General features: G+C 40.8%; 2 protein-coding genes across 7 annotated transcripts; both read left to right on the forward strand.

Moving 5' to 3' along the window:
- Positions 1–5,500: 5,500 nt before the first annotated feature.
- LOC103973220 (stem-specific protein TSJT1-like) lies at positions 5,501–6,858 on the forward strand. The gene is made up of 4 exons (XM_065115371.1): positions 5,501–5,925; positions 6,001–6,244; positions 6,330–6,450; positions 6,533–6,858. Exons 1-4 carry the CDS (start codon positions 5,684–5,686, stop codon positions 6,718–6,720), a joined length of 795 nt encoding a protein of 264 aa, XP_064971443.1. The 5' UTR covers positions 5,501–5,683; the 3' UTR covers positions 6,721–6,858.
- A 19,750-nt stretch (positions 6,859–26,608) lies between these two features.
- LOC135617489 (putative serine/threonine-protein kinase) lies at positions 26,609–51,002 on the forward strand. 6 transcript variants are annotated; one of them, XM_065117776.1, is made up of 7 exons: positions 26,609–26,945; positions 27,920–28,073; positions 30,041–30,156; positions 48,349–48,496; positions 48,659–48,899; positions 49,782–49,959; positions 50,381–51,002. In XM_065117776.1, the coding sequence occupies exons 2-7, from the start codon at positions 28,001–28,003 to the stop codon at positions 50,735–50,737; spliced, it is 1,113 nt and encodes a 370-aa protein (XP_064973848.1). In that variant the 5' UTR covers positions 26,609–26,945; positions 27,920–28,000; the 3' UTR covers positions 50,738–51,002. The 6 variants fall into 6 exon arrangements, with proteins under 6 accessions (XP_064973848.1, XP_064973845.1, XP_064973846.1 ...); XM_065117773.1 differs by having other exon boundaries at positions 27,945–28,073; positions 48,349–48,559; XM_065117774.1 differs by having other exon boundaries at positions 26,610–26,945; positions 27,920–28,070; positions 48,349–48,559.
- Positions 51,003–72,089: the final 21,087 nt, after the last annotated feature.

Consider the following 72,089-nt stretch of genomic DNA (forward strand, 5'->3'; position numbering starts at 1 on the left):
CTTCTATGGAAGACACCAATCTTGGATCGAAGTAGAAAGAATTGTTAGCGAGACAAAAGCTTGGTAAGAGCATATGCAAGTTGATTAGAAGATAAGACATGAGAGAGACATAGCTCATAATTTTAAATTTTGTCATGAACAAAATAAAAATTGATAGCTATGTGCTTCATTCGAGAGTGAAATACATGATTAGTATATAGATATATTGTCTCAATATTGTCACTATTTATAGATGGAGGATCAAAAAATGTGACAAATAGTTTATATAGTAATGATTGAATCCAACATAGTTCGATAATTGTGGAAGCAGCTGCTGGATGTTCAATCTTTGTAAAAGATCTTGCAATAGAATATTCTTATATTCTATCTTAAAACTCTAAGAGATTGGATTATGACAAAAAAAATATGATATTAGCACTAGTAAATATCCAGCCATCCTTATTACCTATTTAATCAATATCAAAAAATGCACGAAGCAATAAAGGAGAGTTATTTCGGAGAAATAAGTCATGATCGATAGTGACCTTTAATATTGGAGAAGGCAACAAAGTAGGCTTGTGCATAAATTGAGATGATTTATTCGCATATGCAATGTCTAGATGAATGAATACTAAATACTAATTAGACGATACTTAATGACATCACTAAGCTTAGGACTATCATATAGGATAATAGGAACACGTGTAGATATTGGGATAGTAATAGTATTGGCTTTAAGCATTTTGCTGCAATAGATCATGAATATACTTTTGCTAAGAAAGAAATAGATCATTTGTTGTATGGATAACTTGAATATAGTTGAGGGATCTAAGATCTTTGATAAAAAAAAACTTATAGAGATTAACACAGTAATAATATTGGCTTCAAATATTTTAGTGCTACTTAAAATGCCATGAATATCCTTTTATTGAGAAGAAAATAGACCACTTATAAATATTAGTACTATCTGATAAGGTAAAAGAAACATTTATAGAGATTAGCAAAGTATCAGTATTAGCTTCAAGCATTTTGATACAATTCAAAAGGTCATGAATATACTTTCGTTGAGAAAGAAATGGATCATTTGCCATATTGATGATTTGAACACCGAGAAAATAACTTAAGAACCTAAAATCTTTTATAGAGAACTTATTTTCTAAGTTACTGAATTAATGAATTAATTATTATTTATTTATTACTCATAATAATTAAGTTAGATTGAGAATTATGCCCTCATGAGAATAAATGGATAACAAATTATCAGATTGAGAATTATAAAATTTAACTGATTAGATATATTCAAAATTTATTATACTAAGCACAATGGGCTTGCTTGAGACCATAAAGAGTCCTAAGTAACTTATAAATATGTTGAGGAAGATTGTGATAATAAAGGCTAGAGGTTACCTCATAAATATATCCTCAAAAATATTATTATAAATAAATATATTATTCACATCCAACTATCGAAGTCGTCAATTGTTAGACAAGGCAAAATGTAAAATAATATGAATTTTTGTTGCTTCACAATTTGGCTAAAGGTGTCATGGTACATAAGGCCTACACGTAAATGAAATCTCTTTGCAATAAGTCTTGCTTTATACTTATTAATGGACCCATCAAGATTTCGTTTGATATAAAAGACTCATTTGCACCCTATAAGATTTTAACTTGGATTGGATGAGACTAAGTCCCATGTACTATTCTATAATAAAACATTATATTCTTCATACTTTGCTACTCATTATTCGGAAATTTTTAAGGCTTTATTGACAATAAAAGGTTAAGAAATGAATTTTTGGGATTACTTTATAAAAATAAAGAAACATTTATTTGGTTTGAAGACTTAATTTTTGGATCTAGTAACCATCGGATGAATTGGTGTAGGGTCAATAACATCTCTAAGATGTGTTGAACAAGAAATAAAATAAGAGATATTATAACCAAATTTTGCTATGAATTCTTCGAATTCGTGATACTGTCGCAAGGTAACTCGAGGGACAAAATAACATATTATTCATTATGCACTACTAAGGAAAGACTTAATAGGTTTTGAATGGATAAAATGTTTGGATTGATGAGTAAGGTTGATGTTTTATGAGGTAACTCATGAATTTGAGGGATCCAATCAATAAAGTTATTGGAAGCTAGTATGGGTAAAAAAGAGTCAAGTAATTTATAAAGAAAAATATATTTCATAAAATCAATATAGCGATAAATAAAAATTCTTTTCATTGATAAATCAAAATATTTAAAGGCACTTTGATTAGTAGAATATCTAAGAAAGACACATAGTTTTGATCAAACTTTCAATTTATTATAGGTGTAAGTTTTTAATCATATATAATATAGACACCCAAAACATGTAATTTACTATAGTTACAAGTGGATCTAAATAGTTTTTTAAATGCTGAACTATGTTAAGAATTAGAGTGGGCATACGATTAATAAGATAAGTTGATATAACAAATGTATGAGACCAAAATTAAAGAGGTAAGGAAGCTTAGCAAAGAGTGTGGAACCAATTTGGACGATATACTGATGATAACGATCTACAATCTCATTATATTCAGAAATATGTGGAGGGGTAAGAAAATGAGAGATTCCATTGGTTTTAGAAAAATTAGCTTTTGAAATTCATTATTATTATTAGAGTAAAATAAAATAATAGATCATCGAAAGAACTTTTCAACAATAAGTTTGAACTTAGAAAAAATAATGAATACTTCATATTTTTGCTTCATAAAAAATAATTATATACACTTTGTGAAACAATCAATGGAAATAAAATAGCAGTTAAATTTATCGTAAGATTGTAATGGTGAAAGAGGCTGACTATATAAGTTCAAGAGGCTAATTACTTGTTAGAGAGGATTTAGAAAATGGAAAGTTATGCATTTTATTGTATTTTCATGAATTACATGAAAAAGAATGATAAGATAATGATGATAATAAGGTAAATTATAAGAATAAATAATATGATTTAGAACCTTAAAAAAAGATGAAATAAGTGATTGTGTTATTCTCAAATGGAGCCTTAGTGGTGGCCAAAGAAAAAATGAATTAAGATGAAGATGATACAACACTTGGCTACTTATAAATTTCATCTCTACTTAGTCCCTCCATAAGATATGCCCCCATATTAAGATAATTCATAATAAATAAAAAAGTATAAAAAATTAATTAAAATATTATTAGAATAACATAATTTGGAGATATATATTAGGTTCTTCTTGATATCAAAAACATAAAAAAAAAATCATAAAGTAAAAAAAAATTGAGGAAAAGGGATTATTTATAGAACTAGTATAATTTATTTTGAGATCTTTACCATCATCTATCATAATATCATTTGAACCATTATAATATGAATAAAGAGATACATTATTTAAGTCAAATATGACATGATGAGAAGCACTAGAATCTATAAGCTAATTTGATAAAGGTTGAAAGGATTGAGCAACAAAGTGGACATATGGTAATAAAAATCAGCTAAGTAGTGTAGTAGAATATATAGAATAAGGTGAATATGAAGGCTGAAATAACTATATGATATCTCATTTTCTGGAAAGAGAATATTAGTAAGGATATTATTGAAAAAAATAAATCATATTAAGATTATCATGATTCTATCAATATTTTGATAATATATTATCATGATTCTAAATCATAAAAATTATGAGAATATATTATTATGATTTCATCAATAATGAGGATCATGATCTCAATGTGGTCTCCTACATTATAAAATAATTTATGTGAATATTTTATATTTATTAATGATTGAGAAAATCATGTAATTATCATATTTTGTAATCTCTTTGTTGTTGAATTATTGCCCGGATTTGTTGATATGGTTCCATTAATAATATTGAATTATCATGTCATATTATTGCCATCAAAATGATTATTTAGATGGTTGCCTTGTTGGTTGTGGATCTTGTCTTTATTGTTAGAATTAACTTTGTTAGCAAGATTAACGGTGATAGAAGCAGCATCAGAAGCTGCTCACTTAATATAAGTATATCATGAAATTTTTTTAAAAGATATAAGACTATCACCAGCACGAATCGTAGTTGAGATTTTCTTGTAATCTAAACCAGGACCATTTTAATATATAAAAAATGATCTCTTCATCATCAAGAGGTATATGAGCCATAGCAAGTGCATTTGCTTTAGTTTTGATAGTTTGCATATAGTTAGAAATATATTTTTTGCTCTTAGAAAGGTTGAAGAGAGTTTCTCGAAATTGTATAAGGCGATCATCAGATTGGTTAGCATACATTATTGAAATCTTAAACCACACTTCATGAGAGGATTTTATAGAGACTACATAGAGAATAATTTGAGAAGATAGAGGTAATGATAGTACTTCTAAGAAGATTTTGATTAATCCAAAAAAATATGTTTAAGATTGACAATTTCAAGATTATTCATTCTAATCATTTGTGAAGGACAGTCATCTACGTAATCTATAACATCATAACCGATTGAAAGAGAATAAAATAGAATATATCATAAGGTATAATTTGTAGATGTAAGTTTGAGAGGGAACTTTGAAAAGAAAAGACTAGCTTAAGAGACATTATCAATCATATCAAAAAGTTGAGAAGAAAAGACCCTAAAGCAACTTAGAAAAAAAAAAGATTTACTAGAATATATAATTCAAGTACCATTAAAGAAATGATCAGCTTGAATTTTCATTGATAGTAGATATGAATTTATACACATAAAGAGAAATTATAAAATATGATAATTATATACTTTTTTTATTAATAATAAATATAAAATATTTATTTAAATTATTTCATAATATAGAAAATTATGTTGAGATCATAATTTTTATTATTGATAGAATCATGATAATATGTTATCATAAATTTATATAATTTAAAACTATAATAATATATTATCAAAATAGTAAAAATATCATGATAATATTGATTTTTTTAATAATATTTTTCCTAATAAAGCATAAAGCATGCAAGGACGCTGGGAAACATGAGAAGCGGTCAGTTCAGCAGCCGCCGCGTCGCGTGCGTACGAGACAACGCCGCATGTGCACATGCTCGAACCTTATCCGGAAATAGAAGGATCATAGGAGTTGTGACGTGGAGGGCCACGTGTTGCATACGTGGGTATGCGGTGATTTGATTTGGTGTGGTGCGCTTTTTGTCGAGACTCGATAATTTTCTGTGTTCCACAAAATACAAAAGAAATTTAATCACGTGGCATCCGAACATAGGATGCGCGATTACGGTGGGCCGGAAAGGGCATCGGTGTGTTGTATGTTCATCCTCCGTTTTGTCTGACCAGCCCAAATCGGATCTTTGTTAGGACGTGTCCAGCACTTGTAATAGTTTGGTCTACTCTAGATTTCATTCTCTGGAATTTGAGCAGTCATTTTACCGCCATAGGTTTCCAAGTCACGAGAGCAGGACCCTTATCCACGCAAGAAACCTTATCTTCTTCTTTCCTTCTCCGTGTGTTCAAACCATCCCAATAAAAAGGATGTGACGTCCTTCCCCAACTCGTATAAAATACCACAACCTTCCCATCCACAGCTCCATTCCAATCCTTTTTCCTGTGCTGCTATCGAAGCAATCCTCACTTTTTAACTTGCGTACCTTTATTCGATTCTTGGTATTGTTAGGTTTAGAGTTAAGAGAAGCAAAGAGGAAGAAGAGAGACCGAGAAAGTGAAGATGTTGGCCATCTTCCACAAGACCTTTGCCCACCCCCCTCAGGAGCTCAACTGTCCTGAGTCCACCTACGGCGGCCCTTCCAAGCCCGGCTACCGCCGGCGCCAACCCAAGAACCCTGATGAGATCCTCCGGGACTTCCACTCCGCCCACCACGCCCACTCCTTATGCGCCACCTTCAGCTGCGGCGCTGCCCTCGCCTGTCTCGGCCTTGACGCTCCCCATCCCTCCCTCCACCACCAGAGGTCCGTTTCTTCATATGCCTACATAACATTAGCATCACAAGTGTGTGTACGTGGCATAACTGTGTTGTGCTGCAGGTTGTTCTGTAGCTTTGATGAGGTATACTGCATGTTCGTGGGGAGCCTGAACAATCTGAGCTCTCTCATCAGGCAGTACGGGTTGTGCAGCAAATCGACCAACGAGGCGCTGCTGGTGATCCAGGCCTACCGTACTCTGCGCGACCGCGGTCCGTACCCCGCCGACCAGGTCCTCAAAGAGATCGCCGGCAGCTTCGCGTTCGTCGTCTACGACAACAAGACCGGTGCCGTCTTCGCCGCTCTGGTACGTACGTGCATTCGCACAATGTGCTCGACCTATTTAACGTGGCTACACGCACTTAACTTGGTCCTCATTCTCGATTGGCCAGAGCTCGGACGATCGCGTGCCACTGTACTGGGGCATCGCTGCGGATGGGTCGATTGTGATCTGTGATGATGTAGAAACCATGAAGGAAAGCTGCGGCAAATCTTACGCTCCGTTCCCTACTGGTATGGAGACAATCTCTATGGCTGTTGTTATAGGCGTATATAATATCTAACTTGAGATCGGCATGTGAACTGGTTGGTTCAGGGTGCATGTTCCACAGCGAGGGAGGGTTGAGGAGCTTCGAGCACCCAACGAGGAAGATGAGGACGATGCCGAGGGTGGACAGCGAGGGGGTGATGTGTGGCGCCAGCTTCAGGGTGGACACCTTCTCCAAGGTCAACACCATGCCCCGGGTGGGAAGCGCCTCCAACTGGGCCTCGTGGAATGACTGACTCCTACTGAGTCCGATCGGATGCTGGTGGTGTTTGTCTATGTACAGTCTCGGAGCTTCCGTTAAAATATAGTGTGTGAGAATTGTTGTATGATCCGTATCCCTGTCTGTTCATAATGGATCTGCATCTATCTCGGCATGATTGCTTCGTGAGTGCTGGATATATATATATATATATATATATATATTGAAAGTTATATTTAAAATTTTTTGGAAGTTATATTTAAAATCATACAAAAGTTGAACCTTTCTCATCGATAAATAAAAAATATACATAAAATCATCTCATATACCATAGTAGTCCTATAAAATTTTGAGAAATTTTGAAAATATCAAATTAAAAAAATCCTCTTGGCTATTTTATTGGAAAAATTTTTATTATTGGTTTTTTATCGGATAGTATTTTCCCTATTCATTTTTTTACTTGGGTCTTTTCTTACTTTGATAAAAATATTAGTAGACTTTTACTCGATCATAGATATTATTGAAAAAATAATTAATTATCATAAAATTTATAAAAAATAAAGAATAATATTAATCATCTTAGAATCATATTCTAGTAATCCTATCGAATTTTGAGTTAGTTCAATGGAAGTGAAAGGTACTCAAGTTACATTCTAGATTAAACGATGTTACACAGATTTAACAAATCTTAAAATTTGATAATTAGTTATTATAGAATCATCAAAAAAAATATTTAAAAATTATTTTAGGAGTTCTAGTGATTTTGTGAAAATCAATTTAGTAGAAGTTGATCAAGATAGTGATCGATGATAGAATCTATTCCAAAAAAATCTTTAATTTTTATATTTAATTATTATAAAATTTCATAAAAAAATACTAATCATCTTAGTAAAATTTAAGTTAGTATAGTAAAAATTAACCAAGTTATAGTGGAAATTAAACTAAGTTATCATATAGAGGATTTGATTAAAATTTTCATATCCCATAATTAGATACTGAATCAAATATTGATTAGATTCTATTTTGACCAAATAAACAGGTTCCAATGACATCAATAATATGTGTGAATTTTCGTCCCTTTTCTTTCAACTCTTTCATTGTATCTTTTTGCCGTTGCCTCCTCCTTGTCCTCCGATCCGATAGATTTGTTTAACGAGATCTATCTCGTCGTCATGACTTTGTTCTTTTATCTTTAGTCACGGATCTCCGTCCAGCAATCTCCACTCCCTCTTTATCGGATCTCCACCGTGACTCCCCACTGTTGTTACCCTTGCTGTCGCTGCCACTACAACCCCTCTCTTTCGTTCTAACAACCTCTCCTGTAGCCACAAACGTGCCTGCTAGTGTCCCCTGATGAATGCCCAGAGTCGATCAGCGACTCTGTTTTGTTTGGCTGCCACCTTTCCTTTAGTCGGTGAATACTGTTCGGATCTCCACGGATTGTCACGAACGCTCGTCGCGCACCCGCAACAACTCCGTTCAACGAATCGTTCGTCACTCTCATCTACATGTACAACTGCTTGGTAGCATGTTTTGTCTTGGTTTTGAGTCATTTTGCTTGTAAAAATGTAAGTTCGAACAAATTGCAGTGTTACAAAGTGACCGCTCACCGAACCGAGCAAAATAGCCCCAAACAACCCAAAACAGCTCCGTTTTCGTGTGCCACAGGCTGTTTTTTGCAGTCCGCCTTCGCTCACAAAACGTCAGCCATCTCAGCCCCTTGGAACCACCCAGGTGGCACAAGGCTGGATGGGCTTTGGTATAGTGTCGGGCGTTGAACAATCTTTCGCAAGTTCGCACGTTACCTTGATGGAAACTTGTTGTCGCGCCCGGCACCCAGTGAGCAGTTGTTTGTGGACTTGCAGCTGTTCGTTCAACCTTCTAAAGTTCTTATTTTCCCCCTCTCCCTCTTTTCTCTTATGCACGCAAGGTGCTCACTGAATTGCTTGTAAAGCTTTCACTTTTCGCGAGACGTCGGGACTTGTCCGTCGCTCGTTCTTCGAACTAATCAACTTTCTCTTTTTACAGGTCCTTCAAGACCTGCGAGAGGTTGCAAGTGGGCTGATCTTTGCAGACGCAAATTGCAAAGGTGAAGCGTGACTTAGGCAATGCGAGCTAAGTTCACGTCTTTGCCGCAAGGGTGCTTCGCAACTTAGGCAACGCAAGCTAAGTTCGCGTCTTTACCGCAAGGGTGCCTTACGCCTTAGGCAATTCCAGCTAAGGCCGTGACATTGTGGTATCAGAGCGGGCAAGCACTTCAAGCGAGCAGCGAAGGAACTTCGCAACTTCACCATGGCAAAGCATCGTGGCAAATCAAGCAAGACGGGGCAAGCCGAACCCTTACCCCAAGCAACTGCAGGTGGGCTGCATGTGCACACTCGCTCTCATGCTGTTGGAGCCGCTCAAGAGGATCGTGATAGCGAACATGATGAGCGAGAAGTTAGTTACTCTCTGCGAGCGGAGGAGGCGCAATCTGGAGTGCCAACCGAGAAAAAGAGTCACAAGGAGAGACTCACAATGGCGGAAACCCACTTATATATTCTTGAAGTGAGCTTGGAGGAACTCTACCATGGCCAACAAAGGCTTGTTGGAGTAGAGAGCTCGCAATAAGAAGTAGAGTCCAAGATCAACAAGGTTGAGGCCCTAGTCGATCGATTGTCAGATGACACCAAAGACTCTGTACAACACTTGCAAGAAGTTGTGGCGAAACTCACTTCGAGGGTGACCATGCTCACAAGAGTGCTAAATGCGGGAGGAAGCAACACCCACATTGCGCTACCACAAAACTTGAGGGCACCCGAGCCTCATGGTTATGGAGGGGCCAGATATGCCAAAGAACTCGAGAATTTTCTATTCGACATGGAACAATAATTTCGAGCTACGAGGCCTGATTCTGAAGAAACCAAAGTTTCCATAGCAACCATGTATCTGAATGGAGATACAAAACTTTGGTGGAGAACCCGTTGGGAGGAGATCCAACAAGGTCGGTGTCGAGTTGAGACATGGGAGGAATTGAAGTGGGAGTTGAGAACTCAGTTCCTATTGGAGAACACCGAGTTTGTTGCAAGAAGGAAGTTGAGACAACTACGCCAAAATACTTCCATCTGAGACTACATGAAGCAATTTTCTACGCTAATGCTGGACATCCAACACATGTCCGAGAAGGATAAGTTGTTTACCTTCCTTGATAGTTTGAAGCCATGGGCGCAATAAGAACTACATCGAAGGAATGTCTCCGATTTGATCGGGGCAATTATTGCTACAGAAAGGCTCACCGACTTCATTTCCTCTAAAGACCCGAGAAGAAGGAAATAATCTTCAAGCAATCGCCCTCCAAAATATTCTTGAGGGATGGAGCTCGAGGGCGAACAAAAGAAGAAGGGTTCCCACAAAGGACCATGCGCGAAAGGCAAGGCTCCGAAACCTGACGGATGCTTCTTGTACGGAGGGTCGCACATGGTGAGTGAGTTCCCACAAAAACAGGCACTCAATGCTTTAATAGCCTCCATTCATCCCCCCCCAAATCGGACAAGGGCAAGGTTGTTGCTCTTAGTTCGAGTAGTTATGAAGCCAGCAGCGACGATGAGGAGTCGCAAGGACCCCGGATGGGAGCGATGCATTTGTTGAATGATATGCGGGGTCAAGTAGGGGAGAACACAAAGACCAAGCTACAAAAAGCAGGAAGTGGTGAGCTGATATACGTAGACATCAAGCTAAATAGCCAAACAATCCGTGCAATAGTGGATATGGGTGCTACCCACAACTTCATTGCCGATCGAGAAACAAAGCGACTTGGGTTGATCTTGGAGAAGAGCCCAAGTCGAATGAAGGCGGTGAATTCGGAGGCCAGGAGAATCTCCGGGTTGGCAAAGGGGTTTTCATTAAGATCAGAACATGGAGCGAGAACACCAACATGATGGCAGTTTCATTGGACGACTTCTAAGTGATTCTTGGAATGGAGTTCATGCACACGGCGAAGTTGGTGCCAATGTCGTTCCTAAACTCTTTGTGTATGATGGGAGGTGACGACCCCACATGGTTCCCGTCTCTCGGAGAGGAACCAAGGAACCCCAACATATATCAGCATTGCAACTGAAGAAAGGGGTGCGAAAAAGTGAATTAATATTCATGGCTGCTATGAAGCTAGAGCCACTCGATGAGAAGGCCATTCAAGAACCTGCTGCAGTGGCGAACGTCCTGAAAGAGTTCATTGACGTTATGTCACCCGAGTTGCCAAAGACTCTTCCACCATGTAGAGGCGTAGATCACAACATCAAGCTAGAGCCAGGAGTGAAGCCTCCAGTGATACCACCCTACCGCATGCCCCCACCAGAGTTGGCAGAACTCAGGAAGCAATTAGGTGAACTACTAAGTGGTGGTCTTATCCATAGCTCTAAAGCACAATTCGGAGCTCCAATTCTCTTCTAGAAGAAACAAGATGGGAGCCTCTGACTATGCATCGATTACCGAGCCTTAAATAAAGTGACAGTGAAGAACAAGTATCCTATCCCGCTCATCACGGACTTGTTCGACCAGTTGGGCAAATCCAAGTATTTCTCAAAACTCGACCTTAGGTCGGGGTATTGGTAGGTGCGCATTGTTGAAGGCGATGAAGCGAAAACTACCTGTGTGACTAGGTACAGAGCGTTTGAGTTCTTGGTGATGCCTTTCAGCTTAACCAACTCTCCGGCCACGTTCTACACTTTCATAAATCAACTGTTCAAGGAGTATTTGGATAAGTTCATGGTCATCTACTTGGATAATATCGTCGTCTACAGTCAAATACTCGAGGAGCAGGTCAAGCACATTCGGACAATTTTCAAGGTTCTCAAGGAGAACACTTTGTTCGTGAAAAGGGAGAAATGTTATTTTGCCCAAACGGAGATCTTATTCTTGGGGCATCGAATCGGTGATGGTTCTATTTGGATGGACAAATCAAAAGTGTAAGCGGTTGCGGAATGACGAACTCCAAAGAAGGTGCCAGAGTTGAGATGCTTCCTTGGTTTCGTCAACTACTATCGATGCTTCATAACGGGGTATTCAAAGCGTGCAACTCCACTGACGAAGTTGTTAAATAAGGAGCAGCCTTGGAAGTGGTCTGACAAATATGAAATAGCATTCCAAGATCTGAAGGCTACTGTTCTGGAAGAACCGGTGCTCAAATTGTCGGACTATGGAGAGCCTTTTGAAGTTCATACAAATGTTTCAGACTTCACTATTGGGGGAGTACTCATGCAGGAGGGTCATCCGGTGGCCTACGAGAGTCGCAAGCTCAACGAGATTGAGCGGCGGTATTCAGTGCACGAGAAAGAGATGACAGTGGTGATCCATTGTGTATGAGTTTGGCGACACTACCTTCTTGGATCGCGATTTGTGCTAAGGACAAACAACATCGCTCTAAGCTATTTCCAAACGCAGAAGAAACTTTCCCCAAAGCAAGCACGATGGTAGGACTTCCTGGCTGAATTTGATATAGCAATGGAGTACAGGCCTGGAAAGGCAAATGTCGTGACCGATGCATTGAGTCGGAAAGTGGTACACGTGAATGCCGTACAATTAGAGGGCAGAGGCCAAGCAAGTCAGTTGCACTCCAACTTCCTTTCCAGGATCAGGGATGGACTGTATAGTGACCTCTAAGCAGTTATCCTGATACAGCTCATCAAAGAAGGCAAGACATGATGATTTTGGGTCCAGGAGGGACTCGTGTACACAAAAGGGAATAAGGTTTATGTTTCTCGAGTGGACAATTTGAGGCGTGAACTCTTAAGAGAGTGTCACGATTCCCTTTGAGTTGGACACCCAGGTATTCACCAAATGTTAGCTCTCGTGGAGAGGGCCTTCTACTGGCCGAAGATGGGGACTGATGTGGAGGAATATGTTCGAACGTGCCTCACTTACCAATAAGACAAGGCGGAGCAGCGAAAACCGGTGGGACTTTTGGAGCCGTTGCCCGCACCAGAAAGGCCGTGGGAGAGCATTTCCTTGGACTTCATTTCAAGCTTGCCACTAGTAGGGAGACTCGGATCGATACTCGTGGTAGTCAATCGATTTTCAAAGTATGCAACTTTCATTGCTGCTCCCCTACACTATTCAGCAGAGGAGGCGGCCAAGCTGATGATAAAGGATGTGGTGAAGTATTGGGGAGTCCTGCACAATATCATCAGTGATCGAGATGCTCGGTTCCTGGGACGATTCTGGACCGAGCTATTCAAATTGTTGGGATCCAAGTTATACTTCTCCACAAGCCTCCACCGCTAGACGGATGGCCAAACCGAAAGGATAAACTCGCTCCTAGAGCAATATCTTCGGTACTACGTGAGTGCCAACCAACGAGATTGGGTGAAGTTGTTGGACATTGCCCAATTCTCCTACAACTTGCAGTAAAGCTCTGCGTCCAACAAGAGCCCCTTCAAGTTCATTACAGGACAACAACCGTCAACTCCTCACACCATGGAAATTGGGTATACTGGGAGTAGTTCGTCAACCTATCACTTCGCCAAGGAGTGGCACTGAAATGCAGATATTGCATGGGCTTACTTGGAGAAGGCGGCAAAAAGGATGAAGAAGTGGGCAGACTTAGGAAGACGACCGCAAGAGTTCAAGGTCGACGATTTGGTGTTAGTAAAGCTCCAACTAGCATTGCTCCAATTCTTTAGGAACAAAGTCCATAAAGGATTGGTGCGCAAGTATGAAGGGCCCTTTCCAATTATCAACAAGGTAGGCAACGTCTCCTACAAGTTGCATCTGCCGGCGTAGTTCAAAATTTACAACATTCTTCATGCTAGTAACCAAAAGCCTACCACTCGGTAAGATGCTTCCCGAAGTGTTCCAACTCGGCTACCCCCCACCAGAGTCTCCTACGAGAAGTGAGTTGAAACTATTTTAGCGGATCGCAAGATAAAGCTACCTAATGGAGCTGAGCAGACCGAGTACTTGGTGAAGTGGCGAAAGCTTCCCCGAACTGAAGCTAGTTGAGAGCCCGAAGATGCCCTATGACATGAAGAAACAATTATCAACAACTATCAACAAGCGTCGATAAGGGCGTCGATAGTTTAAGTGGGGGAGAATGTCACGAACAGTCGTCGCACACCCGTAACAACTCCGTTCAACGAACCGTTCGTCACTCTCATCTACATGTATAGCTGCTTGGCAACATATTTTGTCTTGGTTTTGAATCATTTTGCTTGTAAAAATATAAGTTTGAACAAGTTGCAGCACTATAAAGCGATCGCTCACCGAACCGAGCAAAACAGCCCCAAAATAACCCAAAACAGCTCCGTTTTCATGTACCACAGGCTATTTTCTATAGTCAACCTCCGCTCACAAAATATCAGCCATCTCAGCCCCTTGGCACCACCTAGGTGGCACAAGGCTAGATGGAGCTTTGGTATAGTATCAGGCATTGAATAATCTTTCATAAGTTCGCACGTTACCTTAACGGGAACTTGTTGACGCGCCCGGCACTCGGTGAGCAACTGTTTATGGACTTACAATTGTTTGTTCAACCTTTTAAAGTCCTTGTTTTCCCCCTCTCCCACTTTTCTCTTGTGCACGCAAGGTGCTCACTGAATTGCTTATAAAGCTTCCTCTTTTCGCGAGATGTCGGGACTTGTCCGTTGCTTGTTCTTCGAACTAATTAACTTTCTCTTTTTATAGGTCATTCGGGACCTGCGAGAGGTTGCAAGTGGGCTGATCTTTGCGGACGCAAATCGCAAGGGCGAAGCATGACTTAGGCAACACAAGCTAAGTTCACGTCTTTGCCGCAAGGGTGCCTCGCGACTTAGGCAACGCAAGCTAAGTTCGCGTCTTTGCCGCAAGGGTGCCTCACGCCTTAGGCAATTCCAGCTAAGGCCGCGACAGGACATCATTGATCGTTGACTTTGTTTTGTTCGATCGTGGTCGTCACTGCTACCTTTGGTCGGACGTGATTATTGTTTTGTTCCCCGATTATTGATCCCGTATTGGTCGCCCACAATGTCATGGACAAAATTCTAAACAGGATGTTTGATGTAATGCTTATGTATGTCCGTGTCTCTTGGTTTGTTCATGCTTTGCACAGCATATAAAGGGACGGTCGAAGGCTTAACATCCCCATTTTAGTTGGGTTTGGTGGCTATTTTAGGCTTATAAATAAATGTTGTATCATGTGAACACTTGTGAGAGAACTCGGTCTGTAGTGGACCATTTTGACCCTTAGTTGTATAACCGTTCAGAGCTTGTAAAGTCTATTTATAATTTACATTATCTATGAAGTGTTTCCTAAAATGTTTGTTTATGGATCCCGAGTGAGACGCTTTCTCTAACCCGTTCTCTCTTTTGTAGGTCTTAAGGGACCATGGAAGGTTTTGGGGAGGCTGACCTTTGCGGACGCACACACAAGGGTGCCGCATGACTTAGGCAAAACTAGCTAACTCCATAACATATGGTATCAGAGCGGGATAAGCACTTAAAGAAACACTTGGCATGCAAATGTGGGGGACCTAGCCGGGCTGCGTTGAGGGCAGTCAGCACACGCACAATCGTTTGGGGGAAAACAGGCATAGAGATGTAGGGAAAAGGAGTCGTTCGGAGGAGCGGACATCTAAGATTGGCATTCAGAGGAATGGCCAACCCTTCGCGTAAGAGGAACCATGAGAACAAGCAAGCTTGGAAGAATGCGCAACGCATAAAGGTTGGGATGGTTGAGTTCGAGCTACGGCTCGACGTTGACAACTATACTTGATGGTGCTCAAGGCAAGCGAGGCACTTAGTAAAGGATGAGACTATGCAAGGTGAAATGGGTTGCTCAGCGACCGAAAGAGTTGTGCAAAACTCACAGAGGTGAGGGGAATTGCTAACTCGAAGAATTCGGTACTCATGCAAGGGTTTTGTATGCGAACGATGGAATGTTTGTGACCATCCCAAAGCAATCGAAACTCGGTGCCATTGAGCATTGAAACTTTCTCTTCGACATGAGAAGGATACATCCGTAAGAGGCTGAAGTGTGCAGTGAGTTCAGCATATTGCTAGGCCTTGAGTGGTGTAGCAGGGACTGTATTGACGTGGAGTCACAATCTAGCAAGTGCGTTTGTAGGCGGCAGAACAATGCATAGTTTGTTTAGCAAATCGGAGTAGTCCAAGGGGATGGTGGTCTTTGAAACTTTCAGAGGGAAGGAAACAAAGAGAGATGTTGCTCCAACGGGATAGATATCCAGGAGGGATAAGTCCTGGCTCTTTAGAAGGAGAATCATATGCAATAGACCATACATGTTAAGGAGGAGTACCTCAAAAACAACAACTCCACGAAGCTCAATAGACTAAGCGAGCAACGAGGAGTCATCGCATAATCTCACTTGAGAAGACATTGGTGGATGCATTGCGAGATTAAGTGGGGGAGCGACCTAAAGCAACACAAATAAAGGCACACTTGGAGTCGATATAGAGATCAGACTCAATGGAGGGCTGACCCGTGAAATGGTAGGCACGAGGGCCACCATCAACTCAATGCAAAATGAGGAGCGGAGCAACTTGGGTGTAACTTAGCGAAGTACCTAAGCCACATGAAGGGAGCCAGCATAGAAGATAAAACAAGGAGCGGAGGCACAAAGCTTTCCTTGGACAGAGTTCAAGGACATAAACTCTTGTAGAGGCAAGAGCAGGATTATGTTGTTCTATGGGTCCTTTATTCTGATGGAGCAGACTTATCTTGCATAGTGCCAAAGACTAAGGGAGCTTCTGGGTATATGCACCTTATCTCGAAGAAGCATTTGATAGATGAACTAAGGTGACTCAACTTGTGGAGGCGAAGTTGAGTTCAGAAGGCCTTGACACGGGGTAAGAGGACGCGGATGCAGGTACTCTTGAAGAATATGCCACAGTGTCATTCAAGTTACCATGAAGGAAGCGATTTGTAGTGGAGATTGTGCTGGTAGGGGCAAAGGCCTAGGATCCAGACAATGGTGCACCATTTTCAACGAAGTCGGTAGACTTCGGAAGCTACTAGGCGATGGACTGTCCTAGAGTGGTGCTTCATCTAGGTGTGACCCAAGAGCGAGTGGATAAAGGTCAATTGTCAAAGGAGTGAACAAAATCGAAGGTGGAAGAGACCCTGCGATGTATTGGCAGAGGCGACATATGTTGAATCTCGGATTTTGATGATGAAGTCAATTGTCATTTGTTATCTAATCCATATATTGAGATAAGTGTGCAGGATTAACTACGATGGAAGTAAGACATGCAGCAAGAGTTATGCCGGAGTCAAGACCATGATCACGTTGGGGGTTCGAGAGTTCGACGGAAGTCCGGACGGTCGTCGGAGGTTCTGCGAGAATAAATCCGAGAAGTCCAAGAGCTTGCTAAAGAAGCTCATCGGAACTCGCCAAGTGGACCATCGCAAGTCCAGGAGTTTGCCGGAAGTCCACCGGAGCATCACGGAAGGTTCATCGGATGTTCGCCAGAAGCTCGCCGAAAGAAGCGATTGACGCACCGAAACAAGTTGCAGTAAATGTCTTAAGAAATATCATAGTTGGCATGTAGATTAAGTTAGGAATAGGAGGTGATCCCATTAACTTAATTTGGGGGTAATTGGGCCCTTGACAGACCTAAATTGGGCCGAATGGATCAGCCCATTCGGACCTAGATTTCCTAGCTAGCGGTGGCACCGCCTGGGTCGGTGGTGGCATCGTCTGGGTCGGTGGTGACATCGCCTGGGTCAGTGGTGGCACCGCCCAGGAGCTCAGTCTCCTAGGAAAGCTTGGCGGTTCAACCACCCAGTCAGGTGGTGGCACCGCCTGGGCTCAGTCTCTAAGCAAGACTGGGTGGTGGAATCGCCTCAATCAGGCGGTGGCACCGCCAGAGCTCGGTCTCCGAGCTCTGTCAGGCGGTTGTACTACCCAATCTGGAGGTAGTACCGCCAAGACCCCGGAAATCCGGGAGATGACATTTTTGAGCTTCAAATTCAAACTAGTTTGGGGCCTATATAAACCCCACCCTTTCCTGTATGAAAGGGCACCGAAAATCTAATCTTACTATGTGATTTTTAGAGCTTAAAAGTGTTGTAAAGACTAGAAGTTTTCCTCCATCTTTTCTTCCAAGTTTTGATCTTTCAAGATAGGAGAGAAAATTCTGTAAGGGTTAGTCTCCTAAGCTCGTCAAAAGGAGTGAAACTGTAAAAGGGTGGTTGGCGTTCGCCTATTGAAGGAAGGCCTCTAGTGGACATCGGTGACCTTATCGGAGGAGGAAGCCAAAAGTGGATGTAGGTTAAGATTGACCGAACCACTCTAAATCTCGATTTGCATTTACTTTATGTTCTCTATCTTAACTGCAAACTGCCTCCATAGCTTTACTTTAACTGCACTTCGCTTAATCTAAGTTAAAGCAATTTTTGAATCAGCTTTCTTATCGAAATCGTTTTTATCGTACGAACGTCATTTTAAATCGTTGAAAGTTTTTCGCTTCACTAATTCACCCCCCCCCCCCCTCTTAGTACTCTTGATCCTAACAACATATGGAGGAATCACAACTCGAGTTCATCCCATAAGGGTCATAATGCAATGGAGATGTCACTAGGTGGTGACATGGTGCAGCGGATCGTGGTGGAACAGTTCGTGGCAATGCAATACACACGAATATAGTCCCATGAGAGATTATATCATACAGAGGTATGATTGGGAGCTATTGGGAGCTCCACTTTAGTAAATAACACAATGGCAAGAAGGGCTATGGATTCAAGGAGTGAAGGCTATGGTACCATAGAAGTGAGTCTTCCGTGCGTGCATCGAGTTTTGCATTGGATGAAAACCTTGGTTATCAGCATATAGGGGCTATGTTCCACTGAGGAAAAAGTTCGAATACAAGTACCAGTGAGTCCTATGGGAGGGACTTGATCATGCAGAAGTATGATCGAAGCAGTTGGAGAGTAGGACTGCTCTAGAGCCCATATTCGCTTAAGGGAGCCCGGCAAGTCAAAGGATAAGGTCGAGTAAGCAAACGTTGCTACCAAGGAAGCTAAGGAGAGCAGAATCGGTGCGAACCCTACAACATGATGGCAGAGGCTATGCATGAGAGTTGTAGTCTGTCTTTCCATCGACCAAGGAGAATTGCTTGGAGAACACAAAGGTGTTAAAACAAGGGGTCGAAAGGGGCGAGGAAGCGATGATGAGTCCAGAGGGACTTAGCTACCCAAAATCAAGCATCAGTTAGAATAAATGTGGACTCAAAGAAGTGCCACAGATATATATCTACTGATTGTGAAGAAAAGAGATGTAGATGTGAGGCAATGGATAGTAGGGCCATGGGCATGGCAGTGCCATGGTATCGTAGAGGCGGAACTTCCATGAAAGTCATTGATCCCTTGCTCTCATAAAGGGAGTGCGCTTTATTGTGAAAGGGGTCATGGAGGTGGAGCATGTAGAGGCAAAATCCAAATACCAAGACAAGACTGAAGGGTAGAGGCTAAGGAACTTCGTAAGACCGGTGTCAACGAGCTTCTCATCAAGATAGCCGAAAGTGAAGGACTTCGGGTCGTGCAAGAGTGCATAACCAAGGAACGAAGTAGGCAGTACGCGGTGCTATACCTTTGCTACTCAGTGGAGTAGGTGGCAAGGTTGATGGAGAAGATGATACAATCCCAGAGGCGGCCAAAACTATTAGAGACTTACTCCAAGTTAGGGTGAAAACTTTATACATTTCAGAAGTTCGATGGCATTGAGAAGGTGAATTACAATAGCCAACTCAATGCAAGGAGTGCAAACACTTCGAGTGCTTCGAAAGTTCAAGTAAAGAGCAGGCGAAGGTCAGTAACCAGCTCAATGCATGGAGTACAACCCTTGAGGAGGCGGGCGAAGTCAAATAACCATTGCCTTCTCAACTCTTAAGAGAATGGGTGAAACCGAGTACCACAATTATCTTATCTATCCAGTAGAGAAGCTCTGCACAGATTCAAAGACCCTTCGAAGATAATGGAAGACAATAGTTATCAAATCATCACTAATGGTGATCAGTGCTACTGAGAGTAGATTATCCACTTCATTTTCCAACAGAATGCCAATCGAAAGTGGAAGTGATGCGAATCTACTTGGAAGTGATAACTAAATGAAAGAAGAGTTGATAGGCAAATTTTGTGAAGGAATGACTTAAAACTTTATAAGTTTGTGAGGCGATGCTCGTTAAAGCTCCAACAAGCATCTACATAGTTCATGCAGTATGAGAAATTTGAGAAACTAGCACATAGTAAGGATGGTTTTTTTCTTTCATTGGAGGATCCATAGGAACCAACAAGGATCAACACAACTCAATTAACCCCACCGAGTTGAAGCAGCATGGTGGATCAAAAGTTTGACTACTCAACAACAGCAGCAGAGAGCAACTAGGAACCAAGAGGTGCATTGTAGCTGGAGTAGAAGATTGAAGACTCAGCAAAGGTGAGGAATTATAGTGTCGACAAAGGCTTCGACGAGGATGTCAAAGGAATAAGTGGGGGAGAATGTCACAGACAAAATTCTAAACAGGATGTTTGATGTAATGCTTATGTATATCCGTGTCTCTTGATTTGTTCATGCTTTGCACAGCATGTAGAGGGACGATCAAAGGCTTAACAACCCTATTTTAGTTGGGTTTGGTGGTCATTTTAGGCTTGTAAATAAAGGTTGTGTCATGTACACACTTGTAAGAGAACTCAGTCTATAGTGGACCATTTTGACCCTTTGTTGTGTAATCGTTCAAAGCTTGTAAAGTTTGTTTGTAATTTGCATTGTTTATGAAATGTTTCCTGAAATGTTTGCTTGTGGATCCCGAGTGAGACGTTTTCTCTAACCCGTTCTATCTTTTGTAGGTCCTAAGGGACCATAGGAGGCTGACCTTCATGGACGGACACACAAGGGTATCGCACGACTTAGGCAAAACCAACTAAGTCTGTGACACACAATCATATGATATGTTCTGTTCTACATTAGCCATAGGAATCATTCCTCTTTTCCCGTTGACATCTTTCCTTAGATCAGATGACTCCTTCCCGTTGATGTTTTGTTCCACAGTAGCCGCTCGAGTTGTTCCTCTTTCCCAACCTCAATAGATAGAAATATGATGTCATATGATTTGAATATATAGAATTAAGAAGCCAAATAGTACTTATTATCTGACATGTCACTGTTAGTTTGGCAAGTCCCATAGTTCCACATCGGGAAAATCAGACTTGTTGTCTCGTCTTGGAACTATAAATAAGGGCCTGGGCTTTGAAGTCAAATGCACCACAAGAAAAACCTAAGTGTTTGCTTTGTTTAAGTCCATACTCATTTAAATAGTTTGGACTTATAGTTTGATTTTTCTTGTTTAGTATTTTCGGGTGTTTTATGGCCTAGGAACATCTTCCTAAGGCATTTGTAATTGTCCCTCTTTTGCAGTAGTAATTTGCTCCTCTTTCGTCCGTGGATGTAGGTCAAAGTCAATTGATTGAACCACGTATATCTGGTGTTCTTGTCTCGCTTTTATTCTTTCCGTTTTATTGTCTTGTTGGGTTGCCAAAATTACCTTATGGTAAATTTCCTGGGACTAGCTCTAACAAACTGGTATCAAAGCCTGGTTCTGGGATCTTTTGGCAACGATGACAATAACAAAGATTGTTGTCGAGAAATTCGACAAAAATGTCAACTTCGGCTTGTGGCAACTCAAGATGGAGGCCATTCTAGTTCAAGACGGAGTTGATTTGGTACTATAGGGAGCCGAGAGCATTCCAGATGATATGTCAAAAGAAGAGCTTGCGGGTATGGATAAGAAGGCCCGATCAAGCATCATTCTAAATCTCTCTGACGAGGTTTTACGGGAGGTAGCTACGGAGACTACGGCTAAGAGCATGTGGGACAAGCTTAAAGCCTTGTACATGAAGAGGACAGTGGAGAATCGTCTCTACTTGAAACAAAGTCTGTATATGCTTCGGATGATTGAAGGTACATATATACTCTCGCATCTTGATAAGTTTGATTCTTTGGTTATGGATTTGGAGAATATAGATGCAAAAATTGATGATGAGGATAAGGCTTTGTTACTCTTGTGTTCTCTTCCCCAATCTTTTAAGCATTTCCGTGATACTTTGATTTATGGAAAAGAAACAGTTTTGTATCAAGAAATTAAATCTGCATTGAAATCTAAGGAGCTGATAGACAGGAATATCACTAGGGAAAGTAGAGAGAATCAGGCTGAGGGTCTGGTTGTTAGGGGGAGAATGGATAAAAGAGAATTTGACAGTAGTAGATCTAAATCTAGATCTAAATCCAGACATAGAAATTTGGAATGCAGATATTGTCATAAAATGGGACACATTAAATCTGATTGCTTTAAATTAAAAAATAAATTAAAGCAAAAGAAAAATTTTGTTGAAAAAACTACTGAATCCGCTGAAGTTAGTGTAACAATTGATGAGATTGTTGGAAATATTTTTTCTGCTATTGATGATAGGACGAGGTCTAAAAATGAATAGATTTTAGATTCAGGTTGTTCTTATCACATGTGTCCCAATAGGGATTTGTTTTCCACATATGAATCTTATAATGGTGGAATTGTTTTGATGGGCAATAATGCCGCACGTGATGTTGTTGGTAGAGGTACAGTCCGAATTAAAATGCATGATGGTATTATGAGGACGCTCACTAATGTTAGACATGTTCCTGATTTAAAAAAGAATCTCATCTCTTTAGGCACCCTAGAGGCCCTTGGGTGTAAATACACAACTGAAGGTGGAGTTATGAAAGTTTCTAGAAGTGTCCTTATTGTTATGAAAGCTTGTAGGTCTGGTAGCTTGTATATTCTGCAGGGAACTATTGTCATAGGTTCGGTTGTAGTTTCGTCATTATCATTGTTTGATTCTGACATCACCAAATTATGACATATGCGTTTGGGTCATATGACGAAAAAGGTTTGAGCATATTGAGCAAAAGGGGCCTACTTTACGGACAGAGTACTAGGCCACTAAACTTTTGTGAACACTGCATTTTTGGAAAGCAGAAAAGAGTCAACTTCAATTCTCCTGCAGTTCACAAAACAAAAGGTACTCTTGACTATATTCATTCAGACCTTTGGGGTCCAGCTCATGTTCAGTCTAAGGGTGGTGCTAGGTATATGTTGACTTTCATTGATGATTATTCCAGAAAAGTTTGGGTTTATTTTCTGAAGCATAAAAATGATATTTTTCTAACATTTAAACAATGAAAGACTTTGATTGAGAAGCAAACAGGTAAACAGATTAAGCGGCTTCGAACAAATAATGGCATGAAATTTTGTGAAGGTGATTTTGAAGAATTCTGCAAAAATGAAGGAATCGTTCGGCATCGCACTGTTAGGATGACGCCTCAGCAAAATGGTGTGGCCGAACGTATGAACAGAACACTTTTGGAGAGAGTAAGGTATATGATCTCAAATGCAGGGTTGACAAAGGACTTTTGGGCAGAGGCAATTAATATGGCCTGTTACGTTGTCAACCGCGCTCCGTCTGCAGCACTTAACTTTAAAACTCTAGAGGAAGTTTGGTCAGGTACTCCTGCTGATTATTCTGATTTAAAAATTTTTGGGTGTCCAGCATACATGCATATAAATGAAGGAAAATTAGAGCCTCGAGCTAAAAAATACATTTTCCTTGGGTATGCTTCTGGGGTGAAAGGATACAGATTATGGTGTTCTGATCCCAAATCCCCAAAATTTATAATTAGTAGAGATGTTACTTTTGATGAATTATCTATGTTATCTTCCAAAGAGGATTCTACTAGTTGTACAAATGATAGTGCGCAGAAGCAGGTGGAGCTTGAGATTGGTAGTTCAGATTCTTTTAAGTCGAACTCTTCTACTCAAAGAATGCCAGTAGGTGGTCCTGAGTCTACTAACGCAGATAATCCAGAGGAAGAGCAATATTTCATAGTCAAGGATAGACCATAGAGAGAAATTCGACCACCACAAAGATATGCAAATTTGGTTGCATATGCTTTGTCTGTTGCAGAAGAGACAAGTGAAGTTGGTGAGCCTACTTCCTACTCAAATGCAGTTTCTTGTGATAATTCCGCTAAGTGGTTGATTGCAATGAATGAAGAAATTGAGTCTCTCCATCGGAATAGAACTTGGGATCTAGTGAAGCCGCCTTTGGGTAAGAAAATTGTTGGATGCAAACGGGATACCATTGCTGAGGGAAAAGTCCTTGTTCAGAAAATTCATACGAAGGACAATCCAGCTGATATGTTTACGAAGCCTCTTCCGGTTTACAAGTTCAAGCAGTGCTTGGACTTAGTTGGTATTCATTGTTGGTGATTGCCCGTTGAGGCTGTTATGAAGAAGGTGGAGCAAGTTTTGTTGAGACATGCCAAGGTGGAGATTTGTTAGTTTGGCAAGTCCCATAGTCCCACATCGGGAAAATCAGACTTGTTGTCTCGTCTTGGAACTATAAATAAGGGCCTGGGTTTTGAAGTCAGATGCACCACAAGAAAAACCTAAGTGTTTGGGTGTTTTATGGCCTAGGAACATCTTCCTAAGGCATTTGTAATTGTCCCTCTTTTGCAGTAGTAATTTGCTCCTCTTTTGTCCGTGGATGTAGGTCAAAGTCAATTGACCGAACCACGTATATCTGGTGTTCTTATCTCGCTTTTATTCTTTCCGTTTTATTGTCTTGTTGGGTTATCAAAATTACTTTATCGTAAATTTCTTAGGGCTAGCTCTAACAGTCACAACTTATACAGGTAGAATGAAGTGACGCAGGTGAAGTTGAGTGACTCTGGCTTCAACACCTATGGCATATAAGTGTTGGGCTAATGGAGGAAGAGTCGCTAGTTGCAACTGTGAGAGTCTTTTCAGCAAAGTTTAGGGCATTTGTTGAATCATGATACATCCAATTTGACGATAATATCTATAAATTGGATATAATTTTGAGAATAATTTGATTGGCTTGCTAGCTTTGGGAGGTACGATTGTGTCTTATATTTGAATGGTGTTATAGCAGTTACAAGAAGAGTGATTTGGGAATAGGTTGAGGGGCATGCAATGTGTTTCTGAAAGGGCAAACCATCCAAGGAAGGAAGTGGATTGCGACAAAAGCAAAGAGGCACAGCCCAAACATTTTCAAAATCATCATTTAAAAGTCATTAAAAACTGATTTAATTTTAATTTATCACTGTATGTATCAAATAGTGCAGTAATATATTTTTGCATTGCTTCTACAACTCTTGACAATGTTCAAATCATATGACTTGAGATTCTTCAAAATTCTCCTTTAAAACTCCTACATCCAGTGTCTCTAAGGTTTACACCTCTAATGGGTCAGCACTTTTCAATTTCTACTTCAAATTTGACAATTTTTTTTTTATATATTATTATATTATTATTCCTGAACTTTTATTAAATTTATTATCACTTGGTCAATTGTGTGACCTGAGATTTAATATTCAATTTTCTACTATTGGGTGCACTATGCAGGATCAACAAACCAAGCTATAAAGTTGGACATTTGTTCTTCCTCACTTGACTTCATTTTCCTTGTACAGTTATTACATTCACTCACAAAGCTATGAAACCTATACCTTTGGATTTATGGAATTCTCGGTTACCACATACTTCAATTTCTCGATTAGAAATCTTAGTCACCAGTGGTCAATTGGGACATCTTTAGCTTTTTAGTTTCCAAACTTAAACTAGTTTATACAAAACCCATATTAAGTTTGCAAGGGCATGTCAAAGTTACCGTATAGAGGATTAATTAGATTTTTCATATCCCTTAATTAGATGTTGAATCCTTGATTAGATTATATTTTACCCTATAAATAATAGGGTTCTAATTACATGAATAATATATGCTCTACTCTTTCAACTCTTACATATAGAATATATTCCAAAATTCTATAATTTAATCATCATAAAATCCTCAAAAAAAAAAAAAGTACTAATAATCTTAGAACCATAATATCATTGTGGTTATGTGAAAGTTTAGGTTGGTTAAGTATAAGTTGATAAACTTACACTCACTCGATCATAGTATCGAATCAAAAAAATCCTAAAATTTGATAATTAATTTTTAAAAAATCTTTTAAAAATAAAAAAGAGATATTCTATGAAAGTTTAGGTTAGTTTAGTAGAAGTTGGTTCAACTACACTTTCAACTAGAATAAGTTGTTATACTCAAATTACACTTGATCATGAGTTTTTTTTATATTATTATTATTATTTAAAAAAAACATCATAGCTAAAAGAGGTATCATTCAAATAAAAAAATAATAATAATTTTTTTTTAATAAAGTACTCGACACTCTTTCGGCTAACTTTAATTTACCTTTTGTTAAATTTCTCCTCATGGCAATAAGTGTATGACATTTTACCAACCCATTAGACACCCACATGCTTTGACATACCGAAAGCCGCCCCTCTCTAGTCAACGCTTTACCCAATAGATCTGCTCAACATGATTAAATATTTCAGGAAGATTGTGCACTCAGATACCCACTTATCTATTCTATCTCCCGAGTTGGTACGTACATTCGACAATGACTTCCTCTATCATTAGCTATGCATTTATGACCTTCAATAGAGCGTTCGGACGCGCATCCTCGTTCTTTGTCGTATTCCTCCTCGTGGTGTCACGTGACGTACATGCCATAACATTATTGTATCTTCTATTATTTTTTCCTCTAATTGTTTAAAGTAGAATAAATACTATTCAACGCTCGTTGTGGATTAAAACTAAGCTATCAATCTGCACGCTTATCATCGTTGCAATCATAAGTCCGAACCTGGAAATGCCAAATGTCACGCAGGTGTTGATCCTTTAAAGGTGTCCTCATCTGCCAAATTCCATCGCCACGTGGCGAGTGGTGGAGGGGTGTGGTCTGCTCGACCAACTCAATCCCACCGACCGTGCAGGAGACGAGTCCACCAACTTCATATTTATTATTATTATTATTATTATTTATAAAAATACAATTTATGGAGCTGTTGAGTCGTCTTTGGCCGTCTCTGTTGTCACCAGGCGTGTCGCGGGGTTCCGTCGAACGATCGGATCGATCACTAACCGTGTTGGAACGGCGGCAAGATAGCGCGGTCGACGCGACCGTTCCCACGCTGGAGACCGACGATTTCACATCTGCTTGAAGAGATCGGGAAGAAGAAAAGGAGTGAGATCATCCATCCTGTTTCCGCGTTCGGTGGTCGAATTCTTCCTGCCTTTTACTTTGAATGGTCCATCCCCTCGACGGCTTACGAGTTCTAGGTCTTCGAGAACTTCATCGGGGTGTCGCTTGAGGTAGACGATCTGGATTCTGTTAGGTTCGATCTCTTCTCTCTTCTTTGATGGCTTCCTCTTTGTTCTTGTTGTACGCTTCTGGTTCTTGTTTGGTATGGTTGCCTTGTTCGCCATTTTGTCCGTAATGGAGTAATTAATCACTGTCCTGGATTTCCCAGGAGTTCATGGAATGTGGTTTAGAGCTGCAATTTGGTCGGTTTGATCTCTTCTTGCTTCTTGAGCAGCTCCCTTTTTCATTACATCTTACCCTAATTCTTTCCCGGGGGATGTTGGTTTATCATTTAGTTCAGAGTTGTTTTAAATGATCTGATAATTGAATTCTCGCAATTTCGGTATAGGTGGTGTGTAAATATATCGAGCATGTTTGACCGCACAGAGGATTCACATGTTATGACCTCTGAATCGCTAGATGGAGTTTCTTAGAAGATTAGCAACTTTTGGTATTACCTTTCGCGGCTACATATTATTGTTAGAAGAACTCTTACTCTTACAGGCAAAGAACTCAATTTTAATTTGGTGTGATTATCTCGAGAAGGTTGGGTAGGAAGAGTGATGGACTCAACAAGAATTGGTGCTGGCTAGCTGCAAGTTAGGGAAGCTAGTGGGTTTCACCAACCAAGCATATGGAGGGTTGTAAATGCAAAGTTATTAGATTTGGGCTAGGTTTAGTCGGTTGGGTGGAGGAGCTTATATGCAACTAATGCCAGTGTGGTGTATGACAGAATGCGAGGCAGTGGAATATTGGGTGAAGGTACCATAAATTTAATTTTCTGGAAGAAGGGGTGGGGGAGGATGTTGAGCATCTGTAGTATCATTCTAAGATTACATACCCACTCACTCCCTACACTTTGCCACCGGAAGGAGCCTCTGTTTTAATTTTCATGTCAGGCTATGCTGAATCTGAATTAGTTTTTTTTTTTTTTTTTTTGTCAGTAAGATTTTAATGACAATGTAAAAATATAAAAAAAAATTGTTTTTTTTTTTTCTTTTTTTCCAGATAACGAACGTTTCATTGCTGTTAGACTGTAGGCAGCATACATATAATATCTGATAGCTGCGATTTGCAAAACAAATTGATATGGTCTGTTCCTGTTTCAACGCGCTACTATCCAGAAGAAAACATCATCAACATTCTGAGCAAGAAACAGGTGGTAAGAAAATTTTCAAAGCATCTACGTTTTTGCTTTTGTTCTATCTTAGTATGATGGCGGCTTTCGAGTTTCAAGGAAGTTCACAATAGCCAGGAATGAGTAGTTTAAATATGGTTTATTGTTCTCTCAGAAAGCTTTTTATAATTGTAATAGTCATTTTACTTCTTCTTGATCTGTTTGATGCTTGTTGCATGTCAACTATCTTACATGTGACTATTTAGGTTGACTTACCTAAATCATGTCACTAATATGTGTTATAATATTTAAATGTGGTTAAACATGTATTTTTTCTTCGGTCTCTGTTTTTCTTTGGGTGTGTTTAGATGAATCTTTTGTACTTGCTGATCTCATTGCTAATGCTTTACCTGAAGCATGTTCTATGAAAAGATTCTTTTGTAATATGACAGACTTTTTTCTTTATATATGAATGTCTTTTCTGTTTCTATCCCAAGGCAAATTACAAATGTTTCTCATTTTTTGCTTGCTTGTAATGTTTTTATGTGATTTCCTATTAGTTGAATGGTAATTTTCTCAAAATGTTACTTTTCACTGGCAGAGCAATGCTTGTGTTGCTTAAATTAGATTAGCAGGTGGAATAATAGATTTTCTCTGTCAATCAAACAATCTTCTAGTTGACCTGAATTAAGGTGAAAGTGCAACCTAGGCTCTTATTTGCACGAGTACAGGATTAATTATTATATTTTACTAGGACAAGTCATGTAGCTAAGCTAAAGGCACTCTTAATGATAAACTATGTTAAATTTTTGGATTCAAAAGACGTTATTTAACTTAGTAAAGATCTTGATAGTCTATCGTAAAAGATTGTAGGTACAAATCTCATCTTCATCACTTATTTTTTATTAAAAAAAATAATTAACTAATCACCTTGGAGTACTTAACAAGTATGCGATGATACCTAGGGCAGGATAGAAAGTCTGAAAAAAAGATGGAGGGCAGTGAGAAACTTTAAAATTTATGGTTAGATATTAAAAATAATATTTTAAAAATGAAGGCTTAGAAGGCAGTCATGTGTATCCTTTCTAGGACCAAGTTGTTGTATTGATGTTGTAGTCCAAAGTAGCTAAGGTGGATGCAAGAATAGGCTGTGCTAGGAGGAAAGGTGGAGGAATCAAATATTAAAGGCTATAACTTCAAAAATGGAGGCTAAGAAGGCAATTACGTTGTTACTCCTGAGGCCAGAGGTTGAGGTGGCATCTGATGTGTAAGTTTAAAAGTACAGAAGTTGGACGCCAAAACAGAGCGTGAGATGTCTCTGAATTAAGAGGTGAGGTGGACGGATCACAGATCGTGGATTTACTTCCTGGAAGACAGGAGGTTGCCTGAGATGTCTCTGAATGGATTCCTCTTCCTCTGATTCTCCAGTCAGGCATTGTTTTCATTGGGTAGCGGCAGAATCTTAACTTCATAAGATAGCTTTCCAGACAGACACCCGGCAGCCTGGTGGCTTCCTTGTCCTCTCCCCATGACTATGCACCTCGAAAGTGGTGTAGAGTGTTGTGTAGGGAGAGTAACTTCTCTCCCATGCAAGATGATCGTGAGTTTCTCGGCCTCTTTGGGCTCGGTGACACCGGTCTGGCCCCTGGCTACACTAAGCCAAGGCCTAGTCGAGAGAAGCCGACTCCCTGTAGTCGAGTCCACAACTTGACACCCTGCACTGGATTATCAACCAAGCTGATAGGCTGTGAGTCATTTCTTTAGAAACGGGTCACATCAATTTGGTAACGGTTTTTGAAAGTTTATTCAATCACAGGTGAAAAAAATAAAACTCGGTAACATATTCTTGAAAATCGTTACATCTTCTTCCTCCTATGAAATTCTCATAGTGGAGTGGGTTTTAGCTTTTTACACTAGAACTTGCAACTTCTTGTGCATTTAATTTGATCGCAAACTTGAATAGGTAACACACGATATTTATTCTGATATTGACTTGTGCTTCCTCTATCCAGGGTTTTCATCTGACAAAAATGTAAGGCTTATCTCCTATGATGAACTAAGATCAGCAACAGATAATTTTCATCAAAGCAATAAGATAGGTCGGGGTGGTTTTGGAACAGTATACAAGGTGCACATAATTATCTTATTCTTCTTGCTTATCATTACTATGACGGAGAAATGTACTTGTTCTGTCTATCGAATATGCAGCTTTCTATGTAAATATATAAGGTGCACAACTTTCTCCTCTATCTTGCATGACTGATCTGGAACGGTCAGCTTGATCTGATCGGAATAGGATGAGAAAATAATTAAAAATAAAAATATTAAAAACTACACAAAAACAGAAAAACCCTAGAGGAAACATAAAATTTGAAAAAAAAAGAAAAAAAGAGGAGCAACAGTGAATTTAATAAGCATATAAGATTTTTCAAGATGAGTATGTTGAATATGATTTTGAGAACTATGATGAATATGTTAGGATGCAGTATTAGGAGGCAATCTGGTCCTCTTAACCTTCCAGCATGCACGCATACTACCTACAATCATCTTTCTGTAAAGGTTATCAGACTTTTATGTGTTATTGTTTTAATGAGCTTACCATTGTCACTTTTGAGCATCTATTTTTTGGAAAATATATTTAATTATATGAAATTAGGATCTTGGATGATAATGATAGAATTGATAGAATGAAGAATGAAATTATAAAGGCAGAGAAAAGAACACTTCAATTAGTATCATATGGTGTCTATTTATACATGGTGAAGGAGAGGATTTTTCTCAATTGAGCAGCGAGATTTCCTTGTACAGTTGGGGAAATCTCATCTGCTATGCAGTTGAGGAAATATCTCTGTTATCATGCCTCCGCAAGATTGAGCTCCTATCAAGGATGTCGATCTTGAACCGATGCAATAAAAATAATTTACGAGTTAGAGGCTTCGTGAGTGAGTCTGCTAGTTGATCATTCGTATGTACATGAGAGACATAAAGTTGATGTCTGACAACTTGATCTCGTATGAAGTGAAAGTTGATGACAATGTGTTTCATGCGTGAGTGGAATACTGGATTGACACATAAGTAGGTAGCTCCAACATTGTCACAATATATTATAGGAGTAAGAGTAGAGCTGACGTTGAGTTTCTTGAGGAGATTTGTAACCCAATTGAGTTCAGCAGCAACGGTAGCGATGACACGATATTCAGCTTTAGTTGTAGACCGTGTGACTGTCTTTTGCTTCTTATAACTACAATTGGTTGGATTAGTAGAAGGCTGGTGCATGTTTTGAGATAATTTATTGACTGCAAATGAGATATCTGGACGGGTAAGAGCCAAGTACTATAAGGAGCCAAATACTTGTCAGCATTGAGTTGAGTCCATAGTAGAGCTGCCATGACATAATTTGAGTGATTCACTAGTAGAGAGAGAAGTTACAACCTCTTTTGCATCCTGCATATTTATCTTTGATAATAAGTCTTGAATGTACTTTCTTTGTGATATGAGGAGACTTGAGGATGTAAATGTTGCTTCCACTCCTAAAAAGGAACTCAAGGGTCCTAAATCTTTGAGGAAGAATCGATCAGCCAATTGCTTTAGAAATGTCTGAATTTCCAAGGGATCATTGCTCGTGACAATAATATCATCTACATACACTAGAAGATATATTGTATTTCCATTTTGTTGTCGTAGGAATAAAGAGGTATTAGACTTGGAGTTGATGAAGCCAATTGATATAAAAAATGATCCAAGTTCAGTATACCAAGCTCTTGAAGCTTGACGGAGTCTATAAATGGCTTTTTGTAGTTTGCAGACATGTCTCGAATACTGGTGGTGAACGAGGCCAGGGGGTTGCTGCATAAAGACATCTTCAGTTATAGTCCCCTGTAAACAAGCATTATTAACGTTTAGTTGTTGTAAGCACCAGCCTTTGGAGATGACCAAACTTATAATAAGCTGAATTGTTATGGGTTTAATTACGGGACTGAAAGTCTTTGTGAAGTCAACTCTAAGTCGTTGATGAAACCCTTTGGCTACTAAACATGCTTTATATCTAGCAACGGACCCGTTTGAGTTCCACTTAATTCGAAAGACCCATTTACACCCAATAATGTTTTGTGTATGATGAAAAGATACAAGAGTCTATGTAGAGTTATGGAGTAGAGCATCATATTCTTCACACATGACTTTATGATAGTGTGGAGATTTTTGGGCTTGAGTAATTGTGGTAGGTTCATTGGTCTCAAGAGAGGATTTTATGATAGCATGTAGGTCAAGAACCTAATGTGGTTTAAAGATACCACTTTTTGAGCGTGTTGTTATTGGATGTCTAGGAGCTGTAGGTTGTGTTACTAGTATGGGTGGTGGAGAGGCATTGACACAGGATGGGGTAGGCTAAGATACATCAGTGACATTAGGTCCAAAAGAGGGTAAAGAAGGTTGTTGTGTTTCTGAGGATATTACTTCAGGAGTAGGTGAGACTTGTGAGGAAAGAAGAGGAGAAGTAATGGAGGAAGTAAGGAGCCGTCGAACCGGGAGAATAAAAGAGTGTGATCTTTAAGAAAAGGACTGGATGGTGTGGAGAGAGACTCGTTTGAGGGGATCGATGGTATACTCCAGTTATGTATATTTGTTAGAGTAGCTTGCATAATAGGAGACTCGTGGTTTTGAAATGGAAAGATAGACTTCACAAAAATAACATGATGTGAAATAAAGACTTTTCGAGTTTTGGGTTCGTAGCATCGAAAGACATTATGTTCAAGAGAGTATCCTATGAAAATGCAAGGCTTAGATCTTGATATTATCTTGTATGAGGCATAAGGACGTAGCCATGGATAACATAAACAATCAAATATTTTGAGTTTTTGAAGGTTTAGGGATTTGGAAATGGTTTTTCAAATGATGATTGATATTGGAGGACTGGAGTAAGCATACGATTAATAAGGTAGACGACAGTATGAAAGGCTACAAATCAAAAGGTTGCTGGCATGAAGGCTTGATGTAGAAATGTGTGACTAGTTTCTATGATATGTCGATGTTTGCGTTCAGTAGAGCCAACTAGTTGAGGAGTCTGTGGGGGTGACATAAGGTGTTGGAGATTACCAAACTTAGAATAAGCCGAATTGTTGTGGGTTTAACTACGGGACTGAAAGTCTTTGTGAAGTCAACTCTAGGTCGTTGATGAAACCCTTTGGCTACTAAACATGCTTTATATCTAGCAACGGACCCGTCTGAGTTCCATTTAATTCGAAAGACCCATTTACACCCAATGATGTTTTGTGTATAATGAAAAAGTACAAGAGTCCATATAGAGTTATGGAGTAGGGCATCATATTCTTCACACATGGCTTTACGATAGTGTGGAGATTTTTGGGCTTGAGTAATTGTGGTAGGTTCATTGGTCTCAGGAGAGGATTTTATGATAGCATTGTTGGGAAATCTTGGGGGCGACATCACATGCGCAACGGAAGAACAAGAAAATAAAATCCCTGATTCCCAAAGATATGTTCATCGTCGTGCGAAGATTGGTGTGCAAAATCCGCGAAACTTAAAACTGCGTATAGAGTAGATTGCGTTACCTAAGGAGATCGTATATCCTTGTTTCCTTATAGATCTTTAGGAGAGGGTGAAGGAGGACAAGCTTCCTCCTCTCTAGCGGTGATCCACACAGTAGGGCTGCAACGACGCTCCTCAAAACTCTAGGTCTGCTGTAGGGTAGAGAGGGGGAGGAGAATAGGAGAGACAAGCAAAGACTCTAGCCTATGAGGCTCTGAATCCCTCCTATTTATAGAGGTCCCCTATCAAACCCTAATGGATCCTCGCCTAGTGGGTATTGGATATGCATCTAATAACCCAAGCCTTTTAGATTAGTGGATCTCTATCCAATAATCTCTCATGGGCTCTTATTGGATCTCGTCCATGGGATCCAATAATTCAGGGGCTTATTGGATATCCAATAAGACAAGGGCTCCATCGGATATCTCATATCCGAACCTCTACTTATCGCAATGCCTACCATATGTGTGTGACCCTCTAGGCCCAATATCGAGCTGGCCGTGAGTCAAACCTGTTAGAACTCCTTCTAACTTAGTGAATTATTATCTCTGTAATAATTCACTCGACTCATCGACTACGGACGTACTAGGCCACTACGCCGTAGTCCCCAGACGATATAGGGGAATCCAATCTATTGGACCTGTCTGTCCTCAGTTACCGTGTACCTATAGTCCTTCATCCATCTAATATCCCAGAGACCGTATATCGAGCATGGTGCTGTTAGACCCATACGGTTTCTACTCAAGTCTCACTCTAATCGGATTCTTCCGGAGAACTCTTTCTCTCTCAACCCGAATGACCCTGGCCAGGGATTTGTCTGAGCAAGAACACATGGGATATTCCTCTCATGACGCCGAGAGTGGATGATCCTCTATCGACACTCAATAGCCCTCGTAAGGTCGACTCCCACTCCCAATGACCAGCTATATTAGATCTGGGACAACCAAACTTATAAGTCTTGTATCAAAGAGTCGAGCACTTATATAGGACATCCTTAGTATCTCAAGTCTAAGGACCAGATACACCACTATGATTATGGAATCGCTGTCTGACAATAAGGCATCATCAACCATCCAGCATTCCATAAGAGGATCAATCAGTGAACTCATTCTTCAATGAGCACCTGTATTGTATCCCTAGTGTCCCTACATGAGTAGCTATGAGACTAGTTGCATCCATCATATGGACGGGTATATAGCACACCAGTCTGTCCGATTATCACGATGTCCCTCTTGAGTAACCTATGACTAGGATTATTTAGGATCTGTGTTTAAAGGTGAATCGATCTCATTATCGTGATCTCATCACGATCCGATTCTCATTGTACAAATCCAAGGACATCACAATATATATATATATATATATATATATATATATATATATATATATATATATATATATATATATATATATATATATATATATATATATATATATATATATATATATATATATATATGCAATAGTTATAAAGTGATATATGTCAAAATATAATAAGCAAAAAGATTTTGTATCAAGTCACACGTGCCATCACTCATGTGATTGGCTTGTTGGGCACCTATGACTAGCAATCTCCCACTTAACCTAAAGCCAATTACCTATGTGTTTGATCCCCATCAAACCCCTGTGATGCTCAAAGACAATCTGAGACAACGGCTTTATTAGTGGATCTGCAATGTTATCTCGGATGGAACACTTTCCATTACTACATCTCCTCGGGTTACGATATCTTTGATAAGCTGGAACCTCCTTAGAACACTTCTGATGAGACCCGGGTTCCCTTATTTGAGTAATCGCCCCATAGTTGTCGCAATATAAGGAAGTCGACTTCTCGCTATCCGGCACGACTCTTAAATCTGTGATGAACTTCTTCAACCAGACTCTCTCCTTTGCTGCATGTGATGTAGCAATGTACTCCGCCTCTATGGTATAGTCAGTAGTAGTATCTTGCTTAGAACTCTTCCAACACACTGCTCCTCCATTCAAGGTGTACACATACCCTGAATTCGCCTTGCTATCATCGACATCAGATTGAAAACTTGAGTCTGTGTAGCCTTCAACCTTAAGGCTACTACCTCCATATACTAGTAAAAGATCCTTAGTCCTTCTCAAGTACTTAAGGATACACTTTATTGCTTTCCAGTGCTCCAAGCCTGGATCCGCCTAATACCTGCTCGTGACACTCAGAGCATGCGCTATATCAGGCCTAGTACATAGCATGACATACATGATAGACCCTATTGCTAAGGCATAAGGTATCATATCCATGTTCGCCCTTTCTTCTAGAGTCTTTGGGGACATACTCGTAGAAAACGATATCCCATGTCTCATCGGTATGAGACCTCTTTTGAAATTTTCCATACCAAACCTTTTGACAATGGTTTCTATGTACCTGGACGAGCCAAGCATCCTCTTGGATCTATCACTATAGATTCTAATCCCCAAGATATAGGATGCTTCCCCTAAATCCTTAATGGAGAAGTGTCTAGATAACCAAGCCTTTATTGTGGATAGCATTCCTATGTCATTCCCAATGATCAAGATGTCATCCACATATAACACCAAAAAGGTGATAGCGCTCCCACTTACCTTCCTGTACACATAAGGCTCATCTTCGTTCTTAACGAAGTCATAAGATCTGATTGCCTCATCAAATCTTATGTTCCAACTTTGGGAAGCTTGCTTTAGTCCATAAATGGATCTAAGCAACCTACACACCTTATCTGGGCAATTCTTGGACACGAATCCCTCAGGTTGTATCATATACACCTCCTCATCGAGGTTCCCATTGAGGAATGCGGTTTTCACATCCATCTGCCAGATCTCATAATCATAGTGTGCTGCAATAGCCAATAGAATTCTGATGGATTTTAGCATTGCTACGGGTGAGAAGGTTTCGTCGTAGTCAACACATTGCCTTTGACGATACCCCTTAGCCACTAGCCTTGCTTTATAGGTTTCTACCTTTCCATCTACTCCGATCTTTTTCTTAAAGATCCATTTGCAACCGATCGGTACAATACCTTCGAGCGCATTAACTAGGTTCCTAACCTTGTTGGAGTACATAGAATCCATCTCAGAATTCATGGCTTCTTGCCACTTCCCGGAGTCTATACTCATAATAGCCTCCTCGTAGGTCTGAGGATCAATATCCTCAACATCCTTTCCTCTAATATGTCCCACATATCTCTCAAGAGGATGGGATACTCTTTCAGACCTACGTAAAGTTGAAACTTGTGTATTAGGTACCTGAACAGACTCGGGCTGTAGAGTGGTGCTTGAGCTTGGTTCTCCAACCTCGCTCAACTCTATCATTCTCCCACTGTCTCCGCCAAGAATGTGTTCCTTCTCAAGGAACACTGCTCTCTTAGCTACAAAGACCTTTTGGTCCTCGAGATGATAGAAATAGTACCCACAAGTTTCCTTGGGGTATCCCACAAATTTGTATCGCTCTATCCTCGATTCTAACTTATCGGGGTTGTGCCTTTTAATGTGGGCAGGATAGCCCCAAATCTTAACAACCTTAAGATCAGGCTTCTTCCCTTTCCATATCTCATATGATGTAGACACTACCGACTTAGTTGGAACTCTGTTCAGAAGGTAAGTTGCGGTTTCTAGGGCATATCCCCAGAATGAGATGAGTAGGTCAGCGAAACTCTGTTGGGAAATCTTTGGGGGTGACATCACATGCGCAGCGGAAGAACAAGAAAACAAAATCCCCGATTCCCAAAGAGATGTTCGTCGTCGTGCGAAGATTGGTACGCAAAAAATCCGCGAAACATGAAACTGCGTATATAGTAGATTGTGTTACCTAGGGAGATCATATATCCCTATTTCCTTGCAGATCCTTAGGAGAGGGTGAAGGAGGTCAAGCGTCCTCCTCTCTAGCGGTGATCCACAAAGTAGGGTTGCGACGACGCTCCTCAAAACTCCAGGCCTATTCTGAGGTGGAGAGGGAGAGGAGAATAGGAAAGGTAAGCAAGAGCTCTCTAGCCTATGGGGCTCTGAATCCCTCATATTTATAAAGGTCCCTTGTCAAACCCTAATGGGTCCTCCCCTAGTAGGTATTGGATCTGCATCCAATAAGATAAGGGCTCCGTTGGATATCTCATATCTGAACCTCTACTCATCGCAATGCCTACCATATGTGTGTGACCCTCTAGGCCCAATATCAAGCTGGCCGTGAGTCATACCTGTCAGAACTTCTTCTAACTCAGTGAATTATTATCTCTGTAATAATTCACTTAACTCATCGACTACGGACGTACTATGCCACTACGCCGTAGTTCCCAGACGATACAGGGGAATCCAATCCATTGGACCTGTCTGTCCTCAGTTACCGTGTACCTATAGTCCCTCATCCATCTAATATCCCAGAGACCGTATATCGAGCATGGTGTTGTCAGACCCATACGGTTTCTACTCAAGTCTCGCTCTAATCGGATTCTCCCGGAGAACTCTTTCTCCCTCAACCCGAATGACCCTAGCCAGGGATTTGTCCGAGCAAAAACACATGGGATATTCCTCTTATAACGCCGAGAGTGGATGATCCTCTATCGACACTCAATAGCCCTCGTAAGGTCGACTACCACTCCCAATGACCAGCTATACTAGATCTGGGACAGCCAAACCTATAAGTTTGGTATCAAAGAGTGGAGCACACATACAGGACATCCTTGGTGTCTCAAGTCTAAGGACCAGATACACCACTAGGACTACGGAATCGCTGTCTGACAATAAGGCATCATCAACCATCCAGCATTCCGTAAGCGGATCAATTAGTGAACTCATTCTCCAATGAGCACTTGTACTGTATCCCTAGTGTCTCTACACAAGCAGCTATGAGACCAGCTGCATCCATCATATGGACGGGTATACAGCACACCAGTCTGTCCGGTTATCACGATATCCCTCTCGAGTAACCTATGACCGGGATTATTTAGGATATGTGTTTAAAGGTGAATCGATCTCACTATCGTGATCTCATCACGATCCGATTCTCATTGCACAAATCCAATGACATCACAATATATGTATGCATTTATGCAATAGTTGTAAAATGATATACTCCAAAATATAATAAGCAAAAAGATTCTGTATCAAGTCACACATGCCATCACTCATGTGATTGGCTTGCTGGGCACCTATGACTAGCAAACTCATCATGGACCGTACCATATCAAATAGCGTACGATTTCTCCTTTCAAAGACACCATTGAGCTGAGGTGTATAAGGAGGTGTCCGTTGGGATAATATCCCATGATCCTTGAGGAACTGAGTAAACTATGTACTTAAGTACTCACCTCCTTGATCTGATCGAAGAGTTTTGATACTCTTTCCAGTTTGGTTCTCCACCTCATTCTTATACTCTCTGAATTTCTCAAAGACCTCGGATTTGTACTTCATTAAGTACACATATCCATACCTTGAAAAATCATCAGTAAAGGTAATGAAGTAGGAGTAACCACCAATGACATGAGTTGACATGGGTCCACATATATCACTATGTATGAGTTCCAACAGCTCAGTGGCTCTCTCTCTAGTTCCACTAAATGGAGAGTTGGTCAGTTTTCCACGAAGGCAATGCTCGCAAGTTGCATATGACATATAGTCGAATGGATCTAGATATTCATCATTTAGCAACTTTTGAATCCTTCTTTCATGGATGTGATCTAGCCTACAATGCCACAGGTATATACTGTTCATCTCATCTCGTTTCCTTTTAGACATATTTACATTCATGATATGTGGAGTAGTGTCTAGCATAAACAAACCTTTATGCAATATTCCTCTCGCCAATCTCCCCTCGGCTTTGCTAGAATTTACAATAAATTGTAGATGCGATAAGCAATACTAGTATCCAATACCAATGCACTATCACAAAAATCTAACAATTGGAAATTGATCATGAATGTACCTGAAGCTTCTCCAAGCTTCTATTTCCCTCTCTGCAATGCACTCTTTGTAGTTTCTCTTCTAGTGCCCATCTTTACCATAATGGAAGCATTGGCCTTTGTCCTTTGTTGGGTATTTCTTAGCAACCTTTGCTTTACCTGGTTTGCCCTTACCCTTTCCCTTCTTAAGGGACCTTTCTGCTTTCCTTTTCTTTCTGGTCTCACTAGTGTAGAGAACTTGCTTCTCTTTCTTAATAGTACTCTCTACCTCCCTCAACATATTGAGGAGCTCTAGGAGAGTCACCTCAAGCTTGTTCATATTAAAATTCATTATGAACTGTGAAAAGGAATCTGGTAGGGACTAAAGCACAATGTTCACACACAAGTTATCCTCTAGGACCATTCCTAGACCTATGAGTTTCTCTATCCACTCAATCATCTTTAGGACATGGTTCTGAACTGGTGTCCCCTCAGTCATCCTAGCGCGGAAGAGGCTCTTGGATATCTCATATCGCTGAGTCCTTCCCTGTTCCTCAAACAATTTGCGGACATGTTGGAGAAAGGATCTTACATCCATCTTTTTATGTTGTCTCTGTAACTCAGGAGTTATAGAGCCCAACGTATAACACTGAGCAAGAGTGGAGTCATCAATGTACTTCACGTAGCGAGCGATCTCATCCTCGCTTGCCTCTTCTTCGGGCGTAGGAATCACTATATCAAGGACGTACACGATTTTCTCCGCCGTGAGAACAATTCTCAAGTTACGGAGCCAATCCGTATAATTTAGACCAATGAGGCGGTTGACATCAAGTATGCCACGTAAGGGATTTGAAAGCGACATTTTCTGAAAATAAAGATGCAGCAAAAATGAATAACATGCAGATTTTGCAAGAAATAAACTATCAAGATATGGACATCTATCTTAATATGCTCTCACTATTTTACTAACGAGTCACGCGACACCCTCAACACATGAAACGGAAGTATCCGGCAGACTTCTAGTGGGGATCAGGATCCAATCAGCGTCTTAGTGTAACCTCAAGGGACTCGACCAATCACACTAAGCTAAAAGGTAGGCAACTCTTGCCGATCACAACTCCTTGTAATTCCCATCCTGTTCGGCCTCCGAATCATCATGGTCTCGAGGGACTCGAACAACCATGATGCTCGGTTAAGTCAACACATTCGTTACAAGATGAGTCTGATTTGATGATATACCCTCGAGGGACTCGACCGAGCATACCATGTCCTCAGGTCACCTGTGACATCTCTATGTCGTAAGCAAGATAGCGAATCGCGATATAGGTGAGTCTCGAGGGACTCGACCAACTCAACCTACACCGGGAATCGGTTCCTACTTATAACGATGGAAGGCCACGTGGGTCAATCTAATTGCCTCACGTTTACCGACTTAATATTATCGAGAGAGATGTTTCTATGATTTGGTCTCCTAATATGACATGTCACACAAATACATATTTAATATATATCTACATCGCATGTAAATATATATATATATATCTAGTATGTGTATATGCAATCACACTAGATGATCATGGACCACAACCTAATGTGATTAGGCCTGAGCCAGTAGGTCTAATCACTCACATCAAGATCTATGTGTGCAATAGTGCATCTTCATGCCCTGTGATCGTCCATCTCGTCTTTGTCGGTTTTGTCGACATCTTGATGCATCTTTATGCATTGTGATCATCCGTCTCGTGGGTCCCGCTATCGCATCTACGCTCTCGCTGCGCCTCCTCATGTGATTACAACTTAATCATAGGCACGCAGACCCGACAATAAATGAGAAATATAATGAAGGCTCGCAGACCTCAATAATAATAATCACAAGTACATACATCACACGGTCCATGATCATCCGTCCACACATCATACATCACATGTATAAATAATCATCATCATGTAAGACTACTAGATAATAATAAAAATAATAATCAACTAAACCTTTTAATTAATTAGTATTTTTTGAAATCAGGGACATATAGGGAATTTTTGAATTCATAGGGGTATTTTCGTAATTTGGACAAAAGAAAAAATTGGAAAATTTCAAATTCACAAGGGTAAAATTATCTTTTTGCCCAAAAAACCCTAAGCCCATCTCCCTCTTCGCTGCTGCTACTGCCGCCGCCACCCTGTCGGCAGCGGTAGGTGCAACGAGGCTGGGGCGCCCTTGTGGGTAGCGCTGCCCCCGCGGGCAGGCGCTCCTGTGGGCGCCGCCCCTTCCGTGGGCGGTTCTGCTCACGAGGCAGCGCCCGCAGGCGGTGTTGCCTCGCCGGGGTTTTGCCCGCGAGAGCAGTGGCCACAAGCGTCGCTGCCTTGTGGCGTGTCACCCCGCGTGAGCAGTGGCCGCAAGCGCCGCTGCCCTGCGGTACCTCTGCCCGCTGGCTGCCAGCCTCGTCGGTCGCAAGCCTGCTACAGGCACAATGCTTGCGCATGCGCCGGCGTTGTGCTGCTTGGCTGCGACTGCCGTTGCAGGTGGTTGCAAGCACGTAGATCGAGGGCAGCAACTATTGCTGCCCATCCTTGTTTTTTGCATCAATGATTTTGACGTCAAAATTCTTCCTAAACACAACACACGTAGTTCAAAATCAATCATTTGCACGAACAACCTGGCTCTGATACCATTGTTGGAAAATCTTGGGGGCGACATCACATGCGTAGCGGAAGAACAAGAAAATAAAATCCCTGATTCCCAAAGAGATGTTCGTCGTCGTGCAAAGATTGGTGCGCAAAATCCGCAACACTTAAAACTGCATATAGAGTATATTGTGTTACCTAGGGAGATCATATATCCCTATTTCCTTGCAGATCTTTAGGAGAGGGTGAAAGAGGTCAAGCGTCCTCCTCTCTAGCGGTGATCCACACAGTAGGGCTGCGACGAAGCTCCTCAAAACTCCAGGTCTGCTCTGAGGTGGAGAGGGGGAGGAGAATAGGAGAGGCAAGCAAAGACTCTAGCCTATGAGGCTCTGAATCCCTCCTATTTATAAAGGTCCCCTATCAAACCCTAATGGATCCTCGCCTAGTGGGTATTGGATCTGCATCCAATAACTCAAGCCTTTTAGATTAGTAGATCTCTATCCAATAATCTCTCATGGGCTCTTATTGGATCTCGTCCATGGGATCCAATAATTCAGGGGCTTATTGGATATCCAATAAGATAAGGGCTTCGTCGAATGTTTCATATCCGAACCTCTTCTCATCGCAATGCCTACCATATGTGTGTGACCCTCTAGGCCCAATATCGAGCTGGCTGTGAGTCAAACCTATCAGAACTCCTTCTAACTCAGTGAATTATTATCTCTGTAATAATTCACTTGACTCATCGACTACGGATGTACTAGGCCACTATACCGTAGTCCTCAGACGATACAGGGGAATCCAATCCATTGGACCTGTTTGTCCTTAGTTACCGTGTACCTATAGTCCCTCATCCATCTAATATCCAAGAGACCGTATATCGAGCATGGTGCTGTCAGACCCATACGGTTTCTACTCGAGTCTCGCTCTAATCGGATTCTTCCAGAGAACTCTTTCTCTCTCAACCCGAATGACCCTGGCCAGAGATTTGTCTGAGCAAGAACACATGGGATATTCCTCTCATGACGCCGAGAGTGGATGATCCTCTATCGACACTCAATAGCCCTCGTAAGGTCGACTACCACTCCCAATGACCAGTTGTACTAGATTTAGGACAGCCAAACCTATAAGTCTGGTATCAAAGAGTGGAGCACTCATACAGGACATCCTTGGTGTCTCAAGTCTAAGGACCAGATACACCACTAGGACTACGGAATCGTTGTCTGACAATAAGGCATCATCAACCATCCAACATTCCATAAGCGGATCAATCAGTGAACTCATTCTCCAATGAGCACATATACTGTATCCCTAGTGTCCCTACACGAGCAGCTATGAGACCAACTACATCCATCATATGGACGGGTATACAACACACCAGTTTGTCCGGTTATCACGATGTCCCTCTCGAGTAACCTATGATCGGGATTATTTAGGATCTGTGTTTAAAGGTGAATCAATCTCATTATCGTGATCTCATCACGATCCGATTCCCATTGCACAAATCCAAGGACATCACAATATATATATGCAATAGTTATAAAGTGATATATGCCAAAATATAATAAGCAAAAAGATTCTGTATCAAGTCACACGTGCCATCACTCACGTGATTGGCTTGTTGGGCACGTATGACTAGCAAGCATGTAGGTCGAGAACCTGACATAGTTTAAAGATACCACTTTTTTAGCGTGTTGTCATTGGATGTCTAGGAGCTGTAGGTTGTGTTACTGGTATGGGTGGTGGAGAGGCATTGACACGGGTCGAGGTAGGCTGAGATATTACTTCAGTAGTAGGTGAGACTTGTGAGGAAAGAAGAGGAGAAGTAATGGAGGAAGTAAGGAGCTGTCGAACCGGGAGAATAAAAGAGTGTGATCTTTAGGAAAAGGACTGGATGGTGTGGTGAGAGACTCATTTGAGGGGATCGATGGTATACTCCAGTGATGTATATTTGTTAGAGTAGCTTGCATAGTAGGAGACTCATGGTTTTGAAATGGAAAGGTAGACTCCACAAAAATAACATGATGTGAAATAAAGACTTTTTGAGTTTTGGGCGTAGCATCGAAAGGCATTATGTTCAAGAGAGTATCCTATGAAAATGCAAGGATTAGATCTTGATATTATCTTGTATGAGGCATAAGGACGTAGCAATGGATAACATAAACAACCAAATATTTTGAGTTTTTGAAAGTTTGGGGATTTGGAAATGGTTTTTCAAATGGTGACTGATATTGGAGGACTGGAGTAAGCATACGATTAATAAGGTAGACGACAGCATGAAAGGCTACAAATCAAAAGGTTGTTGGCATGAAGGCTTGATGTAGAAGTGTGTGACTAGTTTCTATGATATGTCGATGTTTGCATTCAGTAGAGCCAATTAGTTGAGGAGTCTGTGGGGGTGACTTAAGGTGTTGGATGCCACAGGTTAAGAGGTAGGATGTGAGGGCTTGATATTCACCTTCGCTATCAGAGTAAACTGTTTTAATTATAAACTGAACGAAGTTTTCGACCAACATTTTAAAGTTGGTGAAGATTGTTGAAACTTTTGATTTATGACGGAGAGAGTATATTCATGTGTACTTAGTAAAATAGTCTACAAAAATGACAAAATCTAAACTTTTCAAAATAAGTGATGGGAGCAAAGCCCCAAACATCAGTATAAATAATTTCAAATGGTTTAGAACATGATATGAAGAAAATGTCAAAAGGGAGTATGACTTTTATTATTGAGACAAGCATCACAATAAGTGATAATGCTATTATTTTTAAGAGTACGAAGAAAATAACGAAAAAGTAATTTATTTTGAATAGAGAGTGAGGGATGACCGAGATGACGATGCCACACATCAATTGGAGCTGCAACTGAAGAGTAAACAGTGGGTTGTTTTATTTGTGGAACTAACGGTCATTCATAAACATTGTCCTTACTCTGGCCTCGGATCAAGGATGCCCCCGTGCTCAAATCTTTGATAAGAAAAGAGTTAGGAAAGAATTCAATTGAGGTATTATTTTGTTTGCAAAATTGAGAAACGAAAATGAGATTTCGTTTAAAATGAGGTGCACACAAAACATCATCGAGTGTAAAATTTGTGGTAGGTGAAGTAAGCATTGTGGAACCAGTAATAGGAATTCCTTTACCGTCATCGATGATGATGTCATTATTTCCACTATAATTGTTGTGGATGTATAAGTTCTGTAGATCAGAAGTGATGTGATGGGATGCGCTAGAGTCCACGATCCAATTATGATCACTAGTGTTTGGAGTAGTTGTGAGATTTGTTTGAGGCCAATGTGATTGAGCAGGAATTTTGGGTCGAGATCGATAGACCTTTGCAGAGTGACCGACTTTATCACATAGTTGACAAACAACTCTTTGTTGGTTTGTGTGGTGAGGGCGCCAGGACTATTGATGATTGAAGTAGTCACATTGGTTGTTGTGATTGGAATATTGATGATGTGGAGGAGGGATGGTTTGTTTGGAGCTCATAGGTTCAGGAGGCATATTGGTCAAACCTTTATTGATAGTCTTGTTATATTGATTGCCCCTCCTCGTAGATTTTTTACTAACTTGAGCTGTGATGGATGGTCCTGGCAATTTGTCCTCACGCTTTAGATATATCTCAAAGTCAATCAGCTTGTCGTAGAGTTCTTTGAATGACACTGTGAGTCACGTGCCCGTATTGCTGTTGCCAATTCCTTGTACTCGTCCCCTAGGCCGTTGAGAATATAAACAGTAACTTCTTCATCACTGAGGGAATGACCTATCAAGGCCAAGTTATCGATGATAATCTTTATGTTGTGTAGATAATTGACAACAGTACTTCCCTCTTGTTTTGTTTTCATGAGACTAGATAGGAGACTAAGCATGCGAGTGCATGAACGATTTGTCAAGGTGGTTTGCAACTTGCACCAAGCTTCGACAGTAGTGTCGCTATTAGTGGGGCGAGGGATCCAGTGACCGAGGCTTGAATTGCTTGGAGGATGAGATGATCTTAGTGTAACCATAGTTTGTGGTCCAGATTTAGTACTGGACTGTGTGCTCCTGGGATGTTGAGCATCGTCGATGAACAACGAAGAGAGCCATCGACATAGCTTAGAAGATCATCGACACGCTAGGATGCATAGTTGTCACCTTTGGATAATTTGAAGGGGATAAGAGTTGTTGCATTTATGAAGATAAGACATGTATGTAGAAAAGTACTATGGTTCCCTACGGGAACAGTAACTGGAGTATCAGAGATAGATGATGAGAACATATGAAAGATATATACCAATATTTGGGAGCGAAAGTCTGCACCGACGACAATGATCAGGGAGGAAGAAAGAAATGTTGGTGCAGTGTCGCCTGAGGTGGGTTGTTGACAAATGTGGTCTCGAGGAGTTTAGCTCTGGCAATATTATGTAAAGCTGCAGTTCTGCAGTTGGGAATCTGGGCGGTGAAGTGCGTGCTTCGTCACCGAAGATCACTGTTGTACTTTGCGTAGCAGCGATGCAGTGATGGGCAGCACTTTGTGTAGCAGCGATGCAGTGATGGGCAGCAAGTGGCATGGAAATGTTTCCGGATGCTGCTCGTCGAGGCGAAGAAGGTGGAGCAGGACGCAGTGGAGCTGCACTCACCTTGGTGCTGTTGCGGTGCAGAGGCTGCCCTTGGCAGCGTGGCAGTGATGCTGTTGCGGTGTAGAAGGAAGAAAAGAGCGTGGGGAAGAGGTTCTGTTCACCACCGGAGTGTGGGCGCTGTTTGAACGGTTCTCTAGTTGAATGGAGTTGCAATGTATCGAGAAGGGGCGGCCAGTAGCGAATCACTAGTGGAGTACTCCTACGGCAAGTTCTAGCGCCAGTTTCGGTTGCCGGACAACGCCGATCTTGACTCCGTGAGCGTCAAGCTGGAGGACGGTGTGCTAACGGTGGCGCTTCCCAAGCTGGCACCGGAAAAGATCAGGGGCCCTCGGGTGGTGAGTATCGTCGGCGGCAACAAGGAGAAGCTTCAAGGGAGCAGCAGCGAGAGGCTTAGAAGGTGGATCTCTGAAGGACCGTTGTGTTGTGTTCTGTAGGGTTGAAGGAGGAGGAGTTGAAGATAGAGGTGGAGGAGAACAGGATCCTGCAGGTGAGCGGCGAGCGATTGGAGCAGATGGTAGAGTTGCCGGCGATGTATCAGGTGGTGGTGTTCTTGGAGGTGATCTGGTTGGTAGAGTTGCTAGTGTAGGACTGACTGGAGCAGAGGATGCTGATGGTTCCGGAGATAGCTATGACGTTAATGAACGAAGGTTTTCTGCAGCGGGACGGGATGCTGGCAGCGGTGGAAGGTGGGATGTGGGCGAAGCCTCGCCCGGGAATGTGGCTGCAGTTGTGGTGATCGCTGGTCGGAAGCAGGGGCAAAGCCTCGACACTGCTCTAACATCATGATAGAACGAAGAATGAAATCGTAAAGGCAAAGAAAATCATATGGTGTCTATTTGCAGTTGGGAAAATCTCTTCTGCTATACAGTTGGAGAAATCTCTCTCTTATCAAGAATCACTGAAATAAACTCAGCCAATCTGATAGAAGCCTAACTAATCTAGATGATCCTTCAGCCATGAGTACTATACTATATCTTTAATACTTGATTATAAATAGAGCTTCATGATGACCAAGTTTCTGCATGAGTTATTTAATTCGGTGGTTAACAAAAAAAAAAAGGTTCTTAGATTAATTTATCACTTTTGAGTTATCAGCTAATTAGCTAAACTAAAGAAGCATTGTGTGAAAAAGTGAGTTGTATGAGAACTCTGAATTTGGATTTACGTTAAAAGTAAATTCTATACTGACCATATTATGCTCTTATAAAGAAACAACATGAATGCTCTTAGTAAACTTGCTGGTTAATTTGAAGTGGTTATTCTTCTGCCACACTGAAAAAAAAAAAAACACTAAACCTAGAGCCTCAGTCATTAGATTTGGGTTTTTTACTTCAAGAAGATTACTTAAGTTCCGATTAGAAATGATCTGGCTGATTTAGCAATCGCAGGTGGCTATCTATGATTCTATATTAGGTAGCATGTACATTAGCTGAACTTTTCCCGACTCCCAATTGGATGCGCAAGATCCCAAGCATAATGAGAATTTTGCAACATTTCCCTATATGAATTATATTTGTTTTCTCTGAGGTCCATTTTGATTGTTCAATTCATATTATTTGTGCTTCAAAACTAAAGCATTTATCATTTTGTATGATAGCAATTTACGTAGAGCACCAGGCTCATTTGTTTGCTTTTCTTTTGTTGTCATTATTCTGTGTCAGGGGACTCTTAGAAATAGAGTAGCAATTGCAGTGAAGGTACTATCTGCAGAATCCAAGCAAGGAGTCCACGAATTCTTGACTGAGATTGATGCCATAGCAAATGTTCGGCATCCAAACCTTGTTGAGCTTATAGGTTGCTGTGCCCAAGGTAGCAGTCGCATTTTAGTGTACGAGTATATGGAAAACAGTAGTCTTGATCGTGCTTTGCTAGGTAACCTTCATAAAGTTTAAAAAATGATGTATCAACAAAAGCACCTCGCTTAATCTTTATTTTTTTTTCTCATCATTTTATGATTTCTTTACCTTGTAGGTTTGAATATTGATGATACTAGCAAGCTGAATTGGAAGATTAGATCTGCTATTTGTATAGGCACTGCCAAAGGTCTTGCTTATCTTCACGAAGAGCTCGAACCTCCGATCGTACACAGAGACATCAAAGCTAGCAATATTCTCCTCGACAGTGATTTTGCACCAAAAATTGGAGATTTTGGTTTGGCAAAGCTTTTTCCTGATAATGTTACTCACATCAGCACACGTGTAGCTGGAACAACGTAAGTCATATCTAATCTGGATTTTTTTTTCTTCTTCTTTTTGTTAAAATAAGATGATGTTTAAGTATAAAAGATGAGGTGGTTGATAACTGGAATATAAAAATTTGGAGGATGTGATAAATTAAAAACTTAACAAGGAGAGCTTAGTTCCCGTGTTAATGCCTTCACAATGAAACTCACCTGTAGAATCGGCATGTAAATTTGTTTAGTTTGACAAGTAGATACTCTATGGACATATATTGCCCCATAATTAAATTGTACCAGTTGATCAAATTATAAGATCATGAAAGTTTTGGAGCAGTGACCATAAAAATTTAGCTTATCATATTTTGTCAGACCATTTGGTTTTTGCAGTGAGGTCTTATGTCCTTCCTTCATAACAGCAATAAGAAGAATCCATATGTCCTAATTATTCAAGGGAAGAAATACATTTATTTGATCCCCTTAAACAGTTTCCATATAGGTGAAGACGTGAAGTCAATTGGTAGGTAAGTCTGAATCAAGTATTATCATCCTAATGGAGTATTTTCAGAAACATGTTTTCTAACAAATTGTTCTTTTAAAAATTGAATTTGGCAAACTTGGACTATTACGTGTTTTTTATCATGCTTAGTCTACCTTCTGGAGAGGATTTAGATACATACGGCTGTAGGTTATCATCTTGATGAGGATGACTAATGGATCATTCTTTACTGGTGTTGGTAACTAATGTGGTACACATTTGGGCAATATATGTTCCTGCTTCCATTACCTTGAGATTAGAGAGAAAAAGTAACATAAAATAAAAAATGAATGTTACAACTCACAAAACACTGAAATCATGCCTTGAACAATATATATTTGTTTTCTCCTTATCACTTATGGACGTAATGTTTGATGCAGTGGTTATTTGGCACCTGAGTACGCCATGCAGGGCCAGCTAACTAAGAAGGCTGATGTGTATAGTTTTGGGGTTCTTGTAATCGAAATAATTAGTAGCAGAAGTAGTTCGAAGACATACTGGTCAGGATTAGGCCAATCTCTCTTGGAATGGGTGAGTCAGTCAATCATATTCCAAGTCGTAAGTACTCTTTTATTTATTTGTTAATTTATATGTGATTTCTTGCTTTTATAGCTTATACTAATTGTCTTCCTAAAATTCTGTTTTACCTTAGCGCTGTTGTTGTTTCTTACATTCTGTTCGTGTTCGATTTTATTGGTTGGTGTAAGTGGAGCATTACAACATACATAAGAGTTCATGGTATTTTCAACCCATTCATATGCACATGTGGCATATGGTATCCAAATGCATGTAAAATCGTATAATACCTGCTTCATGAGATTATTAAGGTAGATTATTTGTAATATGTTTTTTTTTAGTTTTTTTTCTTTTTCGACTTTAATCGTTGTTTCTTCCCCTTGATAAAGCCATTTGCTAGTAGTGCCTGGATTCTCTTTCTTTAGTCTTTACATCATATAATTTGTGTACCGTGCATGCACAGAGCTGGCAGCTTTTTGGGGAGGGGAGGATTAAAGAAGTGATAGATCCAGCGCTGCAAGAATATCCAGAAGAACAAGTCTTGAGGTTTATCAAAGTAGGACTCTTCTGCACGCAAGCGTCTGCCGGACGGAGACCCTCCATGTCACAGGTTGTTGAGATGCTGTCGAAGCCCATGAAACTAAATGAGAAGGAATTGACCCCTCCAGGTGTTGTTGGAGGCTCCTTCTTATTCAACAAGGACAGAGTTCCAAAAGCAACAAATTCCAGCAATACACAATTGAATGAATCAACTAGCAGTGCCACTGCCGTTGCATCCGCATCAAATCCTTCTTTCTTAACCCAAATGATTCCAAGGTGAAACTTTGCTTGCACATATATTAATTAATTAACAACGTAGCATCGGTAGTTAATGCAGCAGTCGTTATGTAATAAACTGTTTTCATGAGTTTAGCATCCATTTCTTCTTTTATGGTTGTTGTTATTACATTGCGTGGATATGTCAACAAAATCAGTGTGTTAGTTGTGTTTATCCAACAACTGATGCCTTATCACCAACAAACGGGTAATAAACTGGCTTTGTAATTTCCCAAAAGAGTTTCACAATGCATTCATTCATTCATTCATTCATTCTTCATTTAGAAATAAAAAGTGAGTGTAGATCCTCTATATTGAATTTGATTTATGAAAAATCTCCTAATAAATTGACTTGTTATGTCTCTCTCAATTGGGATGTTGTTTCAGTTGGTTCTTTCAAAAAGTTCTAGTTATTATTATTGGAATTTTTTATTATTCACGATCATCCCTAGTTAAAATGGTTAAAACATCCGATTCATAATCGACAAGGAATTACTAAAGATTTTTATTTTGTTGTCCAAAAGAATAATTTAGATAATTAACACCGGTTTGAAGACCGTTGATCCTTAGTTAGTTGTATGGCAACTGCAGTTCGGGTGGGCCTTGCAGCTCTCGCTCGCTGCTGACACCCTACATCGAGCTGCGATCGCTTTCTCTCGTAATCTTTTTTCTTACACCCGATTTGTTTGTTGATTGAGTCAAGTAAGGGATGGGAATGAATGTATCATAATGAAAATAGATGGAATCACCGCACCGCAGTGGTTAAAGAATTATCAGAAATTTAGGACACAATGGAGAGTGCTTAGTTAATAATGATTCTTAAAGCTATTCTGCGATAGCTGAGTTCGGGTGATTCTAAGATCAATGTCTTCATCTAGCCATAGTCCAAGTGGCTACTGATGACCCAAACATAATCATCACTCATCGGATGAGATAGGAGATACCATAGAATCGGTCTATCCTAAACTCAAGTAATAACCAATGTTGAAGAGTGTGTTAGATCCGTTAAAAGTCTTGCATCAAAGGAACTAGTAGAAGGAGAAAGACTATCTGTCGATCCATATGTATAGGTGTTTATGGTTCAAACTCGGATGGAGGAGGATCAATTCCTCTAGGTAATGTAGTCTAAATTCTATTCATTATAATGCACCTCCATTTTCTTCATTTGATAGGATGATTATTCTGTGTGCATATAGTAGCTTAGTAATCAAGTCACCATATAGAAGCATCATGCCCTTCTCAGATATATCAATCAAAAAAATGTATTAGATATCCAAAGCAATTATCATGTCTTGTCATAATCCATTACATGGTACTTATTTTTAAAGTATTTACTTCATCAATATGGTATTGCTTATGAAGCAGAATACTAATCATGATATGCTGAAATAATTTTGTGTTAAATGGTAATATATGCTCACAACTCTTTTGAATAATAGATAGGTTAGGGTTTCTAAAATTGGTGCCAATAATCCCAACTAACTCGGTGTCTCATTATCCTTTAAAATAACCACCTTGACTTATTTCAGTAATTCTTATAAGGTTACAAATTATGTCATTTGTAATAGGTATATGATGCTCTAAAAGATAAGTGAATACTATATCATTTTCATCTACATTCAAATTGTTATAGAATAATTTAATTAGTCTTAAGTAGATAGGTTCACTAATTTGAAGAATATGAATGACATCTAAGTTAGCAAACTATTGAATTGTTTTCAAATCACTCAAATCTTCTAGATCTACATACTTTCCTTCGTGGACAATCCTAGATTCGAAGTTTGAAAATCTAAGGGCATGTTCGTAGGAATCAAAAAGGGTGATGTCATAGGTTTGATCTATTCTCCGATTTTCTTTGTCCCTTGAGGATCTTCTAGGTGTCATGAATACTACAATATATATTTCAAGAAATAAGCATAATAACAAGTTAAAAATTGAGAATGGGAGAAGGATTTAGAGGTTACCCTTGTAGTCTTAGCCTTTTACCAAGTCAATCCTCTTTCTTGGTCACCAAGAGAATTAATTAATTTTTAAATTTGATCCTTAGCCTTGTAGAGGGAGGAGGGATGAGTGTCTTTGGGCTTTTAAGGGATAGAAGAAGAGAGAGGGGAGATTTAAAGAGTGATTTAGAGATTAGGAGGAAGAAGAGGATAAAAAAGGGTGAAAAAGGGTAATGAGGAAGGTTGGTTTATAGAGAGAAAGAAGGGAGGAGAGGTTGGCTAGGAAGAGGAGAGGGATTTAGGAGTGAGTTAGGGCGATTCTATCGTCGGCCCTACATTAAAAAGGGTTAGGTCAATTTCTAGTGGTAGTACTGTAAGCATAGGCGATGCTACCATCGGATCCCTATTTCGAGACCCCTTTTTTTAAGCTTATCAAGATTTATTTATTCAGGTTTAACACGTATAATTGCTTTCTAATAAAATTAAATTGTTTCTCACTCAATGGTTTAGTAAAGATATCCGTTAGTTGATGTTTTATATCAATAAATTCCAAGGATATGTCATGATTGCTTATAGGATCTCTATAAAATGATGTTTAATATTTATATGCTTGATTCATGAATGTTGAATATGATTATTTGATAAACAAATTATCCTAGTGTTGTCACATAGGGATTTTTTTTAGGTAAAGTTCATAATTTTCTAAAGTATTTTTCATTTAAATTACCTACGCACAACATGCTCCAACTGCAACATATTTAGCTTCAATTGTAGAAAATACGATAGAGTTTTACTTCTTAGAAGACCAAGAAACAAGTGCATGACTTAATAACTAACAAGTTCCAAAGGTATTTTTTTATATATATTCTACATCTTACGAAGTCGGCACTAGTATATGCAATCAAATCAAAATTTTTAGATTTAGGATACCATAATCCTAGATAGGAGTTCCTTTTAGGTATCTAAAAATTCTTTTAATTATTTTATAATAAGATTATTTAGGATTGGTCTAGAATCTTATACAAAGCCCAACACTAAATATTATATCAAGTCTAGTTATAGTAAGATATAATAAATTACCTATCGTACCTCTATACTAAGATATAATACAAAGCCCAATACCTTTTGATCAAAGTATTTTCTTTCATTGTTTATATCTAATTTAGTAAAAATGCTTGTTAATGTATTAATAGCCTTAGCAGTATCCATGTGAAACCATTTTAATATATCAAAAGTATACTTAGTTCGACTAATAAAAATTTTACCATTTAGTTACTTAATTTGTAATCCTAAAAAAAATATTAATCCACCTATTAAACTCATTTCAAATTCTTAACTCATACTCTTAGCAAACTATTCATATAAAGATTTATTTTTGAACAATAAATAAGATCATCAACATAAATTTGAGTAATAAAAAAAATATTTTTGAAATGTTTAATAAACAATGTGATGTTGACCTTGCTTTTTGAAAAATATTTTGAATAAGTTAGGAACTATGTCTCTTATATGAAACCCTAAGGGCTTGCTTCAACCCATAAAAAACTTTAGATAATTTATAAACATTATTTGAAAAAAATATTATTTTTAAATTCTGGTGGTTGCTCAATGAAAATTTTTTGAAATAAAGTCATTAAGAAAAACACTTTTAACATATATTTGAAATACTTTAGAAATATTAAAATATGTATAGGCAAAGAGTATCCTAATGGCTTCAAGTCTAGCTACAAGAGCAAAGCTTTCTTCATAATTTATACCTTCTTCTTAGTTAAAATCTTTGACCACTAATATAGTATTGTTTCGAACCACGACATCTTATTCATCTTGCTTATTTCTAAAGACCCATTTAGTGTCAATCATAAGATGACTACTAGGACTAGGAACAAGCATCCAAATTTTATTTATTTCAAATTGATTTAACTCTTCATATTATTACGATCAAAAGTGGGGTCAGCACTAAGAGGGGGAGGGTTGGTGAATTAGTGCAGCGGTAAAATCACATCTTCAAATGTTCTCGTTTCGATTAAAACCGATTCTGATGAAAACCGATTTCAGAAACTTAACTTTGAAAGTGTACGTTTATGAAGTGAATGCAGTGGGCAAGTAAATATTCAGTTTGCAATATATAAATGGTAGGAAGTAAATGCAAACCAGAGAACACGCCAATTTATAGTGGTTCGGTCATCGTGACCTACATCCACTCCGTCGATTCCTTTTCCATCGAGGCCACCAGCATCCACTATCGATCTTCCTTTAATAGGTGAAGATCAACCTCCTTCTTATACCCTTCTTCCCCTTTTCATGGGTTTAGGAGATAACTCTTATAAACACTCACTCCTCTCTTACAGAATTCTAAACTTAGAGTCGAGGAGGGAATTTCTAAAGAGATTGCAGCAACGTTTCTTCACTTTTAAACTCTTTGTGCTTGTGTTCTTTAACCAGGGATGAGAGGGGTATTTATAGGCTTCAAGTTGATTCAAACTTGGAGCCTAAAAACATCTCATCTCGGGTTTCCCGGGCGCGGGTGGTACCATCGCCTGCTCTAGGCGGTACCATCGCCAGTGTCAGTCTGACACTAACACTGTACTAGGTAGTACCACCGCCCAGTCTGGCAGTACCATAACTTGGGGGGCTGTGCTGAGTGGTACCACCGCCTGGCACCCTGCCAGGGGTGGTACAATCGCCCAGATTGGCGGTACCACCGCTTGACACAATCTCGGAGACTGTGCCACGACGGTGCCACCTCATGGGTCATTATTTGGGCCTCCCATTGAGCCCAACACAATTCTTACATGGGCCTAATTGGCCCCTAATTGGGTTGGCCCAAATCCAAACCTAATTACGTGCTAACTACGATTCCTAAGACATTTGCTAAGCTAAATAAGTCCCTATGTCTTTGTTTCTTTCGACGATCTTCCAGCGAACTTCCGACGATTTCTCGGTAATGTTCCGGTGGACTCCCAGCAAGCTCCTAGACTTCACGACGATCTTCTTGGCGAATTCTGATGAGCTTCTCTGGCAAGCTCCGAGACTTCTCGGCTAGTTCCGCCAGAACTTCTGATGAACTCTCGAACTCCCAACGAAATCGCATCATTGACTCCCGGATTTCATTTTGCTTTATGCCTTGCTATCATAGTTAATCCTGCACATGTAAAAACATACTTCGATCTAGATAATTAATACTAAGCATTAATCATGTTGTCCGACATGTTATTGGTCCCTTAACGCTTCGTCCGATTCTTCGGCACATTGTCATCTCTTGCGGCCTATTGCCCAATCGGCCAGTTGACTACACAACTCCAATATCCTTGGCGCAATATCCGCTCTTCTTGGCCCGATGCTCGACTCTATGGCCCGAAGCCTTCTATCAATACGTCGACCAATCCTCTGGCCCAACGTCTAATCTTCTGACATTTTTTCCTCCTATCCAACATGATTCTTCCTGCTTTAATTGTCTCATCCTGATCAAAGCATCCTATGTCACTCAAAACGTATATTAAAACATAAACACTTATCAATTTGTTTCATCATCAAAATATAAAATTCAACAATCTCTCCCTTTTTGATGATGACAACCAATTGATGACGGAGTTAACCTGAACTCCCGGAGTTTAAACAAACTCTCCCTATCAATATGCCATATTGATAAAACCTTGAATTCAAGCTGAATTCAAGTCATTGTAAATTTTATCATGAATATTTACAACATTTCATCATGCATAACATTATCATACTTCTCCCCCTTTGTCATCAACAAAAAGAAGAAGTGTAATTTTAAATGTTTTTGGAAATATAAGTTCAAATCATTACATAAAAACATAATATCAAGTTTTATCATCATGGAATTTGTAAGCTCAGAAAATTTAGCAAGTGTTACATCATATTTAGAACATTCAAGCTATCAAGTTATAGATATGCAAGGTAGTAAGATAGCAAGTTCTACAACATACAAGCTAGCACAAAAATTTCCATCATGCGAGATAGCTTTCTTGTTGAAGTGTGCAAGCTAGTCATTCTTGCTTCCTTTAGCAATGTGCAAGTTACAAGTTTTGCTTCTTGAGATTGGCAAGATAGCACTTTTGCTTGAGATTACAAGATATCATTTCTTGCTTTTGAGATGAGCAAACAAATAAGTTTTGCCCTTTTTTGCGATATGTACGTTTGTAATTTTTGCTTCTCTTTAGATGTGCAAGCAAGCAAGCAAGTTTTTGCATCTTCTTGATTTATGCAAGCTAGCTAGCAAGCTAGCTATCTCCCCCTTTGTCATTATCAAAAAGAAGGGAATACCCTTTACATCAATTTTTAATTCATGACAAAGGTAAAGTATCAATCTTATTTGTGCATCATTATATTTTTAAATTAAAACATGCATAATTTCAAAACTTTACATTTGTATCGTTATTTCATGCATGATTCAAATAAATCAATCACTATGGGCTTATCATACATGATTTTCAAGCATTCATGATACATCATTTTGGCAACAAATCATAGCATTTCAAATCATGATAGTATCTAAATGTCAAATTACATTACATCCTATCATGCATGATCATAACTTCTCATTTGTATTTCATGGATAATTTCATTTCATCTCATCAAGAAAAATTAATTGGGTGACGAATACAAGGAGTTATACAAAAATAAATCATATAATGAGAGATAAGATCATGTAAATACCAAAAGACATGATTCATTTTGATAAATAATTTTTTTAATAAAATGCAAGAAGTCATGGTGAACGATCTTGATTTACATAAAGTTTCAAAACATAATTATCAAGATCATGGTTAGTTTTATAGATCTCCTCTTTAGTAAATGGTAAAAGGAAACGTAGAAGATATAAGATTTTGATTCATAAATCTCAAGAATATGTGGAAGAATTAGATAAAAGTCATTTATTAAAATCAAAATCATTTTTCCAGAGATTCAAAATGACACATAGATTTATCATAAAAATCATCAATGTATAATTTTAAAATCTCATGCATAGAATAAAATCATCAATCATGGTATCAAAACATCATTATGCATAATTAAATCATCAAGCATGATTTCATTAGACATGAAGCATTTTTAATCACAAGGAATATGAAAATCATCAAGATACATATTATTACTTCTTAAACACATAGAGCATGGTTTCATAAGACATTTTTAATCAAAATTATTTCATTTATTTATCACAAAACATGTAATTTTCATGATTATTTTCAAAATTACTGGATAAGCATGATTCTTAATTTTTTGTATTTTCATTTATTAAACATTCAATATTCAAGAAAAATAATTATTCTAAACTAAATTAAAAGTAACTCATGAAAAGTATTATGTAATTTTAAAATAAATTAAAGGTATTTTGATTACCTCATCGTCGAAAGTTGTTAAGGCGTAATTTGCCACCTCGCCTTTGTTGGGTTGCTCCTCGTCTTCGGATGCACTTGTTTTATCCAAGATTCATTCCTTCTTGAGTTCATAGCAAGTTGTTATGTTCTTTTTATTCTTTAATTTTTGTTTTATTAACTTTTTAAATTTATTTATGAGGAGTTCAAGTTCACAATCACTTGAGCTTATGCTCAAGTGGTACTCGATTGTTCTTAATCCGAAATCCTTCCTATCCTTTGGGAGGTAAATTAGTGCAGCGGTAAAATCACGTCTTCAAATGTTCTTGTTTCGATTAAAATCGATTATAATAAAAATCGATTTCGGAAACTTAACTTTGAAAGCATACGTTTATGAAGTGAATGCAGTGGGCAAGCAAATATTCCTCTTATAGAACATGCCAATTTATAGTGGTTCGATCATCATGACCTACATCCACTCAGCTGATTCCTCTTCCATCGAGGCCACCGACATCCACTATCGATCTTCCTTTAATAGGCGAAGATCAACCTCCTTCTTACACCCCTCTTCTCCTTTTCATGGGTCTAGGAGACAACCCTTACAAGCACTCACTCCTCTCTTACATAATTCTAAACTTAGAGTCGACGAGGGAATTTCTAAAGAGATTGCAGCAGCATTTTGTTAGGAACCTTTTTCAGAGCTTTTGAATAATGTTTATTGAGTCTGTTTAGTCCAGTTGTTTATTGAGTCGGTTTGGTTCAGTTAGAGTCAAGTAGAGGTTTATTTAATATTTATTTATTATTAGAGTTCAAGTCCTGATAGACTCTGGGTGAAACTCTATAAATAGTATGTAACTGTTTCTTTTCAATAATCTATGAAAAATACTATTCTGTCTTTTGACAAACCCTAGGAGGCTGATCCCTCCGAAGCGATCAAGGAGGGCTGATCCCCTCGAAGTGATCAAGGAGGGCCAATCCCCTCGAAGCGATCAAGGAGGCAGATCCCCTCGAAGCAATCATTATCATCCTCATTTCTCCCCTTTTTTCAACGATAAGACTTTAGGGTCTTATCATTTGGTATCAAAGCGACGATAAGACTTTAGGGTCTTATCATTTGGTATCAGAGCCTATGATAAGACTTTAGGGTCTTATCATTTGGTATCAAAGCAACGATCCTTGGCGTAACCCGTCGCAACCTTGTTTCCCTTCTTCCCCACCACTACTACAAGGCAACTCTTTCTTTACCATTGTCGTTGTTTCCCCGGCCAGCGACCTTCGACCACCGCTCGACCTCCTCGCTGCCTCATCTCGTTCAAAAAAAAAAAAAAAGAAAGAAAGAAAAAAGAAAAGAAGAAACACGAGAGGAAGAAGAAGCCGCAGCCACCCCTGCGTCCCCTGCTTCTGACCAACCCACCATCGCCCCGCTTCCCGGCCCGCGACCACCACCGCCGCTGTTCCCCGGCCAGGAGACGATGCTGCCAGCGTCCATCCCAGCCCTACTGCCGCCACCCGCCTCCCCTTGCGTCGCAGCGCAGCCGCTCGACTCTCCTCCTCGACGATCGTTGGTGACGCTGCTCCCAGCCGCGCCACCACCGTTGCCTCTCCGCCGCAACCCTAGCCATGCCCCCCCTTGGGTCGCAGCCACAGCCGCCTTTTGCCGCAGCCCCTCGTTGTAACGATTGCAGAAACAGAGTTCCTCTGTTGCCGCAGCCCCTCGTCGATCGCAGCCATGCCTCCACCAGCCGCGCCGCCTCCAGCACTCCTCTTCCCCTCCAGCGTCGTCGCCGCCCAACCCACCCATCACTGCTGCGGGCTACCGTGCGACAACTGCCGCATGCCTCCCAGCAGCCGATCCTCCTTGCTCTGCATCCGTAGTGCCAGAAATAGGGCAACTCACCGGTTGCCCTTGTTCCCAACCGTGACACCGCCGACTCCTCCTTCTTCACCGTTGCCGCTGCTTCTCGGTCGCACGATCACCGCTGCACCGCCGTTGCCAGCATCGCCAGCGGCTCCGGCTATGGTGCGATAGAAACAGAGCACCCTGTTTCCCATCTCCAGCATCGCAACTTCCCGACCAGCGACGACGCTCGCTGCCTTTTTCTCTACCGCCAACGCTGTGCTCCGGCCAGTGACCACCGCTGCTGCCAGCCACCGCAGCCTTCTCCTCAACCGATCGTGATCCTTCCCGCCAACTCCTTTGGTGGTGCGACAAAAATAGAGTACGCAGCAACCACCACGCAACAACAAAAACAGTGGCACCCTCTGTTGCCGTAGCCGCCGATTGTAACCACCATCGTCGCTCCCGGCCAACGACCAACCCCTCGTTCTGCAGCAGCCGCCCTCCAACAGCGAATGCAGCAACCGCAGCAAGTACGCTGCCTTGCCACAACCCCAACAGCGCACACAACATCGATTCCTCTTCTCAACCTCGACCGCATCAATGCCGCCTCCCCCTTGCTTAGCATATTCTGCCACAACCACAGGTTGCCATCACCATAGGTTTCCATCACCGCAGTGTCAACCCTGTTGCTCGGCGATCGCCCCTTGGGTCGCAGCAACTACAGCCACATCAACGCAGTCGCCTTCCAACCCTTGCGCTCTCACCCCACGCAGCGATAGAAATAAGGCAGCTACTCTTCCTTCAACACAGCGACCGCAGTACTGTCCTTGGCATCCACCTCCTCGGCAACTTTGCATCGACAGTGTTGATGCCCTTGACCGACACCAAAAACAGGAGTTGAGATTACAGATTTGCAGTCTTATGTAATGGCCACAGATAACTCGGTGAAAGCACAAATGGAAGCATTGGAAATCAGAATTAAGAACCGGTTACAAGAAGTACTTAATGATTTCAAAAAGGACTTACTAGGGAGCCTTAGTAAATTTTAACAAGGTGGGAGCTCAAGTTTTACGTTGCACAGATCTGAAAATACAAGAAAAGGGCCCCAAGAAGGCTATGATATATTTGACGCTAATAGACGAATTTTAACTTATGATAGCAAAGGCCAGGAATTTCTTGCAACGATTACTACACTGAAAGATCGACCTAATGCTTACACTATCAAAAATTGGAGACCATACTTACTTGATCAACAGGTTGTCACGCGTTGCAGATAGCCAATGACTGAAGTGCTAAAAGACAAGTTCCCCGAGATTGATGCTGCTCAGCCTTGAGGACAAGGCTGATTTGAAGAGGGAGGAACTGTTAGGAACCTTTTTCAGAGCTTTTGAATAATGTTTATTGAGTCTGTTTAGTCCAGTTGTTTATTGAGTCGGTTTGGTTCAGTTAGAGTCAAGTAGAGGTTTATTTAATATTTATTTATTATTAGAGTTCAAGTCCTGATAGACTCTGGGTGAAACTCTATAAATAGGGATGTAACTGCTTCTTTTCAATAATATATGAAAAATACTATTCTGTCTTTTGACAAACCCTAGGAGGCTGATCCCATCGAAGCGATCAAGGAGGCCGATCCCCTCGAAGCGATCATTATCATCCTCATTTCTTCCCTTTTTTCGACGATAAGACTTTAGGGTCTCATCATTTGGTATCAGAGCGACGATAAGACTTTAGGGTCTTATCATTTGGTATCAGAGCCTACGATAAGACTTTAGGATCTTATCACATTTCTTCACTTTTAAACTTTTTGTGCTTGTGTTCTTTTAACCAGCGACGAGAGGGGTATTTATAGGCTTCAAGTTGATTCAAACTTGGAGCCTAAAAACATCTCATCTTGGGTTTCTCGGGCACGGGTGGTACCACCGCTTGCGCTGGGCGATACCACCACCTAGTCTGGTGGTACCACCGCTTGGGGGGCTATGCTGGGTGGTACCTGTTGAGAAATCAATGGGGGCGACATCACATGCGCAGCGGAAGAACAAGAAAACAAAATCCCCGATTCCCAAAAAGATGTTTGTCGTCGTGCGAAGATTGGTGTGAAAAATCCGCGAAACATAAAACTGCGTATAGAGATTGTGTTACCTAGGGAGATCGTATATCCTTGTTTTCTTGCAGATCCTTAGGAGAGGGTGAAGGAGGTCAAGCGTCCTCTCTAGCGGTGATCCACACAGCAGGGTTGCGACGACGCTCCTCAAAACTTCAGGCCTACTCTGAGGTGGAGAGGGAGAGGAGAATAGGAAAGGCAAGCAAAGACTCTAGCCTATGAGGCTGTGAATCCCTCCTATTTATAGAGATCCCGTGTCAAACCCTAATGGGTCCTTCCCTAGTGGGTATTGGATCTGCATCCAATAAGACAAGGGCTCCGTCGGATATCTCATATCCGAACCTCTACTCATCGCAATGCCTACCATATGTGTGTGACTCTCTAGGCCCAATATCGAGCTGGCCGTGAGTCATACCTGTCAGAACACCTTCTAACTCAATGAATTATTATCTCTGTAATAATTCACTCGACTCATCGACTACGGACGTACTAGGCCACTACGCTGTAGTCCCCAGACGATACAGGGGAATCCAATCCATTGGACCTGTCTGTCCTCAGTTACCATGTACCTATAGTCCCTCATCCATCTAATATCCCAGAGACCGTATATCGAGCATGGTGCTGTCAGACCCATACGGTTTCTACTCGAGTCTCGCTCTAATCGGATTCTCCCGGAGAACTTTTTCTCTCTCAACCCGAATGACCCTGGCTAGGGATTTATCTGAGCAAGAACACATAGGATATTCCTCTCATGACGCCGAGAGTGGATGATCCTCTATTGACACTCAATAGCCCTCGTAAGGTCGACTACCACTCTCAATGACCAACTGTACTAGATCTGGGGACAGCCAAACCTATAAGTCTGGTATCAAAGAGTGGAGCACTCATACAGGACATCCTTGGTGTCTCAAGTTTAAGGACCAAATACACCACTAGGACTACGGAATCACTATTTGACAATAAGGCATCATCAACCATCCAGCATTCCGTAAACGGATCAATCAGTGAACTCATTCTCCAATGAGCACCTGTATTGTATCCCTAGTGTCCCTACACGAGCAACTATGAGACCAGCTGCATCCATCATATGAACGCGTATACAGCACACCAGTCTATCCGGTTATGACGATATCCCTCTCGAGTAACCTATGACCGGGATTATTTAGGATATGTGTTTAAAGGTGAATCGATCTCATTATCGTGATCTCATCACGATCCGATTCCCATTGCACAAATCCAAGGACATCACAATATATGTAAACATTTATGCAATAGTTATAAAGTGATATATGCCAAAATATAATAAGCAAAAAGATTCTGTATCAAGTCACACGTGCCATCACTCACGTGATTGGCTTGCTGGGCACCTATGACTAGCAATCTCCCACTTGACCTAAAGCCAATCACCTATGTGTCTGATCCCCATCAGACCCCTGTGACGCTCAAAGACAATCTGAGACAACGGCTTTGTCAGTGGATCTGCAATGTTATCTTCGGATGGAACTCTTTCCACTGCTACATCTCCTCGGGTTACGATCTCTCTTATAAGCGGAAACCTCCTCAGAACACTTCTGATGAGACCCGGGTTCCTTTATTTGAGTAATCACCCCATAGTTGTCGCAATATAAGGAAGTCGACTTGTCGCTATCTGTATCGACTCCCAAACTCCCTCCTTTGCTGCATCTAATGCGGCAATGTACTCCGCCTCTATGGTCGAGTCAGCAGTGGTATCTTGCTTGGAACTCTTCCAACACACTGCTCCTCCATTCAAGGTGTACACATACCCTGAATTTGACTTGCTATCATCGACATCAGATTGAAAACTTGAGTCAGTATAGCCTTTAATCTTAAGGCTATTACCTCCATATACCAGTAAAAGATCCTTAGTCCTTCTCAAGTACTTAAGGATACACTTTACTGCTTTCCAGTGCTCCAAGCCTGGATCCGCCTGATACCTGCTCGTGACACTCAGAGCATGCGCTATATCAGGCCTAGTACATAGCATGACATACATGATAGACCCTATTGCTGAGGCATAAGGTATCATATTCATGTTTGCCCTTTGGAATTTTCCATGCCAAACCTTTTGACAATGGTTTCTATGTACCGGGACTGGGACAAGCCAAGCATCCTCTTGGATCTATCTGTATAGATTCTAATCCCCAAGATATAGGATGCTTCCCCTAAGTCCTTTATGGAGAAGTGTCTAGATAACCAAGTCTTTACTGTGGATAGCATTCTTACATCATTCCCAATGATGAGGATGTCATCCACATATAACACCAAAAAGGTGATAGCGCTCCCACTTACCTTTCTGTATACACAAGGCTCATCTTCGTTCTTAACGAAGTCATAAGATCTGATTGCCTCATCAAATCTTATGTTCCAACTTCGGGAAGCTTGTTTTAGTCCCTAAATGGATCTAAGCAACCTACACACCTTATCTGGGCAGTTCTTGGACACGAATCCCTCAAGTTGCATCATATACACCTCCTCCTCGAGGTTCCCATTGAGGAATGCGATTTTCACATCCATCTGCCAGATCTCATAATCATAGTGTGCTGCAATAGCCAATAGAATTCTGATGGATTTTAGCATTGCTACGGGTGAGAAGGTTTCGTCGTAGTCAACACCTTGCCTTTGACGATACCCCTTAGCCACTAGCCTTGCTTTATAGGTCTCTACCTTTCCATCTACTCCGATCTTTTTCTTAAAGATCCACTTGCAACCGATGGGCACAATACCTTCGAGCGCATGAACTAGGTTCCAAACCTTATTGGAGTACATAGAATCCATCTCAGAATTCATGGCTTCTTGCCACTTCCCGGAGTCTATACTCATAATAGCCTCCTCGTAGGTCTGAGGATCAATATCCTCTACATCCTCTCCTCTAATATGTCCCACATATCTCTCAGGAGGATGGGATACTCTATCAGACTTGCGTAAAGTTGATACTTGTGTATTAGGTACCTGAACAGACTCGGGCTGTAGAGTGGTGCTTGAGCTTGGTTCTCCAACCTTGCTCAACTCTATCATTCTCCCACTGTCTCCGCCAAGAATGTGTTCCTTCTCAAGGAACACTGCTCTCTTAGCTACAAAGACCTTTTGGTCCTCGAGATGATAGAAATAATACCCACAAGTTTCCTTGGGGTATCCCACAAATTTGCATCGCTCTGTCCTTGATTCTAACTTATCGGGGTTGTGTCTTTTAACGTGGGCTGGGCAGCCCCAAATCTTAACAACCTTAAGATCAGGCTTCTTCCCTTTCCATATCTCATATGGTGTAGACACTACCGACTTAGTTGGAACTCTGTTCAGAAGGTAAGCTGCGGTTTCTAGGGCATATCCCCAGAATGAGATGGGTACGTCAGCGAAACTCATCATGGACCGTACCATATCTAATAGCGTATGATTCCTCCTTCCAAAGACACCATTGAGCTGAGGTGTATAAGGAGGTGTCCATTGGGATAATATCCCATGATCCTTGAGGAACTGAGTAAACTATGTACTTAAGTACTCACCTCCTCGATCTGATCGAAGAGTTTTGATACTCTTTCCAGTCTGGTTCTCCATCTCATTCTTATACTCTCTGAATTTCTCAAAGGCCTCGGACTTGTACTTCATTAAGTACACATATCCATACCTTGAGAAATCATCAGTAAATGTAATGAAGTAGGAGTAACCTCCAATGGCATGAGTTGACATGGGTCCACATACATCACTATGTATGAGTTCCAACAACTCAGTGGCTCTCTCTCTAGTTCCATTAAATAGAGAGTTGGTCAGTTTTTCACGGAGGCAAGACTCGCAAGTTGCAGATGACACACAGTCAAATGAATCTAGATATCCATCATTTAGCAACTTTTGAATCATTCCCTCATGGATATTACCTAGCCTACAATGCCATAGGTATACACTGTTCACCTCCTCTCGTTTCCTCTTAGACACTTACATTCATGATATGTGGAGTAGTGTCTTGCATGAACAAACCTTTATGCAATATTCCTCTCGTCAATCTCCCCTTAGCTTTGCTAGAATTTACAATAAATTGTAGATGTGATAAGCAATATTGGTATCCAATACCAATGCACTATCACAAAAAACTAACAATTGGAGATTGATCATGAATGTACCTGAAGCTTCACCAAGCTTCTTGTTTCGCCCTTTCTGCAAGGCACTCTTTGCAGTTCCTCTTCCAGTGCCCATCTTTACCATAGTGGAAGCATTGGCCTTTGTCCTTTACTGGGTCTTTTTTAGCAACTTTTGCTTTACCTGGTCTGCCCTTGCCCTTTCCTTCTTAAGGGACCTTTCTGCTTTCCTTTTCTTTTCTGGTCTCACTAGTGTAGAGAACTGGCTTCTCTTTCTTAATAGTACTCTCTGCCTCCCTAAACATATTGAGGAGCTCTGGGAGAGTCACCTCAAGCTTGTTCATATTAAAATTCATTATGAACTGTGAAAAGGAATCTATAGGGACTGAAGCACAATGTCCACACACAAGTTATCCTCTAGGACCATTCCTAGACCTATGAGTTTCTCTATCCACTCAATCATCTTTAGGATATGGTTCTGAACCGGTGTCCCCTCAGTCATCCTAGCGCGGAAAAGACTCTTGGATATCTCATATCATTGATTCCTTCCCTGTTCCTCAAACAATTTGCGAACATGTAGGAGAATGGATCTGGCATCCATCTTTTCATGTTGTCTCTGTAACTCAGGAGTCATAGAGCCCAACATATAGCACTGAGTAAGAGTGGAGTCATCAATGTACTTCACGTAGCGAGCGATCTCATCCTCGTTTGCCCCTTCTTCGGGCGTAGGCATCACTGTATCAAGGACGTACACGATTTTCTCCGCTGTGAGAACAATTCTCAAGTTACGGAGCCAATCCGTATAATTTGGACCAGTGAGGCGGTTGACATCAAGTATGCCATGTAAGGGATTTGAAAGCGATATTTTTCTGAAAATAAAGATGTAGCAGAAATGAATAACATGTAGATTTTGCAAGAAATAAACTATCAAGATATGGACTTCTATCTTAATATGCTTCCACTATTTTACTATCAAGTCACGCGACACGCTCAGCACGTAAAACGGAAGTCTCCGGCAGACTTCTAGTGGGGATCAGGATCCAATCAGCGTCTTAGTGTAACCTCGAGGGACTCGACCAATCACACTAAGCCTAAAAGGTAGGCAACTCTTGCCGATCACAACTCCTTGTGATTCTCGTCCTGTTCGGCCTCCGAATCACCATGGCCTCGAGGGACTCGACCAACCATGATGCTCGGTTAAGTCAACACCTTCGTTACAAGATGAGTCTGATTTGATGATATACCCTCGAGGGACTCGACCAAGCATACCATGCCCTCAGGTCACCGGTGACATCTCTATGTCGTAAGCAAGATAGCGAATCGCGATATAGGTGAGTCTCGAGGGACTCGACCAACTCAACCTACACCGGGAATCGGTTCCTACTCATAACGATGGAAGGCCACGTGGGTCAATCTATTTGCCTCACGTTTACCGACTTAATATTATCGAGAGATGTTTCTATAATTTGGTCTCCTAATATGACATGTCACACATATACATATTTAATATATATCTACATCGCAAGCAAATATATATATATATATCTAGTATGTGTATAAGTAATCACATCAGATGATCATGGACCACAACCTAATATGATTAGGCCCGAGCCAGTAGGCCTAATCACTCACATCAAGATCTATGTGTGCAACGGTGCATCTCCATGCCCTGTGATCGTCCATCTCGTCCTCGTCGGTTCCGTCGACATCTTGATGCATCTCCATGCATCACGATCGTCCGTCTCGTGGGTCCCGCTATCGCATCCACGCTCCCGCTACGCCTCCTCATGTGATTACAACTTAATCATAGGCACGCAGGCCCGACAACCAACGAGAAATATAATGGAGGTTCGCAGACCTCAATAATTTTAATCACAAGTACACACATCACACGGTCCATGATCATCCGTCCACACATCATACATCACATGTATAAATAATCATCATCATGTAGGACTACTAGATAATAATAAAAATAATAATCAACTAAACTTTTTAATTAATTAATATTTTCTGAAATCAGGGACATATAGGGAATTTCTGAATTCATAGGGGTATTTTTGTAATTTGGACAAAAGACAGAAACTGGAATTTCTCAAATTCCGAAGGGCAAAACTATCTTTTTGCCCAGAAAACCCTAATGCCCTTCTCCCCCTTGCTGTTGCGCCGCCACCGCCGCCTCCCTACTGGCGGCGGCCTGTGCGGCGAGGGCAAGGGCACTGCTCGGTTAAGTCAACACCTTCGTTACAAGATGAGTCTAATTTGATGATATACCCTCGAGGGACTCGACCAAGCATACCATGCCCTCAGGTCACCGGTGACATCTCTATGTCGTAAGCAAGATAGCGAATCGCGATATAGGTGAGTCTCGAGGGACTCGACCAACTCAACCTACACCGGGAATCGGTTCCTACTCATAACGATGGAAGGCCACGTGGGTCAATCTAATTGCCTCACGTTTACCGACTTAATATTATCGAGAGATGTTTCTATAATTTGGTCTCCTAATATGACATGTCACACATATACATATTTAATATATATCTACATCGCAAGCAAATATATATATATATATATCTAGTATGTGTATAAGTAATCACATCAGATGATCATGGACCACAACCTAATATGATTAGGCCCGAGCCAGTAGGCCTAATCACTCACATCAAGATCTATGTGTGCAACGGTGCATCTCCATGCCCTGTGATCGTCCATCTCGTCCTCGTCGGTTCCGTCGACATCTTGATGCATCTCCATGCATCACGATCGTCCGTCTCGTGGGTCCCGCTATCGCATCCACGCTCCCGCTACGCCTCCTCATGTGATTACAACTTAATCATAGGCACGCAGGCCCGACAACCAACGAGAAATATAATGGAGGTTCGCAGACCTCAATAATATTAATCACAAGTACACACATCACACGGTCCATGATCATCCGTCCACACATCATACATCACATGTATAAATAATCATCATCATGTAGGACTACTAGATAAAAATAAAAATAATAATCAACTAAACCTTTTAATTAATTAATATTTTTTGAAATCAAGGACATATAGGAAATTTCTGAATTCATAGGGGTATTTTCATAATTTGGACAAAAGATAGAAACTGTAATTTCTCAAATTCCGAAGGGCAAAACTATCTTTTTGCCCAGAAAACCCTAATGCCCTTCTCCCCCTTGCTGCTGCGCCGCCGCCGCCGCCACCCTACTGGCGGCACGCCCCTGCGGGGTTTTTGCCCGTGGGAGCAGCGGCCACAGGCGCCGCTGCCCTGCGGTGCCTCAGCTCGCGCTGCTGCCCCGCGGCGCCTCTGCCCGCGGGCTCAGCGGCCACAGGCGCTTCTACCGCGTGGGCTACCAGCCCCGCCGGCCGCAAGCCTGCTGCAAGCAGACCGCCGGCCGGCTGCTGCAGGAACAGCGCTTGCGCATGCGCCGGCGCGGTGCTGCCTGGCTGCGGCTGCGGCTGGCTGCAGGCATGCAGATCGAGGGCAGCAACGGTTGCTGCCCTTCCTTGCTTTTGCGTCAACGATTTTGACGTCAAAATTCTTCCTAAACACAACACACGCAGTTCAAAACCAATCATTCGCACGAACAACCTGGCTCTTATACCACTGTTTGGAAATCAATGGGGGCGACATCACATGCGCAGCGGAAGAACAAGAAAACAAAATCCCCGATTCCCCAAAAGATGTTCGTCGTCGTGCGAAGATTGGTGCGAAAAATCCGCGAAACATAAAATTACGTATAGAGATTGTGTTACCTAGGGAGATCGTATATCCTTGTTTCCTTGCAGATCCTTAGGAGAGGGTGAAGGAGGTCAAGCGACCTCCTCTCTAGCGGTGATCCACACAGCAGGGTTGCGACGACGCTCCTCAAAACTCCAGGCCTACTCTGAGGTGGAGAGGGAGAGGAGAATAGGAAAGGCAAGCAAAGACTCTAGCCTATGAGGCTGTGAATCCCTCCTATTTATAGAGATCCTGTGTCAAACCCTAATGGGTCCTTCCCTAGTGGGTATTGGATCTGCATCCAATAAGACAAGGGCTCCGTCGGATATCTCATATCCGAACCTCTACTCATCGCAATGCCTACCATATGTGTGTGACCCTCTAGGCCCAATATCGAGCTGGCCGTGAGTCATACCTGTCAGAACTCCTTCTAACTCAGTGAATTATTATCTCTGTAATAATTCACTCGACTCATCGACTACGGACGTACTAGGCCACTATGCCGTAGTCCCCAGACGATACAGGGGAATCCAATCCATTGGACCTGTCTGTCCTCAGTTACCATATACCTATAGTCCCTCATCCATCTAATATCCCAGAGACCGTATATCGAGCATGGTGCTATCAGACCCATACGGTTTCTACTCGAGTCTCGCTATAATCGAATTCTCCCGGAGAACTCTTTCTCTCTCAACCCGAATGACCCTGGCCAGGGATTTGTCTGAGCAAGAACACATAGGATATTCCTCTCATGACGCTGAGAGTGGATGATCCTCTATTGACACTCAATAGCCCTCGTAAGGTCGACTACCACTCCCAATGACCAACTGTACTAGATCTGGGGACAGCCAAACCTATAAGTCTGGTATCAAAGAGTGGAGCACTCATACAGGACATCCTTGGTGTCTCAAGTCTAAGGACCAGATACACCACTATGACTACGGAATCACTGTCTGACAATAAGGCATCATCAACCATCCAGCATTCCGTAAGTGGATCAATCAGTGAACTCATTCTCCAATAAGCACCTGTACTGTATCCCTAGTGTCCCTACACGAGCAGCTATGAGACCAGCTGCATCCATCATATGAACGCGTATACAGCACACCAGTCTATCCGGTTATCACGATGTCCCTCTCGAGTAACCTATGACCGGGATTATTTAGGATATGTGTTTAAAGGTGAATCGATCTCATTATCGTGATCTCATCACGATCCGATTCCCATTGCACAAATCCAAGGACATCACAATATATGTATGCATTTATGCAATAGTTATAAAGTGATATATGCCAAAATATAATAAGCAAAAAGATTCTGTATCAAGTCACACGTGCCATCACTCACGTGATTGGCTTGCTGAGCACCTATGACTAGCAATCTCCCACTTGACCTAAAGCCAATCACCTATGTGTCTGATCCCCATCAGACCCCTGTGACGCTCAAAGACAATCTGAGACAACGGCTTTGTCAGTGGATCTGCAATGTTATCTTCGGATGGAACTCTTTCCACTGCTACATCTCCTCGGGTTACGATCTCTCTTATAAGCTGAAACCTCCTCAGAACACTTCTGATGAAACCCGGGTTCCCTTATTTGAGTAATCACCCCATAGTTGTCGCAATATAAGGAAGTCGACTTGTCGCTATCTGTATCGACTCCCAAACTCCCTCCTTTGCTGCATCTAATGTGGCAATGTACTCCGCCTCTATGGTCGAGTCAGTAGTGGTATCTTGCTTGGAACTCTTCCAGCACACTGCTCCTCCATTCAAGGTGTACACATACCCTGAATTTGACTTGCTATCATCGACATCAGACTGAAAACTTGAGTCAGTGTTGTTAGGATCGAGAGCACTAAGAGGGGGGGGAGTGAATTAGTGCAGCGGAAATCTTACAGCGATTAAAAACCAAAAGCTGCGTTCGTTCAATAAAAACTATTATGATGCAAAAGCTAATTCTCAGTTTGTATCTAAGTGCAGTTTGTGTCTAAGCGCAGATTGCGTCTAAGCGCAGTTTGCGTCTAAGCGCAGTTTGCGTCTGAACACAGTTTGCGTCTGAACACAGTTTGCGTCTAAGCGCAGTTTTGCGTCTAAGCGCAGTTTACGTCTAAACTCAGATTTACGTCTAAACGCAGTTTTACGTCTAAACGTAGATTTACGTCTAAACGTAGTTTTACGTCTAAACGCAGATTTACGTCTAAACTCAGATTTACGTCTAAATGTAGTTTTGCGTTTAAAAGCAGTTTTGAACCTGGAAAAGCGTTTTACGTAGAAAGCAATTTGCAGTTATAAATGGAGTCCGAATGTAAGCGTAA

Source organism: Musa acuminata, chromosome BXJ2-7 (assembly GCF_036884655.1).
Source record: "Musa acuminata AAA Group cultivar baxijiao chromosome BXJ2-7, Cavendish_Baxijiao_AAA, whole genome shotgun sequence".
NCBI classification, from domain to species: Eukaryota; Viridiplantae; Streptophyta; class Magnoliopsida; order Zingiberales; family Musaceae; genus Musa; species Musa acuminata.

Coding starts and splice junctions, on each gene's coding strand:
- LOC103973220 (XM_065115371.1), top strand. CDS start 5,684: ATGTTGGCCATCTTCCACAAGACCTTTGCCCACCCCCCTCAGGAGCTC. Junction 5,926..6,000: donor CCCTCCCTCCACCACCAGAG/GTCCGTTTCTTC, acceptor GTTGTGCTGCAG/GTTGTTCTGTAGCTTTGATG. Junction 6,245..6,329: donor GTGCCGTCTTCGCCGCTCTG/GTACGTACGTGC, acceptor TCGATTGGCCAG/AGCTCGGACGATCGCGTGCC.
- LOC135617489 (XM_065117773.1), top strand. CDS start 28,001: ATGGTCTGTTCCTGTTTCAACGCGCTACTATCCAGAAGAAAACATCAT. Junction 28,074..30,040: donor TTCTGAGCAAGAAACAGGTG/GTAAGAAAATTT, acceptor TCCTCTATCCAG/GGTTTTCATCTGACAAAAAT. Junction 48,900..49,781: donor ACACGTGTAGCTGGAACAAC/GTAAGTCATATC, acceptor TGTTTGATGCAG/TGGTTATTTGGCACCTGAGT.